This window comes from Barbus barbus (assembly GCF_936440315.1).
Source record: "Barbus barbus genome assembly, chromosome: 38".
Classification (NCBI taxonomy): domain Eukaryota; kingdom Metazoa; phylum Chordata; class Actinopteri; order Cypriniformes; family Cyprinidae; genus Barbus; species Barbus barbus.
In genome coordinates, this window is record NC_136716.1 from 14,978,306 (window position 1) to 15,050,394 (window position 72,089).

General features: G+C 36.9%; 4 protein-coding genes across 5 annotated transcripts in view; 1 reads left to right on the forward strand and 3 right to left on the reverse strand.

Moving 5' to 3' along the window:
• Positions 1 to 1,967: 1,967 nt before the first annotated feature.
• Positions 1,968 to 15,396, forward strand: fshr (follicle stimulating hormone receptor). The gene is made up of 10 exons (XM_079397233.1): positions 1,968 to 2,304; positions 4,922 to 4,993; positions 6,346 to 6,420; positions 6,555 to 6,626; positions 6,929 to 7,003; positions 7,670 to 7,750; positions 8,204 to 8,272; positions 8,368 to 8,442; positions 8,644 to 8,829; positions 13,124 to 15,396. The coding sequence occupies exons 1-10, from the start codon at positions 2,126 to 2,128 to the stop codon at positions 14,244 to 14,246; spliced, it is 2,007 nt and encodes a 668-aa protein (XP_079253359.1). The 5' UTR covers positions 1,968 to 2,125; the 3' UTR covers positions 14,247 to 15,396.
• A 1,933-nt stretch (positions 15,397 to 17,329) lies between these two features.
• Positions 17,330 to 45,809, reverse strand: foxn2b (forkhead box N2b). Its single transcript, XM_079397959.1, has 6 exons — positions 45,304 to 45,809; positions 25,642 to 26,222; positions 23,458 to 23,582; positions 20,621 to 20,676; positions 20,226 to 20,294; positions 17,330 to 19,616 (listed from the first exon to the last, which is right to left on the reverse strand). Exons 1-6 carry the CDS (start codon positions 45,311 to 45,313, stop codon positions 19,252 to 19,254), a joined length of 1,206 nt encoding a protein of 401 aa, XP_079254085.1. The 5' UTR covers positions 45,314 to 45,809; the 3' UTR covers positions 17,330 to 19,251.
• Positions 45,810 to 50,197: 4,388 nt separating this feature from the next.
• LOC306857796 (F-box only protein 11) lies at positions 50,198 to 65,413 on the reverse strand. 2 transcript variants are annotated; one of them, XM_079397958.1, is made up of 23 exons: positions 65,121 to 65,139; positions 63,536 to 63,605; positions 62,900 to 63,027; positions 62,610 to 62,691; positions 62,337 to 62,481; positions 61,210 to 61,339; positions 60,889 to 60,972; positions 60,648 to 60,780; positions 60,441 to 60,547; positions 60,164 to 60,275; positions 59,566 to 59,672; positions 55,854 to 55,991; positions 55,552 to 55,769; positions 55,155 to 55,335; positions 54,913 to 55,035; positions 54,750 to 54,835; positions 54,508 to 54,584; positions 53,184 to 53,327; positions 52,795 to 52,905; positions 52,257 to 52,364; positions 52,057 to 52,165; positions 51,866 to 51,964; positions 50,198 to 51,112 (listed from the first exon to the last, which is right to left on the reverse strand). In XM_079397958.1, the coding sequence occupies exons 3-23, from the start codon at positions 63,005 to 63,007 to the stop codon at positions 50,983 to 50,985; spliced, it is 2,532 nt and encodes an 843-aa protein (XP_079254084.1). In that variant the 5' UTR covers positions 63,008 to 63,027; positions 63,536 to 63,605; positions 65,121 to 65,139; the 3' UTR covers positions 50,198 to 50,982. The 2 variants fall into 2 exon arrangements, with proteins under 2 accessions (XP_079254084.1, XP_079254083.1); XM_079397957.1 differs by lacking the exon at positions 63,536 to 63,605 and having other exon boundaries at positions 65,121 to 65,413.
• Positions 65,414 to 66,125: 712 nt separating this feature from the next.
• LOC306857412 (DNA mismatch repair protein Msh2-like) overlaps positions 66,126 to 72,089 on the reverse strand; it is a 13,063-nt gene continuing 7,099 nt past the window's right edge. Inside the window, exons 12-16 of the mRNA XM_079397345.1 lie at positions 68,437 to 68,682; positions 68,123 to 68,327; positions 67,043 to 67,290; positions 66,784 to 66,953; positions 66,126 to 66,692 (exon numbers count right to left, since the gene is read on the reverse strand). Of these exons, the coding sequence (XP_079253471.1) occupies positions 66,510 to 66,692; positions 66,784 to 66,953; positions 67,043 to 67,290; positions 68,123 to 68,327; positions 68,437 to 68,682 (1,052 nt within the window). The 3' untranslated portion in view covers positions 66,126 to 66,509. The remainder of the gene's footprint in view (positions 66,693 to 66,783; positions 66,954 to 67,042; positions 67,291 to 68,122; positions 68,328 to 68,436; positions 68,683 to 72,089) is intronic.

The window sequence follows — 72,089 nt, forward strand, 5'->3', positions numbered from 1 at the left end:
GTAGTAATGAAACAGGAATTGACCTAAATATTCACTTTGCTTCACTATCGTTTCTAATTATTGCGCCATTACAAAACTCTATGCGTTCAAAAGCATCTAAAGCTTCAGTTGTATTGTGGGAATTACAGCTTAAATTAAAATTTCATAGTCATAATTTAACTTGTGCTCAAAGGGAACCACATTCAAAAAAAATCCAACATGTTTTTTCTTTAAGCCACTACAGTTGAATTCTACATTCAGGTCCAAGAAACAGAATTTAGTAATAATAGCAATAAAAACACCCTTTCCCTTCTAACTACTCCTCAAGGTTATCCATTTATTCAGACTGTTTTATAAAGCGCACAGCTGAACAGCTCTCTGCCATGGCTGTATTCCAATCACAGCTCTCACAGCAGCACTGTTTAACTCAAGTACACACAGCAGCAGTGCACAGCAATTAAAACTCAAAATTGATTTTTTTTGTTTCTAGAACTTTTTTTTTTTTTTAAAGGCAGCCAAGGTGTGGAAAAATTTAGAATTACCTATTAGAATTTTAGACGAAAATACCAAGTTAAATAATTAACACATTTTTAATAAATGTTAAATAAGAAAAATTTTAAATAAGAAAAGAGAGAGAGAAAGAGAGATAGAGTAACATTATGTTAACATTAGCGCTTTGTAGGTATATCGTGTTATAATTTACAGAAAAAAGTGTTAGTATTTTTACCCTACTGAAAAATAAATATACTAACATGTATTTGAAATACATTTATGTAATGCTAAGTATACTACAAATACATATTCATGTGCTTAATAAAAATACCTGGCAATTGTACTTTTAGTATAATAAATCAGTTTTGTGCTTAATGCACTTTAATTGTGCAGAAGTAGTGCTTAAATCCAACTAAAGATATACTGAAGTATGTGCTAAAGTGGAACGAGTGCAGGTTTACTTTAAATATCTTGCATTTAAAGAGCATACAATCCTCATCAATAGTGACACTGAAATACAATTTATGCTTAATATTAAGAAATGTGCAAGTAGTACTCCAAATAAAGTTTAATTATACTATTTATATCAGTAAGCCTCAAGCGATATGTCAGTAGAGATTTGAGATATACTTAGCATTAAATAAATGTATTTTAAATATATTACTCTTTTACGAGGGTATTTACAACCCTAAACTTGCATTCTATCTTTTCATAGTCATCGTAGTTATAAAATAGTCAGGCATTTTAATCAGCTTCACAGAGGGCCTGTAAAAACCCACCCTAAGAGACCTATGACCCACTTTAAATGTTAAAACAGAACACGAACCATGCCAAAATGCCATCCAATACTGCCCTAAAATGTTAACACGTTTTTACAGAGAATTTCTTGCGATTCATTTTATAATGTAAATTTAATAAGCTTTCATTCAGCCCTACTTTATGCTATGCATCTTTAAAAACAAGAGCTGTGGTATTTTAAGTTTATGAGTATTAGCTAAGAGTGAGTGCTAATGTATCTGTTTGGTGTCAGTGTCTGAACACACAGTCCGCTTACTATCAAACTTACACATGTCAGACTCAAACAAAGTTTTTAAGACTAAACAGCTCAGGTCATTCCCTGAGTAAGACCAGCACTCACAAGCCGACTAGCGTCTAACCGGCTGTAATTCATATGATGACGGCTTCCCTAACATTCATTCAGAAAGAGACTTTTTGCGCAGTACTTTCTAAAAAGTAACAAAATGGTATCTACAAAATGAAAACTGTTTTGTATGTAGCTTTCCTGGGACTTTCAGACCTCAGTATAGATGGGGAGGACCGCATTCACTTTTTGAAAAAAGGATGAGAGGAGGAGAGAAATAAGGATTTAGAGGGGAGGAATGAACAAAACATTTGTTTGTTATCAGAGGACCTCTCTCCCAAGGTCTCCCTGTAGAGCTTCTGACCAGAACGCCTCTTAGAAAGAGATCAACCTCCCTGCGGCTTCACTTGAACAGTCCACTACAACCAGAAAACACCAAGCAAACAGACTCCTAACGAAGACCAATCTGAGCGGTTCAGCCCAGAACTCACCTGGACATCAGCGGAGCCCTGGAGCTACACTAAAGGCCTCAGTTCACAAACACCGCAAAAATCCTTCCTCCTGAAAGTGAAGATGATAAAGAGGATGGTGTTGCTGCTGATGCTGTACTTTAGTTTCAGCTGCTTCATGCCACACACGGAAGGCATGTTTGCTGGATCTCATTTCTGCTCATTCAATGGTTCAACTCGCTATTTTTTCTGCAGCAAGGTCCATGAGATTCCAAGCTATATACCAAAAAATACTACATTTGTGTGAGTATAAACACACACACACACACACACACAAATGCACAATAAAATACATAGTTATGAATCTCACATTAGATTCTCACTTCAAATATTTTGATGTTGAATTTACAGTATGTGTTGTTAACTAAAACTATTTAAAAATTTGTCTTCGTTAATTGAAATAATATTAATATTAAAATATTAAAATAAAATTAAATGATGTTATATATTAGATAAATGTTATAAATAAATAATTAATATATATTATTATGTTATGAATAATTAAAATAAATAAATATTAAATATTGGATAAAAAATCTAAATGTTGTCGTAACAACTAGCTGAACAAAAATAAGTTCTAAAATTACTCAAATTAAAAGAAAATTACGAAAGCAAATATAAAATAATATAAAACTGAAAATATCAAATTAACAGTTAACTCAACATATTAATAAATATATAAATAATACCAAAATAACACTGACATAGTAATGTGTATGGTAAAATACAAGTAGAAAATGTAGGTACATAAATCAGTATAATGAATATTTATTAAAAATTACAATAAAATGTTACTACAAAATATGAACAATTTTCATTTATTGCTTACAATTATTTATTTAACATTTTTTGTAATTCAAAACAACCTATATTGTATTCTTCAATCATTATATTTTTTATGAAAATTGATTGTAGAGATTTATGCACTACTTTTCTTAAATTTATTTTAAATAAAACAAAAAGATTAAATAAATAAGAATTTTAATTAAAGTTTTATAATAATAAAAGTAATAAACAACACTGACAACTTGACAGTCTAATTAAAAACGTGAGATTCTCAGTGACATTGTTATTGTTCCAGAGCTTGTTATTGTGGTTTGAAGAGAATGTGATTGACAAAGAATTCATGTTCCTTTTGTGAGACCCAGAATATTTTTTGTAATCTCAAGGCTATTGTCCCTCATACAAATTCTCAAGCCCGACATGGGGGAGTATGTTTTTCATGTATTGCAGAAGTCATTTGTTATTTCAACCAGTCCAAAAAAAAAGAGAGAGAGGTAAATGTGAAGATGAAATAAATCCATCGTTGACTCCTCAAGCAGGTTAATCGTGGATTCTGTTTCTGTTTTGAACTGACTGCCAGTCAGTTTAGATAAGGTTGCCCAACTCAATCTATCTAAAGATGCCCAGCTGGATCACACATTTCAACCTGACAGGGCCTTTTTGTGCTCTGAGCCTCACTATGACTACCAAAGCTTTGTGTTCATTACTTCACAGACTTCTTTACTTTTCCTTTTTGGAAAAAGCATCAAGAGCTTTTCACCTTGTGTGTTTCAGCATATCAGACTTTCTACTCTGCATTGCAAGAACGAACAGTCCTGTGCTTGATAGGAATTGTTCATGCTGCAGATGTTTTCTCTCTTTATAACTGTAAATATCAAGGCTAATGTCTCTGAAACATTACATACACCACTAATGACACCAAACAGAATCACAAAAATAAAAATATCACTCGCTTTCAAACACTTCCTCCATCAGCTATTTAGATAAACCCACCCCAAACTCAGTCAGGGATAAATTAAGTAAGGATAAAAACAGTCAAACTATGATATAACAAAGATATAGTGATTTTTTCTAATCTTTAATATCTGTATCTCTTGTACCAGATTTACTTTCCTGCATGCTTTACAAGGATTCTTGTCCGGAGTGCTTTGTGTAATTGTGCTGTCTGCGTTTCTGAGGGATTACAGGAATGAATATCCACAGGGAGAACACACAGACACTAATGGCAACGTGCAATAAGAATTACACAAAAAATCTTGACAGTAAATAGATTATTTGCAGTCTGTAAATAGGCTACTGGTAATTGTGTTTCCATTTCTCATAACATTTTGCATCTTGAATGACCTAGTTTCTGCTATGACTCATTCTGCTCATGCTAACTTTCATGAGAACCTATTAGATTCCTGAAGTGGAAGATTGGTGTAAGTTCACAAATATACTTGGAAAGAGTTTTAGAGCACACACACACACATAAACAGATACTCTAACTTTAAACCAGTCTGATCTCATGAGGAAGTGAAGCTAGTATGCTTATGAGAGAACAAATTTGTATAAATTTGTGCAATGTGATTTGTATGGAAACATATGATTTGTAGAAAAAAAAAGCAAGCATGAAGGTCTGAATTCAAGCCAGTTAGCCAACAAATAAAATGTAATTTTGTTTATTTCAGCAAAACAGTTTTTGCCTGGAGTCAACATTATAATCGGGTGGAGACGGACCACTCATTTAAAAATTAATAGGAGAATTTGTAGCATAATTTCCATTTAAGTAAAGAATGTTCGTGTGCCCATAAAAAATAGCTGTCTAAAGGTATCAAGGTATCATAAAGGTTAGCAGAGTCTACTAACTTGTTAAACTAGATACAAATTAAGTGATTGGTAATCTAGTGAAAGCAAAAATATATAAATAAATATATAAAAACAGCCATACCTGAAACAGACGTGTCAACTTTTATATAGGATTGCTTATATTGTCACACTCACCTCTGAGTAGACTGTGCTATTTATAACTGTAACACATTGATGGTAATGAATTGTTGGATGGTGAATCACATCTCTTCTGTCTAATTTTGAGCAGGGAGATCAAACAGACTCAGATCAGAGTGCTTCACCGTGCAGTCCTGTCTGAACTACACGAGCTGAAGAGAATGTGAGTGCAAAGAGTGAAGGACACCGAGCTGTTTACTATTAAAACATGGAAGTGTATATTCAGCAAGAATGCAAATCATTCAATCAAACATTTAAAACGCAGAAAATTGCTACTGAATGCTCACAACTCTTCTTGGCTTTTGGTTTAGTTTTGCAAAACCAAAACCACATAAACACATGATATTTAGTCTTGATTGAATATGTTTAGACTTTCATATGGAACATGATGTTTAACAGTGACCCAAACACTAGAGATATGTATCACAGTATTAAAATAGTGCAAAACCTAGGATAGAATAATTGTGAATAAAAGTGTAAAAGAATAAAAGTTTTTTTTTCTTATTCAAAGAGATAAAATCAAGTTGAATTATTTTGTTTTATTTATTAAGTCAGTTTATGTATAGTGATTTGATTTCCCGTAGTGTTCTTAAAGGAATAATTTACCCCCCAACAAAACAAAGATATAGATCCAAGATATAGATGAGTTTGTTTCTTCATCGAAACAGATTTGGAGAAATTTTACATTACGTCACTTGCTCACCAATTAACCATCTACACTGAATGGGTGCCGTCATAGAGTTCAAACAGCTGATAAAAACATCACAGTAATACACAAGTAATCCACACGACTCCAGTCTATCAGTTAATATCTTGCAAAGTGAAAAGCTGCATGTTTGTAAGAAACAAATCCATAATTATGGTATTTTAACTATAAACTGTTGCTTCTCGCCAAAATTTGAGTCCCTAATAATGTTTCCTCCAGTGAAAAAGTCCATCCCCTGTTGTCCTCTCACATTAAAAAAACTAAACATATTTGTTTAGAACTGTTTTGGGATGTAAATGGTGCTTGATCTGTGCATATTTCTCTCCTGATTCAGATAAGACAATGTTTTAACTGGAGAAAGCAATTTTATGGACAGTGGATATGAATAGATATTTTAGTCAGAAGTAATTATTTCAAGTTTTAAACACCTTAATGATGGAATTTTTTTCATACAGCTTTCTGCTTTACAAAATGTTAATTGATGGACTGGAGTCTCATTCTGGACTAAACTCTCATTCTGATGCTTCCCATTCACTGCAGGGTGAACTGCATTGGTCAGCAAGTGATATTATGCTATTTTTTTCCAAATCTGTTCCACTGAAGAAACAAACTGATCTAAAACTTGGATGGCCTGAAGTTGATTACATTTTCAGCAAATTTTCATATTTGGGTGAGTTATTCTTTTGGAGAAATCATAAAACAAATAGTGCTCATTGTGCATCATGGTAATTCAGATTTTGTAATCATTATGATGTGCTGCAATCAGTTTTAAAAGCTTTAGACATTCATATAACTATTCTCCTCCTCAGAGTGGTGTCTGAGAATGATGCTCTTGTGCGAATTGAAGACTACGCCTTCTCCAACCTGACAGAGCTAAAGGAAATGTATGTTGCAATCAATTACATTCTTGTCAAAACATTGTTGCGGTTAAAACAGTATGTTAAATTTTGAATCACAATTTGTAGTAAATAATATGAAAGACAAAACAACTTTTTCTACCTATCCATCTATCTAACAGTACTATTACAAAATCAAAAAATCTTGAGATCCAAGAACATGCCTTCTGGAGACTTCCGAAGCTACAGTATCTGTGAGTTCTCTTCTGTCTTCATTACTCTTGTCCAGTAAATTCTGAATCATTTTGGTCTCATGCTGTGGTTCTGCAATAAAGGGAGTATATTCCCACAAGGGTTTCAGTCTATCACTGAGTTATTTTAAAAGTCCTGAAAGACCTCAATAAAAGCAGAATGACCTAAACACGGGTCAATATCCATATCAAATTTTTCTCACAGGAAACAAAGGCTGTAGATACAAAGACAAAATACAAATGCCTCTCTGACATATAATCCATTCATTAATCTTGTCTGTATGTGTGCGTGTGTGTTCCTTTAGGACTATATCAAACACTGGTATTAAATTCCTGCCTGATTTCTCCAAGATCAACTCTGCTGCTTTTGAATTTCTATTGTAAGTCTGTACTCATGTTGTTACTGTTTAATGTATACACTGTAAAAAAAAAAGTGACATTTACGGTAAAATACTGGAAGCTGTAGTTGGCAGAACTTTAACGTAGAAAAATATAAAATATGGCAGCAATATTTTAGGATTTACAGTCTGAATTTACATTCACAGTATGGAAATGCAATGTTAATTAAGTAATGTTAATATACCAACCTATTGAAGTACTAATATCTATTTTGTACTTTTGTAATAAACTGATAACCACCAATAACAGGTGGTGATGAGAAAGTCACATGATGAACCAAAGCACATCACAAAAGGTCAATACTGTCATGCAGGGGATTCTGGGAATGTCAATGTCCAACGACTTGTTCTTTTTCACTTCCAAAAACCAACAGTATTTTACTGAAAAATTACATTAACTGTAATTACAGCTATACACCGTATACAGTACGGAAACTTACTGTTAACCAATTAACAGGTTTTTACTGTAGCTTTTTACAGTCTTTTACTGTTAAAATCACACCCATTTTTACAGTGTATTTTTACTTAGTTTGGGTGGATTCCTATTCAAAAAACAAAACATACAATTTGTAAATATTTACAAAGAATTTATCAATATAGTACAGCTGATCTATGTTAAGTCTATGCTATATCATATCTACATTACAGTGATCTACAAGATAACATGCGCATAAATAAGATTCCTTGTAACGCTTTCCTCGGATTGACCAGTGCCACCATAACTGAGCTGTAAGTATGCAAGTGTGTGATTGATAATTCCCAAAGAGTTATTCTTTATATGAGGAATTAATAATGTGATGGATTGTTGAAAATGAATGTACACACTTAAATTGAATAAAGTTAGTCTTGGAGTACATAAAAAAACAAGCTGTTCAAACTATTTTTAAATAATACTGCAGAAAAAAAAACATGTATTGAATATTTAAATTTTTACACTACACAAAAATGGAACTTTCAGTTACCAGAATAATTAAGAGATTAAATTAACAGATTTTTACTGTATTCACTATCAGTTTAAAGGTTACTTTTATTCAGCACATTAAATTGACATTTATGTATATTTAAGATAAATGCTTTGTCATCACAGAAATTAGTTACAGTGTAAAATATATTAAAACAGAAAAGTAAAATCTTACCAACCCCAAACTTTGAAAAGTGGACTAACTTAATTTACTATTGCAGGAGATTAACAAAGAATGGGATCCGTGAAATAGCCAGCTATGCATTCAATGGTACCAAAATTGAAAAACTGTGAGTTCAATTACATCCTTTATGTATTCATAAATTAGCATCTCACATAAAACTTCTAATCTTTCATCTAATCCCCTGCTCTCTCTTTCTCACAGCTTTCTCATGGGAAACCAGGAGCTGAGTCATATCCACCCGTACGCCTTTAAAGGAGCTGAAGGCCCCATCGTTCTGTAAGCATGAACAACTCTGACTTTCAACAACAATACAACTCACCAGCTGGAGCACCACACACCCACTCTATGTCCTCAGGACAAACTCTTACACCAATGACTGTTTCACTCACACTAACCTCTTTTACCTGGTTTAGTTCAACAACACGCTAAGTACACCCAGTCCTGCGCTGGACACTGAAATTGCTGCTGTCATTACAGGGACATCTCACGTACTTCTGTCCACACCCTGCCAGAAAGCATGCTGAAGACTCTTAAGCTTCTGACGGCCACCTCTGTCTACTCTCTAAGAAAGCTTCCCAGCCTGGAACTGTTTACTGAGCTCAAGCAGGCCAACCTGACCTACCCCAGCCACTGCTGTGCCTTCAAAAACTTCAAGAAACACAAGTCAGTTACACCCTGCATCAAAAAAAAGTTAATAATGTATAATTTACTCATCCTTATATTACTCCGAACCTGTGCAGCTTCTTTTTTTTTCTTCTTCTTTTTACAAAAGGAGATATTTGGAAGAATGTTTATGCTGCTCTTTCCATACAATGTACCGTAATTAGACAATAACAACTGGTAACCATAAAAGTCTGTTCATAACTAGGCCAATATTTGGTGAGAAAATTTGGTATAATAAACATTTTCAAATGTTAAGATAACATCTATTAAGTTATGTTTTGTTTTATTAAAAGAAAGCTTATAATCTTTTCCATCACACTTCAAATAAAGCCAGTTAACCAATCAGATTTGCACTTTTGGTCAAACTTTAACTTGGTCAACTTTAGTTTGTTAAACACTATAGCTAATCCAAAATACACTATTACCAAAAGTATTGGGTCACCCCCTTCTAATGAATAGGTTTGACTAGTAATTTCCATGAGGACAAATCTTAATGTTTAAGCATATAATGATATTCTAGGGAATTGTGTGCTTCTAATTTTATTGCAACGGTCTGGGCAAGGCCCTTTTCTATTCTAACATGACAGTGCCTCTGTGTATAAGGCAAGGTTCAAAAAGAAATGATTGATTCAGTCAGTGTGGAAGAACTTGACTGGTCTGCATAAAGCAAAGTCCTAATCTCAGATGAACACCTCTGGTGTGACTTTAAATGCAGACCTTGAGCCGAAAACTCATCACCAATACTAATGATTTGTACATACACTATATGGACAAAAGTATTGGGACACCCCCTTATTTAGAACAGAAGGCGGCGCTTCCAAAACTGTGGCAACAAAGATGTAAGCATAATTCACGTATTTAAAAACTGTATTTCCATCTCTGTTGCAACAGTTTTGGAAGTGTCTAAAATTACTGTACCCATATACAAGTCATTGGTGTTTGGTGATGAGTTTTCGGCTCAAGGTCTGCATTTAAAGTGCCTACTGTCAGAGAGTGAATTTGCATTTTCATTCATCCTGTTTTTCATGCATGTGTGAACACACAATCTGCATGCAAAAATAAGACAGAATATTAGTAAAAACTAGTAAAAAAAACAGGCTGTCATGGCGATTCGTAATTATATTTTGTATACAGTATCTCACAGAAGTGAGTACACCCCTCACATTTTTGTAAATATTTGATCTTTTCATGTGACAACACTGAAGAAATGACACTTTGCTACAATGTAAAGTAGTGAGTGTACAGCTTGTATAGTGTACATTTGCTGTCCCCTCAAAATAACTCAACACACAGCCATTAATGTCTAAACCGCTGGCCACAAAAGTGAGTACACCCCTAAGTGAAAATGTACAAATTGGGCCCAATTAGCCATTTTCTCTCCCTGGTGTCATGTGACTCATTAGTGTTACAAGGTCTCAGGTGTAAATGGGGACCAGGTGTGTTAAATTTGGTGTTATCGCTCTCACTCTCTCATACTGGTCACTGGAAGTTCATGGCAAATGAACATGGCACCTCATGGCAAAGAACTCTCTGAGGATCTGAAAAAAATTGTTGCTCTACATAAAGATGGCGTAGGCCAGGGGTCAGCAAGTAAGTTTGGCATCGGGCCAAAAAAAACATTTGCCACTAGATGGCGGGCCAGAACATAGTCAAAGGATAATTTAAGAAATTAATTGATGAAAAATGCAAATAGAATTACCTGTGACAGACTGTTACAGTGTCTTTTGTAACTGGTAGTGAGCTGTTACTCTGTGTTAAATCCTGTAGGAGGACAGTCATAAACAAAAAGCCACATTTGTGTGGCGGTGTCCGGCAGAGTATATGAGCGGAGTGGAGCGTCAACAATTTCCCCTCCATGCTCCGAGCATTTAATAATCACTCTGCTCCGGGAATTTCCCACTCCGCACTCACTGATATCAGAAACACTACTCCGCATCTAAAGTATTTCGGTATGTTTGAAATATCACAGTTCTATTCATCACTTATATTAAAAAATAAAATAAATAAAATAACAGGAGAGTTTCAAAGTGACTCTTGGAGCGAGTGAAAACCACGACGCTCCGACTTTTAAAAAATCCGCTCCTCGGTCCATTCAGAATCACACCAACCATGAATGCCAACATGTACTGTGACATACTGAAGCAGAGACTGGGCCGCAGGGCAGTATTCTAACATGATAACGACCCCATACACACGTCCAAGATGACCACTGCCTTGCTAAAGAAGCTGAGGGTAAAGGTGATGGACTGGCCAAGCATGTCTTCAAACCTAAACCCTATTGAGCACCTGTGGGGCATCCTCAAACGGAAGGTGGAGGAGCGCAAGGTCTCTAACATCCACCAGATCCGTGATGTCGTCATGGAGGAGTGGAAGAGGACTCCAGTGGCAACCTGTGAAGCTCTGGTGAACTCCATGCCCAAGAGGGTTAAGGCAGCGCTGGAAAATATTGGTGGCCACACAAAATATTGACACCTTGGGCCCAATTTGGACATTTTCACTTAGGGGTGAACTCACTTTTGTGGCCAGCGGTTTAGACATTAATGGCTGTGTGTTGAGTTATTTTGAGGGGACAGCAAATGTACACTGTTATACAAGCTGTACACTCACTACTTTACATTGTAGCAAAGTGTCATTTCTTCAGTGTTGTCACATGAAAAGATAAAATATTTACAAAAATGTGAGGGATGTACTCACTTCTGTGAGATACTGTATATTATTTGAATTATATAAGTATTTAACCTTTTAAAAAATTAATATGAATTTGTACATTCTCATTTGTATGTTGTTGTAAAACATAGAAATCATACAGAAATCTAAACACTTCTGTACGAATCACATTTTACAAATTCATACAAACAAAGCTCTCATAAACAGTGGCATGCAAAAGTTTGGGAACCCCTTGCAGAATCTGTGAAAATGTGAATAATTTTAACAAAATAAGAGAGATCATACAAAATGCATGTTATTTTTTATTTAGTACTGTCCTGAGTAAAATATTTTACATAAAAGATGTTTACATATAGTCCGCAAGACAAAAAAATAGCTGAAATGATTAAAATAACCCCCTTCAAAAGTTGGTTCTTAATACTGTGTGTGGTTACCTGGATGATCTTTTTTTTTGTTTTGTGACGGTTGTTCATGAGTCCCTTGTTTGTTCTGAACAGTTAAACTGAGCACTGTTCTTCAGAAAAAATCCTCCACGTCCTGCAGATTCTTCAGTTTTCCAGCATCGTTTGCATATTTAAACCCTTTCCAGCAGTGACTGTATGATTTTGAGATCCATATTTTCACACTGAGGATAATTGAGGGTCTATTAAACACAACTATTAAAAAAGGTTCAAACATTCTCTGATGCTCCAGAAGGAAACACAATGCATTAGAAGCCGGGGGTGAAAATGTTTGAATTTGAAGGTCTTCCGGGAAACATGCAAGTATTTTCTGTTGCTTCTGAAGGGCAGTACTAAATGAAAAAAAAAAAGAAGAAATTTTAACAAAGTAAGAAATATATGGACATTTTCATCCTGTTCAAAAGTTTTCACCCCCCGGCTCTTAATGCATCGTGTTTCCTTCGGGAGCATCAGTGAATGTTTGAACCTTTTTTAATAGTTGTATTAAAAGTCCCTCAATTGTCTTCAGTGTGAAAAGATGGATCTCAAAATCATACAGTCACTGCTGGAAAGGGTTCAAATATGCAAACGATGCTGGAAAACTGAAGAATCTGCAGGACATGGAGGATTTTTTCTGAAGAATAGAGCTCAGTTTAACTGTTCAGAACAAACAAGGGACTCGTGAACAATCATCACAAAACAAAAAAATGTCGTAGATCATCCAGGTAACCACACACACTATTAAGAACCAAGGGTTCCCAAAGTTTTGAAGGGGGTTATTTTAATAATTTCAGCTATTTTTACATCTTTTATGTAAAATATATAACTCAGGATAGTACTAAATAAAAAATAACATGCATTTTGTATGATCTCTCTAATTTTGTTAAATTTATTCACATTTTCACAGATTCTGCAAGAGGTTCCCAAGCTTCTTCAGAAGACTTGGGAATATCATGCACGAGTCATATCAACTAATTTTATGATGCCTTTTATTGTAATTTTAAGAGCTGGTCACCATTCACTTTCATTGTCTGGAAAAGAGCAGCATGAACATTCTGCTAAACGTGTCCTTTTCAGTACCTTAAAAAAAAAAGACATAGATGTTTGAAACAACATGAGGATAAGTAAATGTAATTTTTCATTTTCTTCCTTTAATAGTGAAAGCACAACTGTACTTGTTCACACAGGTTTGTGAAGAATCAAATGTGTAACGATTCTGGTGCCCACCTCTTCGAACCATACTTTTTTGAAGACCACTGTAAGGATGTAATAGAAGTGACCTGCTATCCCAAACCAGATGCATTCAACCCCTGCGAGGACATCATGGGTTTTACATTCCTGCGTGTTCTGATCTGGTTCATCAGCATATTGGCCATCGTGGGCAACTGTGCTGTCCTCCTAGTGCTCCTTACGAGCCGCTACAAACTGACTGTTCCCAGGTTTCTAATGTGCCACCTGGCTTTTGCAGACTTTTGCATGGGCATTTACCTGTTGATCATCGCTGCCAAGGACATTCAGACACAGTCCCACTACTACAACTATGGCATAGACTGGCAGACTGGAGCTGGGTGCCATGCGGCAGGCTTCTTCACAGTTTTCTCCAGCGAGCTGTCTGTTTACACTCTGACTGCCATTACCCTGGAGCGCTGGCACACCATCACTTACGCTATGCAGCGGGAACGCCAGCTGCGCCTGCGCCATGCCTGCACAATAATGGCGGCTGGGTGGCTTTTTGCCCTGCTGACTGCTCTGATGCCCATTTTGGGAGTGAGCCGATACAGTAAGACCAGCATCTGCCTGCCAATGGATGTAGAAACGATGATTTCACAAGGTTACGTGATGCTGTTGCTCCTACTCAACGTAGCTGCTTTTCTAATCGTATGTGTCTGTTATATGAGCATCTACCTGACTGTACACAATCCCACCTTTGTTCCTGCCAATGCAGACATGCATATAGCAAAGCGCATGGCTGTGCTCATCTTCACCGACTTACTGTGCATGGCTCCCATCTCGTTTTTCGCCATCTCTGCATCCTTAAAGCTACCGCTAATCACCGTCTCTCATGCCAAAGTCTTGCTGGTGCTTTTTTACCCCATAAACTCCTGCTCAAACCCGTTTCTCTACGCCTTCTTCACCCAAACATTCAAGAGGGATTTCTTCATTCTGACCAGTCGATTCGGCTGCTTTAAAACACGTGCGCACATTTACCGCACGGAGATCTCTTCGGGGCAAAACGGAGCCATGGTGCCTTCGCCAAAGACTAGTGATGGAACACTGTATTCCATGGTACACGTCGCCCAAGTGCACTGATCGCTAACTCACCAAATACAAGTCCACCAAAATATGCTGCTTGGAAGCCGAAATGAGGAAAAATAAGGAAAGACGTGGAATCTGGATATGAAATTCTGAATCTCATTTTGATTTTGTGTACTTACAGTGCTTGACCTCTCGAGTCAAATGATTCAGATGTCTTTAGAAGTATATACTCCATTCACAAGATGCTGCTTGATTGGCCTTTGGCATATCCTGCATGGATTAGTGCACAAAAACTTATTAGGCGATATCTTTAGCATGAATAATGTAGATCTCTACATCTTTCAACAAGCATGCAGCATTACATATTGTCAAATTACGTAATTCATTCTTCTGTAATGAAAAGCTTGTCAAATCTAAAGGGTTTATGCAGCCAAAATTTTCGGCATCATGTTTTTCAAAACTAGTTTTTCATTGCAGAAAACAGGATGCTTTAAGGCCCTTTAAGGCTTGCTGATTCTAGTGGCAAAGGTCAACATGTAAAAAAAATAAAGAAATACGTATAAAGAAATTGTAAACCATTAAGAGTGTGTCTTGTGTATTTGTTCATTTTATATAACCAAAAATAATAATATTAGTAAAAAATAATTACACTATATAAAAACCTTCAGATCCATTTAGATGGTTTGGTTTTTTGTATTATTTCAGTTCTCATGTGTGCTGAAACTGAGAAGACATTCATAGCCCTTGCCATCACCCACTCTTATCACAAATATTTCAGTCCTTTAGCAATGGAATAATTTGTTCAAGGTCACTATAACCTCGCAGACCAACCACAGTATGAGAGAAGATGTCTGAGAGAGTATGAGAATTTTAAGTTGAATGGATTTATGGTACAACCGATGAATCCTTCACTGGACATTCATACAGCAGAGTCTGCTTCTGCTTTACAAGAACTGAGGCATGATTTCAAACCCAAGTTAGGAGTGAGTTTCTCTCTGTCCAAGACTTGACTCTGTTCTTATCTTTGCACCTGCAATAATGTTTAAGCTCTGAGACAGAGAGCTGTTGTTCTGCTACTTTATTTTTTTGGCAGTAATGTTTGCCTCAGTGTTGGAGTGGAGCAATGGGAGTGTGTGGCAGTTACAGCAGCTGTGCAATACAGCGCCCTGAATTCAAACCTCAAATGGGTTGAGGAAGTTCACACAAAAAAGAAAAGAGGAATCTGCTACGAAGATATGGCTCATGTATCAAGGCCAGGGGTTCAATGCCGTAAGTCAAGGGAACAGTGGACAGCAAGAAAGCCACACACTGAGAAGACAGAGAGTAGTTGCTGCAGCCATCAAAACTTTAAAATTATTTTAAAAATCTATTTTAGGAGATGTACTTTTAAAAACCCATGTCTGTGGCTCACTATATTTTAATTCCTACACCCACAGTGAGAACTAAGATGATTATATTAATTCAGCATTATTTATATTTCTGTATACAACAAGAACACAATTCAGGGTTTCTGTGAATATCAGTTTATGGCTGCACCTGACCACTGGATGGCGCTGTAACCCACCAAAAGCATAAAGAAAGTCATAAAAAAGCACTGTATATTTGCATGTTACTCTTATTATTGCTACAGAATATGGTAGTTATACTGTGCACGGTATGCAAATATTCTGTATGCAAAGATTACCCAAGATGAACAAAGCTTGTGGAAGAACATCCCACAATGCAATGCGCTTGACATGACCTTCCTGTTAGTGTGAGAAATGATCCTGAAAGACTATTAGATGTGATTAACACCTCTTTCTTGACTCAGTGTTTGATTGAACTAACAAATGTTGACATTCTTACACAAACTGGATTAAAAAAAATGCAATAAAAGCATTTTCATTTTTTTTAAATTACAACGGGATGGAACTCGATTTGAGCTAAATATGCAACTTAATAGGAAATCTGACAACAATGTTACATAGTACTGTTTGAAACATTATCGCAATCTTACTTTTACTTACCATTTTTCCAAAAATAATACTCAGCATACTCTGCAGCCCACAAGATCCAGGGGACATGGTTGGATCCAGATCCAACTCCTCCCACCTTAAATTTACCTAAACCCACCCCATCTCCACCCCCTGATCCCTAAACCCACCCCATCTCCACCCCCTGATCCCTAAACCCACCCCATCTCCACCCCCTGATCCCTAAACCCACCCCATCTCCACCCCCTGAACCCTAAACCCACCCCATCTCCACCCCTAAATCTACCCATCTCCACCCTTTGATCCCTAAACTCACCCCATCTACACCCCCTAGATGTGGATCCAACCACGCCCCCTGGATCTTGTGGACTGCAGCGAGCCCTACTTGTATATTTCCGCAGGATTCATCAGCTAGTATTCCACATGGAACATAGCCTTAAGGCCTGTTCACACTAAGGACGATGACAATAACTATGAAGTTTGAATAATCATTCTTATTCTATGAGAATAGGAAAATTAACAACTGTAACGATAACCGTGCTACAAAGAGGAACGATGTCTTTGGAATTACTTTCAGAACGATTAAAACATTGACAGAGAATCAGAATCCACCATGCCCTTTTACAATATAACAATGTTTTTGTCCGTTAGTGTGGACGCCAATATAGTTATCGTTCTTGTTGTGAACGTGCCTTTAAGCTGTTTTTAAACTATTTTCGACATACATGTGAAGGTCGCATTTTACCCCCCAGTGGCATTCACATGGAATCAATGACAAAATAACTGAATAATGTATGTATGAATTTTGCACGCAATTATTCATAACTGCGCATTTTACAGAAACATGTTTAAAAAATAATGTGTTAGTGTAAAAAATATTAATTCTCATTTTGTTTTTAAATAATTTTTTAAACAAAAATTCAATTTCAACAAAAATGTAACATTTATTTTAATAATTTTAAATAAAATCTAAGATATTGCAGCCAAAGCTCAAATCTGATTCCAAAATTCTGCAAACATATATAAACAGAACTCCAGTATTAGTCTCCATTGGAAATGAATGACTTCGTTTGTTGTTTGTCATTATTGAAAAGATATTGAACAGGTGGCTTTACACTGACTGATGATATAGTGAACAACAAACACTAAATCAGTAAAAGAAAAAACTCTTTTATTCTTTAATACCATATATAATGCAACAATTGCATATCTTTGGCAAAAATAAACTTTATAAACCTTTTATTAACAGAGGTTAACTTACAAAACCAAACATCAGGTTCAGCTGCCACATATGGCAGAAGAACATGACAAAATTGATGGGGAAGTGGAAACTCAGTTAGTGGACCTTATCTTAATAATAATAACAATTATAATAGTAATGTAATAATTCATAGGCAGCTGTTTTCAGAATTGGCCTCAAATTCTAAAACTACTGCTTGGCTCCCCTCCCTGCATTAATACTTGCATTCTGTATTAGCACTATATACAGCTAGGAGGGGACAAATTGGCAGCCATGGTTAAAGTGACAGGGAAAGAGCTTCACAAGGATAGGCAGTTTTAAAGTAAGTCGACTCAAACAGAACGTTCTGGTTTGCCAGTGTAAAGGGGCAAGTGGCAGTTATAGTTCACAATTTCACATGCTTGGGTATATAAAATCCTAATGTCTCAAACAAACACTTAAAAATCCAATCATCAACAAACAAATTATTGGGGACACACAGCCAGGCAAGTTTTGTGAGCAGCAACTTTGGCGATCTCAAAGGGGACAAAATACTGGGTTAAACATGGCCGGGAGTCCAGAGAGTTCTTAGTGGCACAGTTCTCAGTTCACATCCAGTTGGCTCTCCCATCACCGTCAAACAATAAACTGTCCACTCTGCCCTCTTTCACTTCCTGTGATCCTTTCTCCCATGATCAGCACAGTCCGTGAGCTGCAGCAATGAGAGAAAGTATTCGTCTCTGCTTGCATTTATTGTGCAGTTCACATTGTCTCTGGTTTCTTCTGAACTCTCTAGAGGTCTGGAGCAGCACAGCGCCAGCTCAAAAGCAGCAATGGAAAGAAGTGACATTTCACAGAGCTCCCCCTACTGGAGGCTTTGTCACGCAGTTTAAACCAAGAAAAAGATGATAAAGGCCTGATTTGGGTAGAAGTGACACTCACGCCAACAAAGTCAAGGAGCAGGAAAGAGAGAGAGTGGTACAAATCTTATAGTAGAGGTAAAGAGGTTCTTGTTTTGATTGGCCGCTATTTAGTACGCTCCGAAAGCAAGCAATATGCAAGTCAGTGCATGTGGAATAGCACAACACCTGATCGCTAGCATCTGAGAAACACTGAGGCTGATGTGCATGCAACAAAAACCTGTTTCCTTCAAGCTGTTCTCCAGTCATAGTGGTCAGGATGGGGATGCAAAACTGATCCAATCAGTATGCACGGGAGGAGTCACATGGTTTTGACATCATAACTGCGGCAGCAAAAGGCTCCCAGGGGCATGCCGTCACCACGCGAGATATAAACCAGCAGTACAAAAATAAAATAACTACAGATATTTAGGTCAACTAATTATTGCATTTCTTCTTTTGTATCATGTTTATATTATGATCCAAAATCAATTTCATATTTCTCTCTTTTTTAAGCTTTTTCCCTCAATAGTTAAGAAACGTGAGATCTTGGGAGCTTGTAAAATCCATGCATTCATTTTCTGTATAAATACGTTTGTGTTGATTTAGAGGTGGAAGCATGCAAATCTTGAAGTCTTTTTTTTTTTTTTTTTACCAGTGTCTCTTTTTAATTCTTTTTTTTTTTTTTTTTTTTTACAATTAACATCTTCAAACTCTCATACTGTTAAACTCAAATGTTGTGGGCTGTTCATTCAAATTGGGTTCTTTTTCTGTACATAAAATATGTCAGTATGGCTTTTCTCTTCCTGGGTTTGTATTGCCATGTTTGATGAGTGGACCGGGACGTCATCCCAGTTAAAAAGACGAAAGGAAAGAAAACCCCCCAACAATTACAAACAAGAAGGAAGATACAGCAAATCAGAAAAGAGAGGTTGGGCAGGCCACAGGATGGAGTTACAGAATCGGGTTCATTTTCTACTGAGTTTCCTGCTCTTGCGTCTTGAGGCGACTAAGCTGGTGCGAATACCAGCCAGGTGTAGGAGCGAGCCAGCCGCCTCCTTGAGCTCCTCATCCACGTCTGGACGAGAATCTCTTCTGTTCCTCTTTCCTAAAAGCGGATCCTGTAGCAGGCTGCGTGGCCATCGGGCCCGGCTCCCTCTCTCCTGATCGTGGTGTAGAGCCAGACTGAAGTTGACCGGCTGTGAAGGAGGCATCTGGCGAGGGCAGGGTGGGACAGGGGTGCTGCTATAGTTGTGATCCTGCTTTGGATCCCGACTCACAACCACCAAGTCCCTTCGGGAGAGATCTATGGGGCCTTCTTGATCATCTGGGTCTGAGAAATCATAAGCAGATAGATAATTGATGTATGACCAAAATCGTACATAATGTTTTTTCTCTTTTGCTCATCAAGGCTGCAGTTATTTGCATATTGTGAAATATTTTTACAAATTAAAATGACTTTTTCTATTTGAATATATTTTAAAATGTGATAAATTCCTGTGATGGAAAAGCTGATTTTTCAGCAGCCATTACTCAAGTCTTTTTCTACATTAAATCAACTTCAATACGCAGATTTGAGCATATTTGAATATGAACACATTTGATTTATTACTATAAATGCTAAAAAAAAAAAAAAATACTTTAAAAAAACCACAGTAGAACAGAAAGCCTCAAAGGGTTATTTCACCCAAAAATGAAAATTCAAAAGAACACCCTTCATTTGAAATACAAATATTCTGTAACATTATAAATTAATTGTTCTAATACACATTTTTGATTGGATGATACCTGATTAAAGCCTGCGCATGATTGCTGTGATTTTGTGAACCTAGATGCATGTCTTGACTAAAATAAACCTGATGTAAAACATGAATAAAAGAAGAAACAAACAAACTAAAAGGGCAAAAATGAGGTGTTGGTGTATGTGATGGTGTTTTCTTACATGAGTCAATGTTCTGCTCAGAGGCAGACTTTAACAGCATCATGGCAGTGGCAGCATCAAAATCACATTCTGTAAAAAGAAAGAAATGTTTGATGCACACAAGTATTGACTATGTGATGTGTGTGTGTGTGTTTAAGTGAACGAGTCACATCCACCCAAGAGCGAAACAGTCGCTGTCTAATTTCAAAGTACCAGTGCCTTGGTTGTCAAGGTTACCAAATACAGGAAAGAGATGGCATTTATGTGGTGTAGAAGCACCAAGTACGGGGTGAGCGGAACAAAAAGACCTGTGATGAGTGATAGGCTTCAATGTGTGATGATGCATCTGATAATGATGTGTAAAAGATGTGACCAGGTTATGGATTTTCTGAACAGACCTAATGAAGTCTACTAACCTTTTAGGGCACAGCCCTGCTCTGATGTGAAAAGGTGATGAGGAGGAGACGAGGCACTACAGAACAGAGAGAAAATGTGAGAAGATGTTAAAAACACCTGTTTGATATTTTCTAGACCAAATTCTTATATCATAATGTGCTAGTACATAATAAACAAAAATATTTAAGGACTCAAAACAGTAAAATATTACAATGGGGTATAAGGATTCTTTCATTTTACTGATTGTAAAAATCCTGACGATTCAACTGCATCTCATGAATCGCTTGTGTTGCCCAATAATTAACAATTTTAAAAATTGTGTACCATATTTAAGATAAGATTTAATAAATTGTTATATGAACAAATAAATGGCAACATAGAAAGTTAAAACTAAAATGTAGGTTTTATGTAGTTAAAAAAAAAAAAACTGTCTAAAGTACCTTGTCTTTCATATTGTTTTTAATTTAAATTTTTTTATTCAAATAATTTTAATTGTTATTTTTAATTATAAGCAGGGGTGCAAATACGTTTTTCAGCCTGGTTCTCACAAGAGCACCCGAAGATTTGGTTTGGTCCTGACACTGCACATAATGTGACCCATTAAATATAACCATAAAAAAAATTATAAGTGTGATAATATTATTGCACTTTATTTTGTTATTTTTTAAATAGAATATTAAGCAAAATAATAAAGTGTGATAATATTTTTAGCTTCTAAAATAAAAAGGGAGTAAAAAATAAAAAAAAAACTATTATTTTATAATAAACTTGAAAATAAAGTGCTAATATTTACTCTTTTTTTTTTTTTCCAATATGAATTTATAATTTTCAAACTTAAAGCTGCAGTCCGTAAGTTTTGCCTCTTTGTCGCCATCTCTGTTTGAAAACCTGCAATTGCAGCTGTTTGACGATGTGTCACATTCTCAGTTTTCAATATTACTGCACATGGCTACATTTTCATATAAATTTTATATCAAATTTATTTTGTGCAAAATTTACTTTTTTTTCTTATATAAGCAGGCTACTTTTTTTTTAATTACTTATTTAAAATAAGTTTTCTTTAAGTATCCGAATGTTTACAGACAATAGTTATGGGTTTTTCTTTTTTCGTCAGCATTATTGCCGTTTGATTATTACTGATGAGATCATAGACAGCTTTAACAGGCTGCATTCACACTAATGCACAGATCTATTTCGATATATCAGATGTTTTGTCCTGCTCTGAAAACATAACTGACTGTGTGTAGCCTACATCAATTTCGTATAAAAGTATCAGAAAATGCAAGTGCATTTAACCGTAGCCACAATCGAGTTTCAGGACAAACAAACTCAAAGTGCACGTGAAAGTCTGTCAGTGTGCGAGTTTTGTGCATCTAATAGTACTGCATTCCAAACAGCAGAAATGAAAGCATCTCTAAAGTAAAACATGGCAGGTGGAAGCACACACTGTAAAGCAATGCGCATGTGTCTCACAGCGCAAATTCTGTGCAATGAAGCCCGTCGTGTCTCTAGCGCGCACACGTGCCATATGCGGAGAAAAAAAACAAGCTCAGAATCAATTGAGAATCGTGAAGAGAGAATCGCGATGCATCGAAGAATCTATTTTTTCTCCCACCTCTAATGTTAATAACATCAGCATTGCATGACTGAGTATAGTGTGTAGATTTCAATTTATGTACAGTCCAATCTCTAATTGTCATACCATTCGAATTTCATATTAAGAAATTCTTTTAACCCAAAAAGCTAATTATGCTCCCTTCGAACTGGTTGTCTTTAAAATACAAATCTTGTGTAATCCCAGGCTATCTGTAATCAGAAGCGCATTTAAAACTGGAATATAATTTAAATTTCATTCACGTGTTTGATAAACACATAATTCTTTCTGGATTACAATCCGATATCAAAATGATACATTTAATTATTCTAGCGATCCGCCACCTGCAGGAACCTCACACGCCATAGCCTAGTAGCCGGGACAACTTCTTTGTTTACAGACGTGACGTAATGACGCAGTGCCATGCTCGAATTTCCCGCGGAAACCTACCCGTACCACTCAAATTAGAAAACATTACTATAAGCTAATCGTTGTGAATCGGGCTAAAGTAAGGCGATAGTTTTGAACACTGGCTGGTTATCTACTTGCTCAAATATTGATTTCAGATCATTTTTAACCAAAAAAAGTTACGGACTGCAGCTTTAAAATCAGCTATTTTTATTTTGGCAGGTTGCCGGCAAGTAAGTATATGCTCTGTCAGGTTTAGCGCTGCTGACTGAACAGCGTCAGTGAATGAAATATCACAGTTTGTGCTTTGAAAATGGCAGCGGATAGCCTAAATTAAATTTTTTCATTAATTTATTCTTTGTGCATTAACAGCTGTCAAACATGTCAGTACTCAAAAGAGCAGTTATTTACACAGCACATTTTTATTTTGGTCGTGTATGCACAAGCTTGAATCAAAATCAGTGGACTGAATCTATTTGCGGTCAACTTAAAGAGTCACACCACTACATTATAAAAATAACCAGACAAAAAATCCAACCAATATTCACACTCCTGTGACAACAGCTGAACATTAATTGTATATTAATGCACCAAAGCTGCAACATTTTTTGTAAACAACCTACAATAGACATGATGGCCTACACCACGACATTAGTGGAGCATCATGACACATCAAAACTAAATCGCTCCCACTATATTTAACAAAGCTGTCTGCACTGGACGTGTTTTCCTATGACAGTTCAGAGTAAATCTATGAAATCCTAATAAGCAGCAAACAAGCACTGTTTCTACTGATTGAAGCCTTGATAAATGTCAGAATTCTGCATTTTCATATAATCAGGCCAGTGTTGATACCTAGGAGGGGAGGCAGGAGGAGTGCAGAAGGCATGTGCATTCGGGAAGTGCTGTTTCTTCAGGGCTTGCATCAGCATGGGCCGGAACTCGGGGTGAACGCACCACAGAGAGCCTTTCCCATTGGTCTAGAAGAAACAGAGAGGGGAGGAGTCAGAACTGAAAGAAGCAAGCATGATATCAGCATGCTGGTGTGAGGAGAAAGCTCAGGTTAAATGACAACAGGACCATCTGTCTCTCTGTATGTGCACTGTACATTAATAAGCACATCATACATTAGCTGCAAAATCATTTTAAGCCATCATGAAATTATAATGACCACATGGGAAGCATGTGGAACAGTGGCTCATATTGTGTTTGCATGGGGGAATGTGTGTGTGTGTGTGTGTGAATAAAGGACTCATCACCCTTTGTTTTAGGTGTGGTCCTGCAGGGGGAATATGACCTTGACTCACTTCACTAGCCATGCTCATAAACAGGAAAGAGGAAACATTGCCATGACAACAGACACCAGGCTGAGACATATGAAACCCACAGATTCACACACAATGTCGCACGTTAATGAAACATACCATCCTCACCGTTCCATAAATCATTTTGCCATCTACGGTTCACGTAGAAGAAATTAAAACATCTGCCTCGCTTCATTTAACTGACTGCGTGCCCTGCTTTGACCACATTGGTTTTCAAAACGCCCTAAACCAATATCCCTTACTTAATCAATACTTGACTCTGATTGGTCAGACACAGCATTCTGAGGTCAAATGGTTTTTTCTGTAATGGCCACTAAACTGCATTTGAGCGTTGTCCCTGGCAACCAGTCTCACTGTGCTAGTTTCACGTCTCTTGTAGCACTATGCGGTCACACATAATAAAAATTATTTCAACCCACATTAATATTTCAAGTCTATATATTATTTTTTATTAATATTTTGGAGATAATGTACAGTAAGTCATTACTTCAAAATAAACCCCTTCATATTAGGGATGCACCAATATTAAAATTCTGGCTGATACTGGTAAGCCGAACATTATCTTATGCCATTTATCGATTGTAGCCGATAACCAATACATTTCTAAAATTAAAATCTTATAATATTTTAGCTAATATATGAAAAATTATTTCAAATGATACGACTTAATTTAGGCATTGGAGCATTACATAAGTACAATACAAAATATGAACATATATTTTGGTAAAGATTACATTTAACAAAAAGCAAAAGCACCAAAATATTAATAAAAAACAAACTATTTTTTCACTGTAAAATTAGAAATCATATTACTCCAACACTCAGATCCCTTCACTGGCTGCCTGTATCATTCAGAATTGAATTCAAGATCCTTTTATTAGTTTTTAAATGTCTTCAAGGAACTGCCCCTATATACCTTTCTAATTTGTTAAATAAATATACTCCAGTAAGATCACTCTGAACATCAAACAGAAATTTGTTGGTTGTGCCTAAAACGCAGATAAAAATTGGACTCTCTGTGCACTTTTAAAAAATATCTCAAAACACATTTGTTCACTAGTGCTTTTCCTTGACCCATTTTTGTAATTATTTTATTTCTATTATGTGATTTAATTGCTTATTATGTTTATTGTTGTGTCTATCCTGTAAAGCACTTTGTAAACACTCTTTTAAAAGGTGCTATATAAATAAAGTTTTACATACAAAAAAACCCCCCACTAAAATTAGGCTGAAATGAACATCCACAAAATCCAGTGTTATTTTAATATTATTTATATACTAAATTTGCTTTTATTTTTCTATTTTATTTTTTGGTAATTGTTTTTATTAGCTTTTTAAAATATTTCTATTTAGCTTTAATTCAGTTTTAGTTGACCAATTTTATTACATTCATTTAAACTTGTATTTTATTTCAGTTTATTTGCCAAGGGAAAATTTCTAACTTTTTTTTTCTAATATTTATTTTATTGTAATATCAATTAAATTTAACTTCAATTAATGAAACAATTTTTAATAGTTTTACATTTAGTTAACAATAAGTATACTGGTCCACAATTAAACATTCAATAATGACCGCAAAAAAATAAAAATAATAATTGTAATACTGATAACCATTATGGCTCTGCCTGCATGTATTGTATGTTAATGACTGGCTGAATGTACATTTTCCCTTACAAACACCACATGAGAATGTCCATTTTTCTTGCATTCCTACCTTTCCTATGCTTCGCTCTACTTTGCGGAAGCACTTGTTGAGGGACAGGTTGTGACGCACTGAGTTCTTCCAGCCAGTAGGGGCGCTGGAGAAATATGGAAAATGTTTGAGGATCCAGCCGTAGATGTCCTTCACTGGGAGAGATTTGCTGGGCGACTGTTCGATAGCCATGTATATCAGTAAGGAGAAAGAGAAAGGAGGCTTTGACTTGTAAGGATCTCTCTCACTTCCCGCAGAGATAGACGAGGTGGACGAGGCGGTGTTGCTGTGTGGCGACCCACCGCCTCCCTCGATGTCAAACAGTGGGCTGTTGATGGGTTGCGCTTCGCCTCCAAGCGTGAAGTTCTGAAGCAAGTTCTCATGAAGCCAGTTCAGGTTGGTTAGTTCATCATCTTCAGACTCACCCGCCACCACACTCAATGCTCCAGCCCGACCAATCTGGTCCAGACTGGTAGCCATGGGACTGGAAGCACTCTCTGCTTCAGGTAGAGTCCCAGCTCCACACACGCCCTGCGCTCCGGGAGATTCGGCTTTCTTATCTGGAGACATCCCGATTATCGGACCCATCAAACCAGGAGGGTCTGTGGAAGGGAAGGGTATTGGAGAGAACAAAAAGTGGGCACTGGTTACTACAACAGTCAAATCACAAATAAATGTGGCTGTATTTATTTACAGAATTGCAGAAACTGAAATTTATATTTTCATTTGACTGAAACTGAAAATAATGTTTCGTAAATTCAATTTGGGTAATTTTAAAGCTGTTCAGAATGTCAGGTTTTTAGGAGATAAATTAAAACAAACATAGTAAAGCTCTTCAGAAATGCCTCTTAAAATCTCAGCTACATATTGGTACTATATTTAAAATTAATATTAATGGCACCAAAGTACACTAACGTAGTTTTGGTGCAAAAACTTGCAAATTGGTGCAAAAAGCTTGAATTAAAAAAAAAAAAAAAAAAAAGGGAATAATGAATTGAATTGATTTGATTTAGTTTCTACGTGAGGATTCACACAACTAGATTATAAATATGACAATGAACACTGGATCATTTTTGATCATATCCGCAATGATGACATGTTTATCTATTGTAACTTTATCAACATTATGTGCACAAAATATGCTGACATAGTAAAAACGCTTCATCAGAGAAGCACTGTTTTAGTCAATGACTTCTGTCCTCCAAAACGTTTCAGCTGACAAAAAAATATTTTATTTAGGGATGCACCGAAATGAAAATTTTTGGCCGAAGCCAAACAAATTGAAACACTGGGCCGAAGACGGAATACCGAACATGGTTTTTCACATATCTCCCCCCTTTGTATTTTGCACATTTTTTCACCATTGCATAAGTTAAATCGCCAGTATGTGCCTTTTGCCGTTTTGTCTTGCTTTTCAAATAAAAAAATCAATTACAAAACAACAATTAAAAAATATTTACTTCAGACTGAACATTTTTTTTAACATTGTAGCAGACATTATACCAACAAGGCACAAATTAACTTCAAATTAATAAATTAGTAAAATAATAGTTTTTGGCTATTTTTGAGACCCCCTTCTTGAATCAGGCATGTATTTTTTTACTGTACAAATAAATGCAGCCTTGCTGAGTAGAAGAGAATTCTTTTAAAACAGAATATATTACAGATTTCAATTTGAACACTATGTGAATGTTATAATAAATGTATTAATAGAGCTTTTGTCATTATTATTGTCTTTTCTATTTTAAAAACTCAAAAATGTTAGTGAGCAACTGATGAATAACACTGTTTCAGTGCAGATTTTCCTCAGGCTTTGGACTTTGAACCCTGGCTAACAAGCATATAGCACCGCAAGCTCTGAAGCGCAGTCAGAAAACATGCAATCTGTGTATTTATAAGAAAACAATGTTCTGCAGTTGGTCCTGCAATGTTCTGCAGTTGGTCCAAGTGTTTAAGGCCATTTCACGATTTCAATCATTATACAGTAACCAGCAACAACCACACCTTCCTCTTCTCATCGAAGACCAGCATTGCAGTACTAAACGGTCGCTTTCTGTCAGTGCTTATAATGATTTTTGCATCTTTCTGACACTTTTAAATGCTTCCTCACTGCTGACATGTTTGCTGCATTAGTGCGCACCTCTATCTGATCGCGTCATGCCATTGTTCGGTACAATTTATAAGGTTTTTTCACTTATTCGGCCAAACACCAAAATATCTTTTTTTTTTGCTATTTTTGGATGAATAATTTTGGTTACCGAACATTCGGTGCATCCCTAATTTTATTTCAGTGTAACTTTGCCTTCCATTTTTTACTATTACATAGCACACTTTAAGTATTTCTTCAATACCACAGTAAAAACTACAAGCGTAACTAATTCAGTAAGATTGTTATTCACGTCGGCGCTAATGATGTTCGACTTCACCAGTCGGGGATAACTAAATATAATGTTAAAGAGGTGTGTGTACTTGAAAATACGATGTCAGACACTGTAATATGCTTTGGTCCGCTCCCTGCTTACCGGGGTGATGAGATACATAGCAGACTGTCGTCACTCAATGGCTGGATGTCTAAGTGGTGCCCGCAGAATAACATAGGTTTCATAGACAATTGGAAGAATTTTTGGGGCAGACCTGACCTGTTGAAAAGAGATGGGTGGTGCCGCTCTTCTCTCTAGAAATATGGCACATAGTCTTAGAGTTCGTGCTTGACTAACTGGGGCCCAGGTAAGGAAGCAGACAGACTGGCTAAACAAACCGTCTGCTAGCCGCCTCACGTCGCAGAAGTCAGTTAATTCTCAGCACATAGAGACTCCTTCACCTAGATATCACACTATAGAGACTGTGTCTGTTCCCCAAACTAGAAAATACAGAAAACATCCAAACCAAAGTAAGAGTAACAATTTAATTGATGTTCAACAAATAAAAAACAGATATAATACAGATAAACAAATGATAAAGCTTGGCTTACTGATTATTAGATCCCTTTCTACAAAAGCACTTTTTGTAAATGATATGATCACTGACCATAAACTAGATGTGCTTTGTTTGACAGAAACCTGGCTAAAACCAGATGACTACATTACTTTAAACGAGTCTACCCCCCAAGATTACAGTGAACCGCATCCAAAAGGTAAAGGGGGAGGTGTTGCCACAATTTATAGCAATATTTTCAGTATGTCTCAGAGGTCGGGTTTCAAGTATAATTCGTTTGAAGTAATGGTGCTTCATATAACGTTATCCAAAGAAACACGTGTTAATGATAAATCCCCTGCGATGTTTGTACTGGCTACTTTATACAGGCCACCAGGGCACCATACAGACTTTATTAAAGAATTTGCTGATTTTCTATCTGAGGTAGTGCTGGCTGCAGATAAAGTCCTAATTGCTGGTGATTTTAATATCCATGTTGATAATGAAAGAGATTTGTTGGGATCAGCATTTATAGACATTCTAAACTCCATTGGTGTTAAACAACACGTTTCAGGACCTACTCATTGTTTAAATCATACTCTAGATTTAATACTGTCATATGGAATTGATGTCAGTGGCGTTGAAATACTTCACCAGAGCGATGATCTCAGATCATTATCTAGTTTCGTGTATATTCCATATAGCTAATGCTGTAAAGCAAACTTCATGTTACAAATATGGTGGAACCATCACCTCTACCACAAAAGACTACTTTATAAATAATTTTCCAGACTTATCTCAATTCCTCAGAATATCCAATAGCTCAGAACAACTGGATGATGTAACAGAAACTATTGACTCTCACTTTTCTAGCACTTTAGATACAGATGCTCCTTTACGCTTAAGGAAGATTAAGGAAAAGAGTCCAACACCGTAGTATAATGAGCACACTTGGGCCCTAAAGAGAGCAGCCCGGAAAATGGAGCGCAGCTGGAGAAAAACAAAATTAGAGGTATTCTGTATTGCTTGTCGGGAAAGTACCCTATCCTACAGAAAAGGATTAAAAACTGCTAGATCTGCTTACTTTACGTCTCTTTTAGAAGAAAACAAACACAACCCCAAGTATTTATTTAATACAGTGGCTAAATTAACAAAAAATATAACATCAGCAGGTCCAGACATTACCCAGCAGCACAGTAGTAATGACTTTATGAACTACTTTACTTCCAAGATCGAAACTATTAGAGATAAAATTGTAACCATGCCACAGTATCGCATCAGATAGAGCACTATAGATCCCCTGAGGAACAATTCCACTCATTCTCTTCTATTGGAAATTAAGAATTGTATAAACTTGTAAAATTATCTACACCAACAACCTGTATTTTAGACACTGTTCCATCTAAGCTCCTAAAAGAGGTGCTTCCAGAAGTAATAGATCATCTTCTGAATATTAACTCATCATTGTCATTAGGATATGTCCTAAAAACCTTCAAACTGGCTGTTATTAAGCCTCTCATTAAAAAAAAACACAACTTGACCCCAAATAATTAATTAATTACAGACCGATCTCGAATCTCCCTTCTCTGTCAAAGATATTAGAAAAGGTATAATCACAACTATGTTCCTTCTTAGAGAAAAATTATATATGTGAGGATTTCCAGTCAGGTTTTAGAGCATATCATAGTACTGAGACTGCTCTCATTAGAGTTACAAACGACCTGCTTTTATCATCTGATCGTGGTTGTATCTCTCTATTAGTGTTACTGAATCTTAGCGCCACGTTTGACGCAATCGACCACAACATTATTTTAAATAGACTAGAAAATTATGTTGGCATTAGAGGAAGTGCACTGGCATGGTTCAAATCGTACTTATCTGACCGCCATCAATATGTGGCAGTAAATGAAGAGGTATCATACTAATCACAAGTGTAGCATGGAGTACCTCAAGGCTCAGTACTTGACCCCTTACTTTTCACGCTTTACATTACCCTTGGGAGATATCATTAGGAAACATGGTGTTAGCTTTCACTTATGCTGATGATACCCAGCTCTATATTTCTTCGCAACCTGATGAAACTTACCAATTTGCAAAAATAATACAGAATGTATAGTTGATATCAAAAACTGGATGACTAGCAATTTCTTACTGCTAAATTCTGAAAAAACAGAGGTGTTAATTATTGGACCAAAAACTTTTTTGCATGTAATAACCTAGATCACTGTCTAATACTTGATGGCTGCTCTGTAAATTCTTCGTCATCAGTTAGGAACCTAGGCGTACTTTTTGATAGCAATCTTTCCTTCGAAAAACATGTTTCTAGCATTTGTAAAACTGCATTTTTCCATCTTAAAAATATATCTAAATTACGACCTATGAATGTCAAATGCAGAAACATCAACACTGCACTGGCTCCCTATTAAACATTGTATACATTTTAAGATCTTGCTAATTACCTATAAAGGCTTGAATGATTATTACATTGCGGTCTATACGAGGGTCAGAGAGCTGTCAGAATGCATTAAAAATATCTTAATTTGTGTTCCGAAGACAAACAAAGCTTTTACGAGTTTGGAACAACATGGGGGTAAGCGATTAAAGACAAAATTTTCATTTTGGGGTAGAGTAACCCTTTGAGACCCGATGCACGGATCTAATATAAATGATATACATCCGATTTCTTTCTCAGGTGTTTTCGTTCACATAACAATGCGTTTACAAGAATGACTGTCGAGACTGATATTTTGGCATAATTAATGTATATATGTATCGGTTCAAACAGAGATGCGAAAGAAGAATCGCCTCTGTATTTCATTAATGAACTATGATCCGTTTAACCCCTATTTAAATGTATTGCGTGCCAGAGGACTCTAGAGCATGACCACCGAACATAACAGAAGCCAATGAGGCAATTAAATCATTAACTTTTGGTCAAATTTGTTATATTCATAATACTAGATGGCTTCATTTTATCGCTTAAACACTGCAATCTCTGTGCCTGCACGATTTCTCTTGAGGGAATTAAGAGGTCCTTTAGGACAGAGTTAAGGGCCTCTTAGGTGTCTACTGAAGTGTCTGAGAGAACCATGAGCCTCATCGTCAAGATGATACCACACAAGAACAACTGAAGTGTGCACTCCAGGGTTCTTAGACATTGAAGACTGAAGACGTTCAAGTCTGTTATCAGCTCCATGTAATAAGACAGACAAGGATGGAGAGGATAAGTGATGATGGCTCCATACAGCTTGAAGAAACTCACAGAGATCAATTAGAAATCTACCTGCCACAGACTAAGTGACTGACTTTAATGGATAGCCATGAAAAGCACATAATAAGCACAGAATATTTATAAATAAATCATCAGCTCAAGTAAAAGAGGGCTGAGTGACTAGGAGAGTGAATGTTTCTCTTCCCACTATTATACCCACTGCCATGGAAACCATACAGCACATCAATAAATAAATAATCAGATAAAGTGCTGCTCTGAATCATTCTCTCTCCCACTCTGGAGAATAGAGTGGAGGGCACAGGGAGCGGGTTCCACTTCCTCTTTCAGACCGTTCAAAACACCCCAGACACAAATACACATCTTCCTCTTCACATGAGTACTGTAATAAAAGGTGTCAACAAAAAAATATTCCACAAAGTTAAAGCGATAGTTCACACCAAAAAGACAATTGTGTCATAATTTAATGTCTGTGTCATTCCAAACCGTTTGAATTTTCCCTCTTTTCCTCGCTTTCCTTCGGTTTTAAACAGCTTGTAAAAGCACCATGCGCATTTTACTTTCACTTTTAAATTAGCAGCAATTCACCGTCAATTGCTAGAATTCAATTCAAGCAACAACAAAATACAACGTAGAACATAGAACTTTTATTAACAAAACGGATAAAAAAAATACACCATACTATATGCCTAATATAGAATTTTAAATAGGTATACAAAACTGAAAACCAGTAAACACTGGAACCAAACAAAAGTAGAACAGTTATTAGCAAAACGAATAAGAAAGCTTGGAGGCACAGAATATATCTTGATGTAAAATAAAATAAAAATAAAAAAGAAAACAGATAAACAAAAATCAGCAAACACTGTGGAACCAAATAAGAAACAAATGTTTAAAAAAACTTCCAATATCAATTTAGATAAAATGTCAGAAGTCGACAGGCTTTTCAAAATCCATAATATTTTTAAAACGGGCGCTTTTGCATTTCGTTTTGTCTTTCTCACCTCACTTTTCTTGTCAGTCAGCTCAACTTACTTTCCTCATGTCATAAATTAAATCTGATCTGTGATGCGACTGTTGTTCAGTGTGCTGCATTGAGCAGCCGCGTTCAGTTTTATTTGAAGTGTCTGTTCTCTAACTGAACTAGGCTTAACACCACAACAAAATATGTATGTAAACAGGAAAGGAAAAGGGAAAGGGAAGTGGCGTGTGGCCAAGTATGGTGACCCATACTCGGAATTTGTGCTCTGCATTTAACCCATCCAAGTGTACACACAGCGCCCTGGGAGCAGTTGGGGGTTCGGTGCCTTGCTCAAGGGTCTCACCTCAGTCGTGGTATTGAGGGAGGAGAGAGTGTTTGTTATTCACTCCCCCCACCTACAATCCCTGCAGGACCTGAGACTCGAACCCACGACCTTCAGGTTACAAGTCCAATCACCACGACAGCCACGACTGCCATGTATACACGTATACTGCGGCTTCACACCAGTAAGACAAACTATCGCAGCAAGCCTAATCATGATATGGCTTAATGCGTAATTTTCTATATATATCCACTGTGACTTCAGAGATATGGTGTTTCAGTGTGCACAAAAACACAGTACCGCGCTTCACTCTGAAATCAGCTGGTAATCCACAAAAATAAAAGCTCAATGGTTTAAGGATTGAAAATTAATTGTAATTTTACAGTTGTACTTCATTTTATTCAAATACTTGAATTTTATATTGTACAGTACAACAGTATTACTGCAATATATTTCTTTTGTTTAATATTTTTACAATTTCTACAAAAATTTTACAACTTTTTCCTAAATTGTCCAACCCTAAAAAGAATAATAATTCAGCTTTTTAAAATATATATTTGTATTCTTTTTTTATGCATGTGCACTCTCCTACAAAATCAGCTCAGTCATTACAGAATGTTTAAATCGTTTCAAATATAGATATTTAAATCATCTGGAGAAAATTCCCTTTTTTTCATGTCTCAATATATATACAACAAACACACACACATACATACAGAAAAAATGCAATGCAAGTTTTCTCCAATTTCATGCAGCCCTGGAATAAAACCATCTGTCACCCTTGTCCACATTATTATGCTCTTGTAGTGCATCCACATGCCGTTTTGTTTTCCAATAGCATCCTCTTTGGATGTCTTTCTTCATGGGCACTCAAGGGCAGGTACAACAGCTGTACGTCCTTCATAGGACATTTAGAGCTGTCTGCTTCCCATCCTGCTCCAGGCGGAGACCTGATCCCTGCACTCATGGCGGCTCTCATTAGCAAAACAAATCTAACTCTCCTCCAACAAGCTCATCAGCCCATCACCTCGCCCTCCATCCACACAGACAGATAATGCTAATGCGGACACTCTACCAGTCTAAACTACTTCAAACAGAAATACACCCAAACAAACAGACGAAGAGTATACTTTTGTCAATGGGAGGGGCAGCTTTGAAATACAACTAATTGCCCTTTTAATTCCCAGGCGCTTTTATTTAATGTCACTGACAATTATCCAGAATAGTTTATGTAGATTTCACATTAAAGTTGCAATGAAATCAAAGTAAAGGCGGATCTTTTCTTCCACGCTGATGTAGAAGTCCGGCATACATCGCCGGAGAGAAGTCTGCTGTTTCAGATTGAAACGAGGTAATTTATAAGATAAAATAAAAAATGAAACGTATGCTCAAATGAATTGTTCATAATAAGATTAAAAAAATAGGGTAAACGTACCTATTAAGCACACTTCCATTTTGAGATCAGATTATAAAAAGAAAATAATTTATTATCCTACTTGATGTCTTAATCAATTGATATGTTTGTTACTATATACCTATTATAATTTCAAGTCAATCAGATCATTGCACACTGAGATATGTATCTCCATGTGTTCACACTGTCTGGCAGCCATTTTGAAAGCTGTCTAAAAACTTTCACCAAAAGAGGAGCCCCTTAAATGTGCATTTTTTAGATGTTTATGCCTTTATTTTGGGTACGTTTCACTACGTATTGTAAAATTTAGAGATTAATGTTCAGACTTTTGCATATTATAACCTGGAACTTGGATGTGGGAAATAATTACATTAGATCCAAAAGATAGTTTTAACAACATAGCGCAGATGCTACAGAACACAGTTAGCTGACTAGCTGTATAAGATTGTGTGCTAAGCTAACATATTACTTCACAGGCATTACTGGCTTGTACTTTTACATCCATAATATTATAAATGGACAGTTTATTGCTGGTCTGTCATTTTACAGCGCTGTAATTTTGAAAGATTTCATATTATTTTAAGGTGAGCTGAAAGGGTACACTACTATGAAAATCACACAGCTTCAGTGTGACATCAATAAGAAAAAGTATAATTTCATAGATATTGTTAATAATAGTTGTTCATATTAAAATATGTATGAACTTAATACATGACCTAGATTATTTAGCAAAAATCCTGTCATTTTAATAAATATTACACAAAATTTATGAAAAATTGTAGCTTCTGCAATTAAGCTTAGTGTGCTCTCTTTAAGCTCTTCCACGTTGAACGTCTATGTAAATACTTCATAAACAGACTTTACATATTAACTGATGGTTGTCACTTTAAGTTAATACATTTTCTATGGATTCTGTCAACTCAAATCTGCAGACTGGCTCTGATCTTTGGCAACTAGCATCAACTTTTCCAGACTGTAAATCTGTGGAAAATCAGGGCAGAAATAGTGTAGTGTATTCCAGCCTTAAGAGACTCTAGATGAGTTGACATCCATTTAATAAAAGGTTTCAAAATGAGGCTAGTTTCTGTGTTCATCCCCATGAATTAAATGTTTTATTGGTTTGTTTTATTTGACTTTTGAATGCGTTACTTAGCTGAACGTGGACTAGTATAGGCTAGATGTTGCAATGTGCTTAAATGACACTTCATTATATATAACTGATCGCCTTGATGCTTGATTTTAGTGTTCTGTTTTTTTGTGATTGACTTTGCACAAAAATATATTTTCTTAAAAAAAAAATCCTTAAAATAAACAAGAATTTTTAATAAAACATGATGTGGGCTTAATGGGAACAGGGGAGTGCTTAAAGGGTACAGAAATGTACCCATTAAGCACAGCCAGACTTTTTTAATTTAATGATGTGTATCTTAATTGAAATGCTTTTGTCATTTAAAATAAAAGTAAATGTTTTTGTGTGAGAGATTAATATTTTATTTTAACATTACTTTTTGTACTGAAACCAATATCGTGTGCACTAAAAATGTCTCAATGTAGATTTTGGTGAGCTTAATAGGTACGTTTACCCTAGAAAAAGAAGGACGATTTTTATTTCATGCCAGCAAAATATGTGCTATGAGCTATTATCGTATTAATGTATTATATGTGCTATTATCGTATTATTCACTAAAGCAGAGAAGCCCAAACTGGGCCCGCAGCTCAAAAGTGGCTCAGAGCCATTGAAATGTAGAGAATATACATTAAATTAATTTTTAATATAATATATTTGGATATAATGCAGCATTTACTTTAAGCACTTGGCCCTCGATCATGTTTTGATTTTTAGCCCTTCATAGTAAAAAGTACGGGCACCTTTGCACCTAGGGCCCTATGATTTTCGCGATGTGGAAAACGTGAACATATTCGCAGAATCCAGTCATAAAAACAAAATTTACTGTATAACACGGAATGTCACGGAATTTGCCAAATTTGAATGGATACATCAAAAGTAGGTCAGTACACTTAAATCATAACGCAATATGGACTAGTGGCTGTGAATATTAAGTGGCAAAAATATAATTTAATCATGAATCTTGCATGTTCTGTTTGTCTGTGTGAATCTATGGCACAGGCACTGAAGCATGCTTGCAATGTTTTCAGCCTCTGCTGTCTCAATATACGAGTATGAACATCTCTAGAACTACTCTTAAGAGTCACTTCATGAGCATTTCACCATTTCTTTTGAGAAAAACTAACGTCATATCATATAAACAGAGAAAATTAAAGGTCTTCACAGCAACCCATCAAAATAAAAGTTTGGTTTAACTTAAAGAAACCGTGACAGAAATACTTAAATGTAATGATAGTAATACTACTACGACTAATAAAATTAAAACATTATTTTTAAAGGAATATTTACCAGAAAAATTATTTATCATAATATATGTAGCAGAAAAATGTAAATACACAACACAGTACTTCTGAGGAAATGGGAAATGAATAAAACAATAATACATTTTTAGAGATGCTTTTTGATTATTATTATTTAATGAAACCATTAACATTGAAAAACATAAAAAACTGAAAATAAAAAACCGAATCCAGAAAAAATTTAATAAAGTGGAGGGCCCTATGAACCCCTTTTGAAAGCACCATATTTTTCTCAAAAAAGCAAAAAGATCTAAAAGATTTTATAAAGAACAACCTGTTTTTCCTCTTTCCTCCCCACCATTCACAAACTAATTTCCATCAAAATTTGAAGGGAGGATTTATTCAGTATTGAACTGCTGATGTTTGCAGAACAGAGCGCTGGGAAGAGCATGCATCTGTAATAAAACAGTTGGAGATGGAGATCAAGGGGTCTTCTACGTGTTTAAGCATGCTTAAACAGCCATTCGAATTGGAGCTCTCTGCTGAAAACCAAGCAGAGCTTTTCTTTCCTGATTCCTGTAGCGTTTGGTATTGGTCTGTCAAGTATCAGTCCTGACTCAAGGGCTCCCAGCGCATCTCTGTTGCTTTGTGAGAGCTGATCTAAAAGCCCAGCAGGAAGGTCACCTAACCCTATTATAAAACTGCTGGAGATTAACTGCTTTTTTACTTTTCTCTGTATAATCCAAATTTCAGGTATTCTCCTTGATGTTGAGGAGACATCTGACAAACTAATGGATTTACTTCCAGTCACAATAAGCTTTAAGAAACTTTAAAACAAATCATTCAGTACAAAGAACCTGTTGTTGTTAGTTAGTTCGGGGCTAGTTTCCTCCACAATTCTGAATCACGTTTCAAAGCTAAAGCTTCTTAAAAGGAGCACTGCGTAAGTTCTGAAATTTACTGACACCAGTGGCCGTTAGGGGAACTGCAGCCAGTCTCATGCTCGTTCTCGGTGCACAATAGATAAGGCTTTTTTTTTTTTTAAGCTTACGAGGAGTTTCCGTGGGTGTCTGTGTTGTGCTGGAGGCTGGTCGCTTCTTTCCGTCCGCAGAGTCCATTTCAAACACTACCGCTAGCGATTGCCGCTGTAGACAAGAACGCGCATAACGTCACATTTTGTGAATTTTCGCGCCAATTCGGACCCGACTCCTCCAGACACAACTGAGCCTACAGGCTGATAGAGGCAACCGTGGTGGACAGTCAAGGTGTCATTCTTCCTATTACATTATGGTTGGCTCATAAATGGACAAATGGAAACTCTTAAAGATCTTTTTTAAGTAAAAACCTACACATAGCCCCTTTAAACACATTCATATGCTGCAAGGGTTCTGGAAGCTTGAAAACCATAATCCACAGCAGTGAAGACACCACATGTACAATGCCTGAGTTTGTTTCATATCACCTTCCATTTTAAATATTAAACATTTCAAAACTCAACTCAGAAAAATGTTTTCAATTCCTGAATGTAGTCAAAGTCCATTTAAACATGAAAATGTACAAATATTCCCATTTGTTAACTTCTTGACAACTTTATGTAAAACTTGTATACTTAACATTCCAAAAACATTCACATTAATTTGTCTGCACATCCTCTAATTCATCTTTAATTGGATGCAGCGGTTTAGAAAAGTCCATTTGGTGTTAAATTGTCTTGGTTTTCATTCAGACTCAACATTTTGGTGCTTTTATGACAAAATTTGGTTGTTAAATGGAACACAGTTTAAACAATGTCACTATGCACCAATCAATGACAATATTTGCATATATTTACGAATATTACAAGAAACATGACTTGAATTTTCTGAATTAATGTCAATGAACACTACTCCAATTAAATATTTTACCCATTCTGCACTGCATGCAAATGGCACAACATGGAACTTATTCATGTTTTTGAGAAAAAAATCTTATGCTCACCAAAGCTGCATTTATTTGATCAAATATACAGTAACAACAGCAGCAATACTGTCAAATATTATTAATTTAAAATAACTGTTCTCTATTTTTATATATTTTTGGTTGACAAGTTGAATTTTCAGTCTTCAGTTTCACATGACCATTCAGAAATCTTTCTATGCCAATTTATTGCTCAAAAAAACATCTCATTTTTGTCAGTGTTGAAGAGCAGATATTACAATATTAAAATTGTAATATATATATATTTCCCCCAGCTTCTGCACCTGACGCACAGCACGAGGCCTCAACTTCTTTGATCGACTGTTGCGAGGCCTGTTCCGAGTGGAACCAGTCTTGGAAAACCTCTGTATGACACTGGCCACTGTACTTTAACTCCGTTTCCGGTTGTTACTGATCATCTTATAGCCTCGTTCATCTATGTGGAGAGTAACAATTCTAATTCTCAAATCCTCAGAGAGTTCTTTGCCATGAGGTGCCATGTTGAACATCCAGTGGTCAGTATGAGAGAATTGTACTCAAAGCACCTAATTTTAACTGCTCTAATATAAGATACACAAATTTTTATAGTCCTGTCAAACAGACAAAAACATAAACATGATGAATAGGACGTGGCTTTCCATGGTTAAAGGACGTATAGCTGTTATGACTTAGGGTGTACTCACTTTTGTTGCCAGCTTTTTTGACAATAATGGCTGTATGTTGAGTTATTTTCAGAGGACAGTAAATCTGTACTGCTATTCCAAGTTGTACATTGACTAATCTAAAAGTTTCCTTTCTATAGTATTGTCCCTTGAGAAGATATATTAAAATGGTTGCCGAAATGTGAGGGGTGTACTCACCTTTGTGAGATACTGTATTTAGTATTTGTCATTTTGCATTGCTCCAAATGCTCTCAGTGCATATTACATCTGAATCTCTGTTTTGTAATGTGGACAGACTTGATCATTGAAAGAGGAGAATTCTGATTTGTTGCATCTAAGGATGGGTATCGTTTACATTTTATCGATACCGATACCAATACTGTTTTTCGATACTGGTACTTATCGATACTGTTATCGATACTATTTGGTGCAAAAAGATGTGAAAAGTTGTTGAAAATATCAAGTTATTTTATTACTGCTGAACTTTAGCAACTGTATTAAAGTTTTTCAGTCAGGAGTTTGTGTTTTATTAACATTAAGGGTTAACTATCCCTTTAATGACAATCGACAGCATGTTTAGTTTGGTCCCTTTAAGAGCTGCACGCATCTGTTCCTCAACTATTTACTTTCAGTTTAGACATATAACTAACTGTGTTTATATGTAAACCTTGTGTGTTTTTGACAGTATTAAAGCAATCAGACGATAACAAAGATAACTAAGTAATCATGTGCTGTTTGACCGGCCTTTTAGTGTACGCATGCTTCAGGTGTAACGTTAGCGCATGTCAGCATAGCACGCGAATTAAATGTTTAACCGGCAAGGCTGTAAAGCACAAGCAAATAATGTACTTTTGTGATTGCGAATAAGTGCAGTGTCTCGTGAGTGTAACTCTATGGCTGAATCAACATTTGATGTGAATGTGTCTCGCGAGTTGCAGTTGGAGATGGAGCCGGGACACAGTCAATACAGTGCATTGCTTGAGGTAGATGTTGCATTTAGTAAGTAAATGTTTCATTATATTACTAGTGTTGCCTCCTTTTTTCACTATTACACTACTGAAAATATTGCATCTGACACTGGTTTGGTTTAGTTTTGTAACGCGAGCCCACACTTTTGAACGTTTCACTCTTGCCGCGATGACTGATTGGGCACAAACACACACCGCACACGCGCATGGATATCACACGCACGTCGAGCAAACGTCGGCCACATCATTCAGTGAAGGAATATAACAAGCAGCAGCTTCTAATTCGCCATTATCATTGAAGTATATGGAGATAAAACAACACAAGTATCAATAACAGTATCGTTTGTCCTGAAGCTTATCGGTAGTCCGGTATTGACCCAATTGCGTACCAGTCCAAAAAAATACCGGTTCTCGGTACCCATCCCTACTTTAAACATCATTCACTTGCAATGCAGATACAGAAGCAACTGAATTCTTAACCAAACAAATCTAAATCATCTCATTGCAGGTCCAACTTGTAGTCTGTATCACGTTTGTAATGAAAGTGAAAAAACATAAATAGACCCTAAGTGTTAAAAAAGCGCTTTACATAGCTGTAACTTTTGGCAAGTTATGTTCATATAGTACGGCCCTATGATTTCCGCGATGCAGAAAACGCAGACGGAATCGCGGAATACAGTCTCTGATGAATGGAGCGGACGCGTGGTTTTGTTTACTAACATTACATACACAACGCACGTGGTGCTCGCGGTGATTTCAACGTCTGCCGTCTCAATTAGGACATAAATACATGAACAACATCTCCAAAACTGATCTGAGAGTCACTTTACGAGCATTTTACCATTTCATTTGAGTAAAACAAGCGTCATATCATATACACACAGAACTTTAAAGGTATTCACGCAACCCGTCAAAATAAAAGTTCGGTTTAACTTAAAGACATTGTGCCAGAAATAGGCTATATTACTATTATTTAGTAGAATGTACCTAATACTACTACTACTACTGTTGAAAATAATAAAACTTATTTTAAGAAATAATCACAAAATATTTTTTATTTTAATGGTAAATCCCCTTTATTTTAACTTTGATTTAATTTATATTTTAATTTATGAATGTTTTATGCCTTCATCTGATAACCAGTAAAATTTAAATACACAACATAGAATTTCTGAGGGGGGAAAACATTTCATAAGGCTACTGTAAGAATAAATAAAAATAGTTTGAATGCATTCAAATAATTAGACATGCTAAAACAAAATTTGGTAACACTAAAACTTAAGGGGAGAAAAAACGTCATTTTTGTTACACTTTTAATAAATTAATGTTAAATTGTATAAGTTTCATGATTTGAATTAATTAGACATGCTTTTTGATTTATACAATTTTATTTGACCATTAAAAAGGAGTCCAGAAAAATTCTAACGGAATCCAAAAAAATAAAAACGGAAAAAACGGAATTTGGGAAAAAATAAAACGGATTTCATAGGGCCCTAATATAGGCTTTTAAAAACAAGCACCTACACATGAATAAGATATCAGCAGGGTTTCCGTTTCTTAGAGCTTTACATGGTAGTGGCATACAGGCATTCATACATACAAGCCGCCACACAATCTTCACAGCGTGCTGTCTGGACTTCGTCCCGTGCCATTGTCACACCCTACAGTCTCAATTAAGCACACCCTGTTTATTCACACAGGAGTGACCAACACATTGGAGGCTATTGTGACCAGAATGACACAGGCTATGGTACTGGGGAGCGAGCTCTCCTCATCAAGGCACTGCCTGACATTAGCATCACTGTCAATGGACAGAGGGGCCCTAACTGCCCACCGGCTGCTCTGCGGACTTAAATCTTTCAGAAAGGAGGCGAAGGTTACTAAACGAGAAGAAGGAGTGTGACAGACCAAGTCTAAGAACACAAGGCTGAGTTGGGGGTTGGGGTGGGCGTGAGGTCTGACACGGTCCAGGCAAATGAAGGAAAAAAAGCACACATTTGCAACTGAAATCCAGAGCAGTCGCCTATATTTGATTACCACACCCCAGTGTCACCATGTAGCCATGGCAACCACAGCGTTATAGCCTCCTGGGGATGAGAGTTGTGCCTCCTGGTCTAACGTTGAGGGCATCATGGAACAAAAAGAGGCTAACAGCAGATGAGAAATATGTGCAGCTGGAGGTATAATGAGAGGATGGAAGGAGGAGGGGTCAACAAACAAAGGCAGTCGTTACACGCCAAATAAAAGCTTTGACATAAGTTTGATTTGCTTTTCAATTGAGTTTGGAAAAGCTGATGAGCTTTACTAAAATAAAATAATTAAAAAAACACTATAGTGAGCATTCAGCTCGGTTGTCTTTGGAGGAAAGCAACTGCATGTTCGTTTACATGTTATGCCACTCAACCAGAAAGGGTTGCCAAACATAAATTTGTGGTTTTACTAACAAGACAGTGTTTTGTTTTGTTTTTAAACCCCTCTTGCAGTGAAAATGAAGAATCTGCTCTTCTCTCTTGGGCTGGAAGCCAGTTTATGACTATTGATTAAACTGTTGTTGACTGCTGCTTAGCACTTTTTATTGCCATGCACTCATCAAACTTTTGTAAACTATAGGGTAAAAGCTTGATGGCAGTAATAAATTAATAAAACAATGAAAAAAATAATTAGAAATATGTTCCTCAATCTTTATTTAAAATGACAATAAAATTTGTGTTTTGTATGCAAGGTTCATACAAGGTTCTAAAAATAATATCAAATATGCATTTATACAATACAATGCAATGTTTATTTATATAGCACATTTAAAACAACAGAAGTCGACCAAAGTGCTGCACAGAGTATGCAAAACAAAAACAAGTCGACGAGTTTATAAACAACAAAAAATATTTAAAAAAAAAACTGTAAAATGGATGAGATTCACTAAAATAAAAAATCATTGCACAGCAAGTCAAAAAATATTAAATGCCAAGGAGAAGAGAAGTTTTTAGAGTAGACTTAAAGACAGATAATGTTGAGGCAGTTCTGATATGAATTGGGAGACTATTCCACAACTTAGGGCCAACAACAGAAAAAGCACGATCACCTCTATTTTTGAGACGTGCCCTAGGAACTTGCAATAATCAGAATCAGCAGATCGGAGTACTCTTGACTGACTGTATGGTTGTAACAGATCAGATAGGTACTGTGGATCCAGATTATGGAGAGATTTATAGACAAACAGTAGAATTTTTAAATCCATTCTATATTTGACTCGCAGCCAATGCAGTGAAATTTATTAAATAAAACAAAATAAACATTTCATCCCTTAATATATACATACACACATATTATATAAACACCCAAACCTGGTTGAAAGAGTGTATGAGTTTCAATGTTTTGCCTGCATTTCTCATTTCTTCAGCTTTTGTGGGACAGCAACTGCATACAGCCAAGAGCCAGATCTTATCTATCATTGTGAGAGTCATAATGAGACTAATTAATTTCCCGTTTAATGCCAGGGGAGAAGCAATAAGCAAGGGATCATTTGCTGTGTCCTACAAAAGCCCTCCAGAGAACACAGCACTGCACAGACACTATTGCCATTCACTATATTAGCGCAGGATTCGGTACTAATGAAGTCTCTTTAGGCAATTGTGCCCTTTCAGATGTAGCTAGCTATGCATCTGAATTCTGTCCACTGTGTTTGCAGCTAATGTGATCATACTGCAAATAAAAGCAACTACACGACAACCCTGTTAACAACACAGACACCCTTTTCACTGCCTACGCAACATGACCTGAATGAGTCTACAGTCTAAAGTGCAAAAGTAGACAGCAGAACTAAATAATGTGCTCATGTGACACGCTGCTCAGAGTTGTGTACTCTTCCCAAAGCACAGCTATGCGTTCACTCGGACCACGTGTCAATGTCACTCAGACGTTATCTACCGCCGGAAATAATGAGTGCACGTCCGCGTCAGAACATCCCATTTCATCAAGTCGCCAGCAAAACTACCAGTCGTTCGCTTTCGCTCTCAACGAACGCTTATGTACAACCACAACAAGTAATATGCAAAACAAAACATGAGAAAATAACAGCCCCCACCCTCACATCTCGTGTTACATAGTTGCCCTAGATTCTCACTACTAGCCACAAACTGAATATATATATATTTATATATATTTGTAACCTTCACCTGTAACCTTTAGCATTACTCTGTTGTTATAGGCGACTATCGCGCGTTGGATTAAAGTTCTGTTCGAATGTTGTTTTTATTTGGCGGTTCCGATTTCAAAGGCACTTTCGCGGCGGTTGACGTTTGAATTGTAATGTTATTTCAAATAGATTTGTTGACTGCATATCTGTCGCGCGTTCTGAAACTTCCGCAGATACTGTCACAAGAATGCTGAACGAGGATCTTCAGTTAGCGTCAAGCTAATGCGTGGCTTTAAAGCAAAGCTTCGCGGCAAGCTTCTGCACAGCTAGCGAAATAAAACAGCGACGAAACAGTCATTGGATATAGTTTGTGTTATGAGTATTCAGGAAAAGTGTACGAACACGACTGGAATGTGGTTGGTTTAATGTCTCGTGTCAGCTCGACGGCAAACGCACGCATTTTACTCAACTAAGTTAGCTAGCAAGATCACATGGTCTAAAATGTAAAGACATTTATTCTGAAATAAAACAGGCGTGTGTATATTTCAATATGAAAGACTGATAAAAAAAACAATATTCGTTTAAAAAAACGTAAACACGAATTAGGGAGGTCAATGGCTTGTTATTGGCTAGATTTTTTTTTTCACGAGACACGTTTTAGACTTGTCATCCGATTAAAAACGCGCTGATATATAAAATAAACAGAATTATAAATCGCACCAAAAAGCGTTTACTTACATTCGTGCATTCTACTGTCGCGTCCGACGACAAAGCTCCCGTGCTTTCATGCGGTAGCCTTTCGCTCGCGCTGTGTCAAAAGATCAGCAGCTGCTTCCTCCATCCACGCAGCGCGGAGATCACGCCGCACGGCAACGCTTCCGTACCCCCGCCCCACCGTCGCCAAGGCAACAGAGCCACTTCAGCCAATCACACCCCCTCCTCTCCGATATCCCCCTGACAACTGCCGCATCGCAGTAGCACTTTTTTTAGCAAACCTAAGCAATTGCATTCAGCATGCGCTCCGCGTTGCACCACGTTATTCATTCGTTCGTGAGACGTTTGTGACGGGAAAACTCGGTGGTGTTTCAAACGGTTTCGCTTAGAGGAGAATCCGGTCGGTGTAGATACAGGCATCATATTCTCATCGAGAATTTGCTTCATATTTAATGGCTTTAACGTTACCAACTTTGACCACCAACCAGTTTACGCCTGGAAACGAGGTCAGAAGCTATAGCTTCATTAGCGGGGGAGTCCCGGAGGCTCGTCGTCCAATCACAAGCTACCTCGCGATGTGAAGTAGAGGTACTTAAAACTTACCAACTTACACAAGTATTATGCTCCAATGAGATTTTAAACTCAGGAGCACGACCATATTATTGTACTTTTTATATATTATTAAATATCTAACCCTTTCATGCTTAACTTCTATTCTAAATGCATAATAATAGTTATTTGTAATGTGCGTTGTACATTATGAATGGTTTTTAATACCAAATAAAATATGGCTAAGTTTTGGTAAAATCACATCTAGCAGTTTTGCAGCAGCAAAGAGTAAATATCCTTGAATCTATATATGGGTCAATTGTAAGCCTTAAATGCAGGTCAACAGGCCTGCATTATTTAATTAAACAATTAGAAAGAAATAAAAGTGTATTAACTGTAGCCGTATTATAGGAGCTGTTTATGCAACCAGTCCATGCATGTTTCATTCCAATCACATGATTGATTTATAGCATTGAGGTGGGCTGGAGAAAGGTCTGTCAGCGTCTTCAGCAGAGGACAGTGAGGACAAAGTTGAAAGGAGATACAGTATGGCGGCTTCATTTTCAAGGGTCTCACACAGACACAACATAAATCTCACAGGTTAAGAATCATGCAAAACTTATTGTTTATTTTGCTATAAAACATGACCAAGACAATTTTCTAGTTTTTATTTAAGTATGTATTAATTCATTTCTTATTGCCAAGCACTTTTAGAGAAATCAGACACTGGGCTATTCACTGCAGACATGAAAAACATGAATTTTCCAATGAAATTATCAAATGTTAAAAAAATTAAAATATGCTGAAAATGTACTCCCCCTCCCCCTTATTTGGAGAAATGTTTGAACTGGAGTAATTAGTACATGACTTGCTCACCAGTGGACCCTCTGCAGTGAATGGGTGCCGTCAGAGCTCAAACAGCTGATTAAAACATCTCAGTAATCCACACGATTCCAGTCCATCAATTAATCAGGGTTCCTACGGGGTTTGGAAAAGTATGGAATTTGATTTAAGGATTTTCCAGGTCTGGAAAAGTATGGAAAAAAAGAAAGCAGAGTATGGAAAAATATTTGTGTTTCCAGACTTTTTCTATTCAGAATTTAATGAAAATAAATTTATCGTACAAGAAGTGAGGTTTCATGGCAGCTGTTTAGTGATTCTTTAGTGATCGCCAGATATGACTGAATGAATTCAAGGTGCACTTCTCATTATGCAAAATGCAGGTTAGAAGCATTTTGGGTTTCTTCACACTATATTCTTAGCACAGAGCACCGTATTACATAACTCAAGCACCTTTGCAAAAATAAAAAGTTGAGTTAAATTGGACATTAGAGGTACTACCGTAAGAAAAGCAAGATTTTGAGCAGATCTCTGTTAATTCATGTGCATCCATGCTATCTTTTTATTAATTTGTATTATTTTTATATTAGGGACTCTATGTGTTGTCACTTTGAGAAAATCAATGAAAAAAAAAAAATAAACCTGAGAAAATAAAAATATTTACAGATGACTGTATTATATACCAAATATAAAGCTGAAAATAATGCTCTATGAACCATTTATGTTAAATATGGTCTGAAAATCTACCGAGAGGTCTGGACATTTGAGTCTGGAAAAGGATGGAATTTTGAAATGGAAAATGTTTAGGAACCCTGATTAATGCTTTGTGAAGCTGCATATTTATAAGAAACAAATCCATCATTAAGCGTTAATAACGCTTTCTCCATATTTATTTAGAACGGTTTTATCTGTTTTTGCTTTTAAGATGTGCTTGATCTGTGCATATTTCTCATCTGATTCAAACAAGCTTACTTTTTCACTGGAGAAAGCAATATTATTGATATTACTGATATTGAACTGAATAAAAATGCCTCAGTGATGGATTTGCTTATTACTATTAACAGAATTAACAGATTTTTGCTTGACAAGACATTAATTAACTGATGGGCTGGAGTCATGTGGATTACTTGTGAATTATTGTGATTTTAAAAAGCTGTTTGGACACTCATCTATTCATTACAAAGAACCCAGTGGTGAGGAACTGATGACATTTCTCCAAATCTGTTCCAATGTGTTTCCATGTGCCAATTTATCCCTCAAAAATGATGTGTTCCACATTATCCACACAACTCTGTTTTTGAAGAGTAAGGCTTCTAAGGAATGCTTTTTGCCCTGTAATGTGTCCAATGCTGTCAATGTGCTGTTACTTTTTTGCCACATGTTTATCCCAGATAAGGACGTAACCAAACATACAAGATTGTGGGTAGACAAATGTAAGTTGAAGCTGAAGCCACTGAAAACCCCAATCTGATATGTATCTATCAGGGTCTATAGCTGGGGTTATGGCATGGCTAAAACTAGGAATTTATTTGTATCTGATTTCTCTCATATCACGTAATTGTTTTTTTAAATGTAGATGTGGTTCATTATTAGGTGCAAAGTTTTTTTCTGTCTTAAAAAAAGGCCATCCAGTTTAATATACAATCCAGTTCCACTCATTTCCCTAGATAAACAGTTCAAGGCTGTAAGTATGTGTAAACATTACACACTTCCATTTATTTGGCCTTAAAAGTCTGAACTACTTTCATTTTTCTGAAATGCTTTTCATTCATTTTCAGTTTCTCTGATTAATGCAAGCACTTTTTGTGTGTGTGTGCGTGTGATAGCATTAGAAAGCAGTTAATTTATTAGCACAAACTTTTAGATTACAATTACCCAAACAAAAGTGTGGAATACTATACAAGTACTCTCTCAAAACTGTATCCTTGCATGTAATAAGTTTTTTGATGAGTACAATCTCAAAAGCAAGAGCGTTTGTTTCATTGTAGCCTATAATCGATCTAAAAGAAATCAATCAAATTGATCTAATAGATTTAGGCCTCAAACAACCTTTCAAGAGTTATGGGTGATGTATTATCTCATATTAAACAAAACCTTGCAGAACAAAGAATAAAAACTTAAATACTTGAAACAGGAGTGCATAAACATGCCACAAAATATCTGAAATTCAATGCGGTTTAGCAGATGTCTGACTCTGAAAGGCTTGTTTAGGTTGTTTGCCTATAGGTGGCGCATATTTACCCAGAAATTGGGAGAGCAAAAGGTTTATGAATTCAGTCAACAAGGACTTATTCTTATCAGACTAGATAAAGCACACCGCTGTAAAAGTCTCATACAGCACTTGCTTACGTTATTTGCACAAGTGGAGTATCTGCATTAGAGTATTACAGGAAGGCGACGCCTGCAATCAGGGTGGTTTTGTCTTATAATAACTGTAATTGAGTCATGTTTAACAAGCTCTTGAAGGCAGTATACTATTCTGTTGAACTGTAGTGACAGCTGTTAGGGGTTCTCAGGCTACAGTTTTATCAGAAAGTAGTGAAACCTATAAAGCATGCGATTAAAACAGCAAACGTCCTCTTTAAAATGTCAAACGTACTGTTAAAAATCAACAAAATCAAGCACAAGCAGTGTTGATCTAATAAAGTTTATTTTCTTAAAAATGACCAGTTTCTGTTCTTTTCTAGGAAATTAAACCCTTTTTAAATTCATACTAGCATCTACATAATGGTTATTGAAGACTTCACAATATATTAAGTCTAGATGTTATGGTACACATGCATAAAATTCAGGCTGCATGAGAAGCCACAGTCACCACATTACACATAGATGGAGTTTGAGGGGCAAAAAGACGATGGCGCTGTAGAGATACTTGTCTCAGCTTCAAAGAGGCCAGAGGCCTCCGATATAACCAACTCCAGCAAGGCTTTTCAAAATCACTATCATACTTAAAACAGGCACAAGTCAGGCCATGGGCCCAAAAGAATGCAATAAAATTATTTGAAAAGTCAAGAGGCATTTTCAGGATGCTATGACCACATGGACAAAAAATTAACAATGAAAATGCTCTGGGATTGTTTTTAATAGAACTCTTTTCATTCTGTGTAAGAGTAACGGTCAAACATGTTTCAGAATTCTTTGGGCCCTTGTTTATCACTTCAAACCGCTTCAAATATTTAGATAGGGAACTTAAGAATATTAAGGATAAATACAACATGCAAAAATAACCCTTTTTCTAATTATGGCAGCAACAAAGGTGAGGCAAACATTTCGGAACCTACACAACCGTAAATTCCACACTTCAATTGCTCACATAAGAAGTAGTTAACTTAAAAGTCACCTCATAAAAAAAATGCTGAAGGAGAATTTAGTGTTAGTTTTCTGATCTTTTCTTTGTTATTCCTCTTTCACAGAAAGAACTTATATGCTGAGACAGGAATATGATTACAGCAAGCCTAATGTGTGCTAACAAAAATATTAATAATAATAATAATAATATATAATAAAATAAAAGACATTCAAATACAGTAAGATTTTTTTTTTTTGCCTGAAAATACAAAACTACATGAGAAAGCATTAAAATCATATTTGTAGATCAGAAACACATATTAACATATTAAAAAAAAGCAAGTGCTAAATCACATTGTTTTGTTTTTTTTGTTTGTTTGTTTTGTTAATTTTTTTTTTATATCATACATATATTTCAGCACATCTGCTGTCAAAAAACAGTCACCGGAAGCCATAATGGAATGGCTCTGCCTCTAATCCGAGAAACCGCAATCTGCAGCTCCTAGTGGCTCGGGTCACGGTCAGATCCGTACAAAAACTGCAGCAGAACTCATCTTGAATCTCCACATAGCACTGAAGTTGGACAGGGCAGGGCGCACAGCGTCGGACTTTGCAATTGGAAGGACCCAAGAAAGTCTACTCCCTCCCAAACTCAATACTAATGAAGCACCCACCTCCATAATCTCCAGAATCCTGAGTCAACATATTGCTTCACAATATTTCACTCTTCCATAACATCCATCACGCTCCCAACGAGAAGTGAAGAGAGCTCCTTGCATCAAAACATCTTCTCAGTTAGCAATATACAAGAGAGTCTGCACCCAGTACTGAGGCAGCTTTGGAGTTCTGCACTTCACCTTTCCAAGTATAGTTTCTCTTAAAATGACTAATTCAAAGTCTGACAGTTTTAGTTGTCCACACACACTTCGCACACCAGGTCTCTCTGGCCCAGAAATGGCAGGCGCTCTGGATTTGTAGGCAGGTACGATAAAGGCCAGGGTGCTGTGATGGAGGTTGAGCTGGATCTCAGTTGTGCTGTAATGTGTTGGATTCTATGGGAGGTGCAGAGTCGTACAGAGTGTCCGTATCATGGGTTGGCTCTCCAGCCAATGTGCAAGGATTGGACAATGTACCCGCGCCACAGTCACAAAAAAACCTGACAGGGCAGATTAGAAAAGGGATTAGAGCAGATTAATCCACTAAATCCTACAGAAAAAAAAATGACAGTAAAGACAATTAGAAAAAAAAAAAGAAAAAAAGTTAATTTCCATTTTAAATAAATGGAAAAAAAGCAGCACAACAGTTTTCTATGGAAGCTTGTTTCTGCTAAAAACTGGTTTTCAATCAAATTAAATACATTAATGTATAATGGTAACTGTGACTTTTTCCTCACAATTTGGTCTTGTTTTCTCACAACTTTTATTTTTACGTCCGTGGTAGAAAAAAGAAATAGAAAATGTAAACTCAGAATTCAGAGGATAAAGTCAGAATTGTGTGAAAAAAAAAAAAAAAAAAAGTGTGGTGAAAAGTCACAATTAACTTCTTTAACCTGTGGCGGAAATGGGTTTCCATAGTTTTCAACATTGTTGACAATACGATGACAACAATTCATTTCAACAAATAAATAAATGTTTCTTAAACACTAAATTAGCATATCAGAATCATTTCTTTAGGGCTGTGTGACACCGATGTCTGAGGTAATGTAAGCTGCAAATTCAGCTTTGCCATTATAAAATACATTAAGAAAACGATTATTCTATATTGTAATAATATTTCACAATATTCCTGTTTTTACTGTATTTCTGATCAAACTTATACAGCCTTGGTGAGCCCAAACTTTTACCAACCCCAGACATTTGAACACTGATGTATGCATGTTGCACTGTATACGAGAAGGTTTTGCACTGACCTATCATGCCGTATAAACTCCACATCATGCCCTTGGTGGCACTTCTTAATACAATTCACACAAATTGCATTCCGGTCTGTTGTGTTGCAGGTGTGACACCTAATACAAGAGAATGGAAGATGGTGAAATACTACAACCAATTCTGTTGGTTTTCAAAGCAGACGGCTTCAAGTTGCCTGCCTTCTGATTACCTGTAGAAATCGTGCATGGGGTAGCTGGTGTAACTTGAAATCTTGTACAGGCACTGACCTCTGCTCACCGCCTTTTCTATGGCATCCTGATTGTTCATTATTTTGTTATCTACAAAGTTATAAAAACATTTACATTAACAAATATATAATATTGAGGTAAAGTGAGATAGTCTACTACGAGCTTCAATGATAAGGTTTACCTTTCATTGTAACGTTGACACCAGAGGCTAGAAATAAGCCTCCAAATCTGTTGTTGAATATCTGATTGCCTTCCAGAGTCGCTGTGGCATGGTTTGTGATTTCAATACCTAAAGTGGAGGTGAAAGTGTTATTTGGACAATTAAATAGAAAATGCCACAGACACTTCAAAATCAGACACTTACATTTTTATTATTTTACTATTTACCATCAAGACGACAAAATAATCATTATATAGTATAGGAATTGTTCACCAAAAAAAATGACAATTTGTTGAAAATAGGCCATCCAAGATGTAGATGAATTTGTTTCTTCATCGGAACAGATTTTGAAAAATTTAGCATTACAGTACTTTCTCACCCATGCATCCGAATGCTAAATTTTCTGAAATCTGTTCCGATTAAGAAACAAACTCATCTACATCTTGGATGGCCTGAGGGTGAGTTAATTTTCAGCAAATGTTCATTTTTGGATGAACTATTCCTTTAAGACCACCACAGTGACAGCATGTACGCACTTCTGACCTAAACTTCTACTGACCTGCAGCAAAGCCATCAAATATCCGGTTCTTCCGCAGCACCGGGTGGCTGTTTGTGCTGATAAGAACACCAGCCTGTGCATTCCTGAAGATATCGTTCTCTTCCAACAACCCTGAACATGCATATAAAGACACTGCTATTAGTTTTTATTATGATTAGACATGGTACATCCATCATATTATTTGGCCAGATTTTTGACAGATAAACCTTAGTTTTATCCACAAGGGTTTCAATTGGGAGATTAATCACTGATTTAGCTCAAGACAACCCTTGATCCATATCTGGGAATCTGGTCTGATTATATTTTTCTACTTTAAATCACCCTCAACTGGCGTTGCATTTCCTGCCCTGTGCCTATGAGCAGTGAGAAATCTTCCAATCCGTTCTTACCCCTCCCGCCGTTGAATATGCAAATACCCCCATCCCGTCCATCATGGATTTTATTCCTGCGCAGCGTGGGGTTGCTGTCCGTCTTAATCCACACCCCCGCCATGGCATTATCAAAGATCTCATTGTCCTCGATGAAACCCAGCCCTAAGAATAGACCACCAAATGATAAACACAAACACAAGAAAACAGAAACTAGGCAGACCTATATAACAACTGGGATCTAACGGTTTATACCTAAAATGAAAAAAGAGAAAACCATACTCATTAATAGGGTTGTAACGATTGTTTGTTTGATGATAAATCATGATAAAATTCCCCACGGTTAGTATTACGGTTTCATATTTGAATTATCATTAAAACCGTATTCGATTACCACGATTTGAACAACTCACGATAAATAAATACTGTCCAGCATAAAGCGCAGTTTTAAGTAACAGTTTCACGTGCTCATAGCAGCAGAGTAGTTTCGTTTTGAGTGAAAATATGGCGGAAAAGCGGGGAGGTTTTGAAAGACTGCTGAGGAATGTACCTCTGAAGGTTCTGAATGTCTTCAGAAACGATTTGATGGCATTATGTTTTCATCTTCGCTCCATGTAATACCTAAAGGAGGTGTTCTTAATCGCAATACTGCTTTGTTCACGGAGGTTACAGGAAACAGCTGTAATTCAGCTTTTCCATAAGCGCCACCTGCTGTCAGAGGGTGGATTTACAGAGACTTTTACAGTCAGCCTGTGTGCAGTTTCTGTGTGGCCAAAAATGAACCGAATTTGCATGCCCTGCTGTAAATATTGACCAGTTGATGAAAAGCTTATGTGGATTCTACACATTTAAACAATTCAGATAAGTTATCTAGAATTATTTTTGGAGCAGATAAAATACAATCATTTATTAATCAATTATCATTTTGACAAGCGTTTTCTTTATTTAAAGGCTAAAATGTGAGGTTTACATTTTTATGAAACTTTTTCAAAGCTTTATTTGAACATTTACATTAGATATTTGAACATGCTATTAAACGGCTGTCAGTCAAGTTGTCATTTAAAATAAGAACATCATTGGTCAAGTTATTGTTTTAGTGATTATGCAAACAAAGTCATTTTATTTAATGTTTGTTGATTTTTAAATATAAAACTTGAAGTGATTTATGTGTCGGTACTTTTTGAACATCTCCAGCACATTTTAACAATACCGTGATAATACTGATAACCGGGATCATTTTGGTCACTATAATCATGATCAGAATTTTTCATACCGTTACATCCCTACTCATTAACAAGCTACATAAGGTTTGAAAAGACCGAGACAAAGTGGATAAAGAACTTACCAGAATTGTAAACAAGGATACCTCCATTTTGTCCACCCCAAATTTTGTTTCTTCTGATTTTTGGATTGCTTCCAGTTCTTTGTTTAAAAAACAAAAAGGAAAAACATCAATCCTGTACAATGCATCCAAAAAATAAATCCAACAAATGCAGTACACTTTTTTTTTTTTACTACCAAGACTCTTGAAAATCAATTTGTACTCCTGATACTTCCTGAATGAGCAGAAATTCAATTATGTCCTACCTGATCTGGACTCCAGAGTACATGTGATTGTAGATATCATTATCTTCCAGTACTCCATGTCCGTTGTCATAAAAATACACTCCAACCTTTTCAGAGATATAACAATATAAGGAGGGAAGAATGAAGGCTAGGTCATACGGAACTAAATTTTGAAGTTCCAAACCTGTTTTCCACTGTGTATCCTGTTCCTCCTGAGTACCGGTGTGCTTCCTGTGGTCACCCACACTCCAGCCAGAGTGTTGCTGTACACCTCATTTTCCTCTATTACACCCTGGCCCTTTTCATGCTACAAACAGAAACAGACAGAACAGGGAGAGTTACTCTATGATCAGTGCATACTCTGCATACTTTTTTGTTCTGTCAGCAGCATGGAATGTATTACAGTTAGTTCATGTTTATACTCACCACATAGATTCCTCCATGCTGCCCGTCATGGATCTTGTTATGCCTTACTATAGGACAGCTGTTCGTTCTGATCTGAATGCCAGCCAGGGCATTTCCATAAATATCATTTCCCTCAATGAGGCCCCTCCCATCACCAAATATGTAAACGCCTCCTTGGTTTCCATTGAAGATGGCATTTCCCCTAGATTAAGAGCAGACAGTTCACTATATAGATAATCAACAAGATGGAACAATCAATTCCCAGTGTGCTGAGTGTTAAGTGAGCTGAGCAAAAGCTAATCGATATCCAAAATGAATAATTATTTCCAAGTCTAAAAATAACAGTATTGATTTACACTAATATAACACTGCAAACCTAATTTCCATAGGCAACACAGTGAGGACAATGGAGACTGACCTTATAGTTGGGTCACTGTTAGAGGTGATCCACACACCAGCAAAGTTATTAGCATAGATTTTGTTTTCTATGAACTGGCCTCTGCCTTTCTCATGTACGTAGATGCCTCCCGTTTGGCCGTGGTGGATCTCACAGCGTACTACGGTTGGGTTCGCGTATGCTTTCACCTCAAATCCTGCAATCCTGTTCCTATGGATATTACAGCTCTCAAAGTAGCCCTGCAGAGGGAGACAAAGAAACAGAAATCAGCTCACTGGCTAGAAAAGATAGTCTCTGACTGAAGAAATATTAGGTGTAATTACCATGCCATGGTCAAAGGTAAACACTCCTACATCTCTGCCATGGTGGATGTGATTACGTCTGATGATAGGATTGCCATGATTTTTTACCCAGATACCCGCAAGCGCATTGTTTGAGATTTCGTTATCTTCATAAATACCCTGTAACAAAACAGCTTACAGGTAAATATAATTTTTTTTTAAATCTAGTATCTTGAAAAAACGTCTATATATATTAGGGCTGGGCAAGTTATCACGTTAACGCATTAATTGATTAATGCCAACAATTATTTTTATTGCGCATTAACGTAATTTTTTTTATTATTATGAAAGTCCAATGCTCACTGGCTCTGAATACACATACAGACAAACCATGAGTCACAGGAGGGGTGGGATGTTGATCAGTACTGGCTTGGGATGGGTGTCATCACGCTTCTCATCCAAAGAGAGCATTTGGGATGGGCCTAAGTCTGCAGCAGCGCTCGCATGAACGCTCCCTATAAAATTATTTAGGCTAAGCATCAACATTCACAAACCACTGTTCACTGTTATTTTTAACGGAAAAGAATGCAATGTGCTTGTAATCACGACTTCATGAGTGGGACATAGGATGTTTCTGATAGCACGTGAAGACAGCAGAGAAGCACTCAGCACAGTGGAGTGCATTATTTTGTTAGCTTTGTGGTTTATTATTTCGAGTCGTTTGGGACGCGGTAACACACGGCCCTCTTTCAACATATTGCTTTACAGATGTATCACTTTAGCCACTCAGAAATGTTCACGCAATCATGCTGCACGTATCAGAAGTTCAGTGCTCCGACACTACATGCGTACTGCACCCGAGCCCAACTGAACCGCGCCAGGGACGGATGGCACGGAGCGATCACACTAGTCAAACGAACCGGCCTTTGGGGGTCAAACGTGCTCAAGCAAGATTGCCTAGTGTGAGTACATCCTTATTCTCCCGCATCCCGCACACATCAGTCTCTACCTGCCCGCACCCCCATCAAGTGTTGTCCCGTGCCGCACTCTGTTGCGTTAGGCTCAGTGATAGTGCAGGTCTGTACTCGGGAGGTGCCTGTTATAATGTTATGATCGAGGATCTGGACTAACATAACAGATTTTTCTATAGCAAACTATAAAATATTTTCTATTAAAATGTTTATGACCTGGCAGTGGCAAATACCTTTGGTTTTATATTTAAATTTGATTACATTAAAGTTATAAGTTGAGATTTACAAGAAATATTTTTACTGCTACTATGTAAAAGGAATACTGCTGTAAAAAAAGCACCTTATTTGTTTAAAGTGTTTTCAAACCAAATGTTATTGCACTATTGTTCATATAGCAGTACTTCTAAATGAAAAAAGTGCACAATACACTACTTTTGAATTCATTACTGAAGTTTGTGCATAATGCGATTAATCTCAGAAAAATCAAGTGATTAATTGCGATTAAAAATTTTAATCGTTGCCCAGCACTAAAATAAATATATATAACACAAACATACATTGTCTATGCACAGTCTTGTCTGCAACTGTATAATCTACAATTTATGACTAAAAATCTGTGTCAACACTGACAAAGCAGATATTCAAAATGCAACATTTTTACATCATGATTTTGACCATGTAGGCAAAATAAGCAAGCCTTGTATTTTAAAGGTGGGGTATTTAATTTTTCAAAAAGGAGTCGGGCCGAGTACCAAAAACAAACTTGTAGCCAATCAGCAGTAAGGGGCGTGTCTACTCATGATGTGGAGGAGAGAGCGTTCAGTGCACAGGATTGACATTAGCCGAGCCAATCAACAGAAACAGAGATGGCGGATAAAAAAAAAAAAGAAACCAAGAGAGGAAAACGTCTGAGGAACAATAAGGCAAGAAGTAGGACCTGTGTAAATATCGGATCAGCTTTCCAGCGCTGGAGAAAACTCAAGGAGCGGAAGGCCTGCGATGGGACGCCGAGGTTGCTTTGTTTCTTCTCAATAGGTGAGTAACACCGTGTCTACACCGGACGCGGCGTGCCACAACAGCTAAAGTCTGCCTACACTGGACGCAATAAAACGATCATTGAAAATCATTTGAAATGTGTGTCAGCACGTCATAAATACAATGCAGCAGCAGTTTACTGTCAGGAATTTGTCGTGGCGTGGCACTGTGTCCAGTGTAGACAGCATCACTGATTATAATGACTTCTATAGTATTTTGCCGCTCGCATCCGGTGTAGACATGATGCAACATTGGTTTTGCTTTGTTTTACAGAACTAATCGTTGTCTGGGTTGCATAGGCTACGTATGTGTGGGGCGGAGCTATCAAAATAGGGCCGAGACCCTTTTGGGGTAGGGGCGTGTTTGTTTTGGTGATTTCAAATATCAACATTGGCTACCAGAAATTGCTTACCCCACCTTTAACTACTATTAAATAAGGATCAATGGAATTGTACAAGCATGTATCATATGGGTTCAGAAGACTTGAAATATAGTGCAAAAAATCATAATCACTTTTAAGGAGGTTTTGGTGCGTTTTTTTCCTGTGTAGTGCTTGACTAAAAGGTTAAAGGGGTCATATGATGCTATTTTAAAGATCATGTATTTGGTGTAACAGAATGTGTTGACATGCTTTAATGTTCAAAAAACATTATTTTTTCAAATACTGTACATTATTGTAGTTCCTCTATGCCCTGCCTCTCTCAAACGCGTCGTTTTCTACAAAGCCCCTCCTTCCAACAAGTGCAGTCTGCTGATTGCCAACTGACCCAGTGCATTGTGATTGGCTGAACACCACAAGCACGCATCGGAAATGTAACGCCCCTTACCATAATCGCGAGCTTCAGCTTCCAAGTTAGTTTTACCAGTTCAAGCCCGAGAGGGGAACAGAGTCGCATGACAGACAGTGATGATGCTCGTATGTATTTGCAGTACACAAGCCGCGGTTAAGACGATTTCTGATGGGCTGTACATTCCGCTGTGATGTGACCCTGTTCCCCTCACACACACAAACGACACGTTACGCGCAAAACTCCGCATTTGAACAGTCAATATACTTAAACTAATAACAAAACATACTTTCAGTCACTGATTCAGAAGCGCCAGATTGTCATAGCAAAGTCGGAATTGACCTTTTTTAATTTTTTTATTATTTTGTTTAGAAATAGCCTTCGTGCATAGCTAGCCTTGTACTCTACTAGGTTCACGAAACGGTCGTCCATAAAATGCATTGCACAAATTCAAACATTTGGGTTGTGCTGTTGTGTTGTAAACAAATCTTAACCAATGATTCCTAATTGCATCTACTTTCGGAAGGCCAAATAAAGTGCTTTTGCACAGAGAAACACAGCGTCTCCCTGACATGACTGCCTGCATCAACACCAACTGCGGTTACTGAAACCATGCCTTCTTTCCTGTGACATGTGGGGGTGTGTTTGAATGAGCCGTTTTAGGGGGACGAGTGGACGAGTCTTAACTTTTATAAAGAATATCTCTTTGGGTTTGAGACTTTAGTCTTTGCAACTTTAGGGATCTTATCCATGCACAAACAGCTTGTAACACTCCCAAAGAGAAAGGAAAACTTGAAATCGCGTCATATGACCCCTTTAATATGATCCTATTGTATGGAAAACATTTGCATGAAGAAAACTCAGCAGCATAAAATCTCAAAACAACATGAGTACGATAATAACAATGTCCATTTTGAACAGTTCCTTCAATGCACAAAATAGACCATGAAGGTTCCCTACCTGTGCATGATCAGTGATGTAGAGTCCAACATTTTCACAATCGCTGATGTTGCAGTGTTTGATGGTAGGTCCAGCACCCTGACCACTTACACACACCGCTGATCCCACTGAACAGAAAGGTAGAGAGAAACTGTCATCTCAAAACCACCCCATAACAATTACTGTATTTCAGCTAATAAAATATGGTGCTACCAACACCAGGGTCATGGGTTTATTTCCCACATATACTGATATGTATACTTTAATGCACTGTAAAGTTAAATGAACATCTGCCAAATTAATTGAACACATAGATAGGAAATTCTTTTTTTTTTTTTAATTCATCATATGCGAAGCAAACGCAATCGGTTGAAGAGCAAACAATTACTTCACAAATTAATTTAGACATGAAGTAAGCATCCATGATGACTAGATGCACAATATTTTATAATAATTGCAGTTTTTTGTTTTTTTTACTGTATTTCCGGTTTTAAAACACAGTTCGCACAAGAAACAACTTTCAAAAACTCTTTTTTTTTTTCTTTTTTTTTTTTTAAATCATACCAAGCCCAACTTTTGAATTGTAGTGTATTATGCTAGGGAAGCAACTGAAACATACCTGTGCAGGTACTTCGGATAACACAGTGGTCGATGTTGGGGCTGCAGTTAACTGTGATCTCCAAACAGTGGTGAGCATTATGGTGCTGTGCTGACTTATCATCAGGGTTGAACTGGGGGTAAAACAGAAATATTACACACACTCAAAAACATGATTTGCTGCAACCTCTAATACACAGAGAAGCGCAAGTAGTATTATCTAAAAGACATCATGCAATGATTTACAAATACAATGACTCTAATAAGATAAAGAAAGCTGGAAAAGCTGTTAGACTCACCCTGATGGTCATGTAGCCCACATATGCATCTTCAGATCCCTCCATAAACACAAACGTTGAATCTCTAGTGTTTTCAATGACAACCTTGTCAGCTACCTTCCCTGAGGCTGAATGGAAAGAAAACAGGGGTGTAAGTGTCTAGGAATGTAAGGTTAAAAGTTAAGATCTAAAGGACATCGGTAACGAAAACAGGGTCATCAGGTTCACCTGCGCCAATCATTGTGATGGGGGATTCAATGTAGATCCATTCATCTGTGTAAATGCCAGAATGCACGAATATCAGGCCATCAAAATGGGCCTCCTGTACCCCTCCCAATGCATCCTCAATGGTGTCATAATACTGCAAATCAGGAAAAAACACTGCAATTACAAGGAAGCTGAAAACTCCTCAGTGCATTTACTGAACCATCTTCACAGAAATTAAACAGCTGAAGCCGAAGATCCATACCAACATATTCTCTCTGCCTTTGTATCTGGCTGGATTACTATAAAAGTGTTCTGCAAAACCAGGCTTTACATGTGCTCCTTTATACTGTTGAAAAAGGAAAAGAAAAGCAAAGACTTAACACTATTCATAAGTTAACAAAATGGAAATGTCTTTCAATTTCATGACCTTTGAAACAGTGAACAGCATTATTACTCTGACAAATTACAAAAGGCCTCACACTGGAAAAATCATCTATGGTTTCACATCCATACTGATGTGAGAAGGCTGATGATTATCAACAAACTGGTTTATGAACGACAACAGAGTCACAAGCTCTCATACCAACTGCTGAAAGCTCTCTTTCCATGGGTTTGGTTGCTCATACTCTTCCGGGTTGATCTGGTAGAACTTCCCCGGCTCTGGATGCATCATGGGCCGTGTGTACTCAAACACCTCCATGTATAGTCTCTTCCTATAAATTGCACAAACAGTAACAATATAAACTTGAATCTGTAACATCTCAACCAATCCACCATTTACAAAACATTACAGTGGCAAATAAACACTTTCTACATTTCTACCATAATTTCAGGTCAGTGCTTATACACCACTAGTCAGTTACACGCTACTGTTCAAAAGATTTTTTGTTTTGTTTTGAAAGAAAATACTTTTATTTAGCAAGGATGCATTAAATTGGTCAAAACCGAGAGTTTCAATTTTTACACCATTACCAAAAATTATAAAAAGAAAAAAAATCTGATATTTTGAACTCTGCATTAATAAAAGCATCCTAAAACAATTAATGAAAAAACACGATTTCCAGAATAAAATCAAGCAGCACAACTGCTTTTTAACATTAATAACAATAAATGTTTTTTGAGCACCAAATCACCATATTAAAATGATTTCAGAAAGGATCATGAAAACTGGAGTAATGGTGGCTGAAATTCAACTTTGCAATCACAGGAATAAAATATATTATATTACACAGAAAACGGTTATTCTAAATTATAATATTTCACAATATTACTGTTATTGAATAAATAAATGTTAAAAAGTTACTTGTGTCCAAAAATCTTACTAACCCCTGTATTTTTTGTTACAGTATGTTGTTCTTTTGTGGAAGCTGCAAACAAGACTGATATTAAAAAGCCCCAAGAGATTATTTTGCCATTGTGCATACTAGCAATGTCAGGTGTTAAACTCATCTTCCAAGGGGAAGCATTACATTCTTCAGATACCTACCATATTTTTTGCAATATTATTGCTATCTACCAGTCATGATCATCATAACCTAACTTTTCATAGACATTGCAACGATGTGCTGCCCCGCATTATGATCTATTCAATTATTAGTAGCCCACTTACACCCTGACATTGCTCTTACAATTCTCCTTCATGCTCCTACAATTAAAGAGATTAATGTACTCCTGCAAATCAATCTATTGTCACCAAGAAAAAATTATTACCAGAGAATGGGGTCATTTGCAAGCTCACTGAATCGCTTGCATACGCAGGCAGCCTGGCACAGATCCTGCTCCAACAGGTAGGAGAATATCTTCAGAACAACTTCATCTGGAAGCTTCTCTTGGAGATACTGCTCCGCAGGGGCAGCTGAAACAAAGACAACAGAAGAAATCTAAAACAAACTGCTTACAGAGCACAATTAATTGATAGCCCTTTGATCAGAAGTAAAACAATGTAACCACAACCGAATGATCGAGACCACACTCTGCACTCACCTGGCAAGTCCTGGGATTTTCCCGACACTCTTGCACGTTTAGCTCTGTGACCAAAATTTTCTGTGGTTGAAGTGGAGGCTCCCTGCATCACAAATCAGACACTGACTTTTAAACAACTCATTTTAGATGAAAAAGACATCAGAAGGTCAATCTCTGTTAAAGTGCAAACTGCAAACTATTTGATTGTAAAGCGCTTTGGGTGTACAACAATACACAATAAAGCGCTATATAAATGCCTCATTCATTCATAAACAGGGATAGTATAGATCTCAAGAGTGCTAAATCTTTACCTCCATACTGTTTTTTGTGGGGCACACTGTTCTTTTAGGCAACAGGGACTTTCTACGGAGTTGGTATGGACTGTTTTGAGCTCCTGGACCAGATTCTTCTGCAACCATATCTGCAGGGATGTCCTCATCTACAGAGAGCATAGAAAGAAAAAACAATCCATTCAGCAAAACATATCTCAACCTGCCCTGCACAGGCTCAGACCCTCAAGTTCCACCGCAAACTCCTGATCTCCATGTGTGCATGTTGCAAACCATGCCTGCTGGAACAAAATATATCCATTCTTGCAATGAAAACACTCAAAAAGCAAACTTTTTGTTGGCCTTCTCCAAAAGCATAGCAGCACAGACAACACTTCCACCCATTATTTACTGAGAACGTCACAATCTGTGGAAAACCTCAAGCTTCAAGACAGCTTGCTTTTTCATATCTTGCTATTTAAGGAGTAAAACACTTAAAAGCCTTCACTTCCTCCTGTTTTGCAATTGTAAACACTATTATATTTTATACATAAAGCAATGCCTAGATTAATTTTGTTCCAGTTAAGATGCGACAAATGCTGTTCTTCAATCAGCTACAAATGTCTTAAAATTCCCTACCTGTTCACCTCTGTTTGTGTGTGCAAGTTCCCTACCTACCTGTCAATACCTGGTGTACTGATCACCTGAAAGCCTTACAGTCTGTCCTTCCCTACAGCACATTTGGTACCTGGAGACAACATCCAAAAATGAAAAATGAGAATAGCAGCTAAAGCTTGGCTCTGAACTGTCACAAATTTTATGTCAACTCACAGCTGGCTGATCCACTGGTAACAAAAAAACTTTACAACAAAGCAACAAGAGTACATCAGGGCAAAATATAAAAACAACACCTGCTTATTAAATCCTTATCTGATCAGCTGTGACTCTTCTCACTTTTTCTGTCTGTCTGTCTAAAAGAGGTACAAAAACAAAGCAGCATGGAGAAGATACTATTTCTTTCACCTAAAACACAGATTTAAGAACCTGAAGCATAGCATTAAACATGTTTAACGCAAATACACAAATATTACATGACTCTAACTAAAGAGCAGTTATGGCACTAGATAGTAATACCATAGCACTACTATGGTGTACGTCCAAAAAAAACATAGTAAATGTGAGTGTGTGTGTGTACAGGTTATACCATGTGATATTAACTTTAAGAAAATTAATATACTGTGCACTCTCAAGTCAATACATTGTTTAGGCTAATTTTCAAGTCAATACATTGTTTATGCTAATTTTCTTATTGACATTCTATAACTGCAAACGTTTCACATCACATCAAATGTAAACAATATGACAGACAAAATGCCCTGATCACTACAAGTCTCAAATGAATCAATAATCCCTAATAAATGCTTAAAGAGCAAGAACCCCTAATGCTTTAACATTTTATCAATGGAAAGCCTGTCAGTGGGGCTCTGTAACCAAGCTAAACGTGGAAACAAAGGTTTCTGATTGATCATCGCAGATGCACCTCCACCAGAAGAACCCAGGGACTTGTGCGTATCATCTACAAACCTGCAACAACAACCGCTCATGTGATAAATGTCCCATTACGCACATACCCCCGACAAAACAGCAAAGAGAGCCTTTAACCAACCCCGTCTGCTCGCTCTGAGCTCAACTGCGCAGCTACTTGCATTAGCTTGCGTGCTACCTAGCAGTGTGTAAACACAGTTAACTTCACAGCTAAGTTACTGCATTGAAAGCTAGCCAAAACCGAACAATCACAATGCTGTTGAAGGTATTAATGCGATGCAGCAATAAATAGATAGCGTACTAGTGTTTGGGGTAAATGGACAGTGTTGTGCATCAATGGCAGCCCACACTGGAAACTAGCAGCTACGCAACGGAGATTTTCCTGCCTAAATCCACTTCTCTCTTCCACCTACAACCCATGAGAGGTGGCTTATAGCCTAAGATAAATCAAAATTTACATTGTCACCTTGTTTCTAGGTTTAAAGCCAACCCGGAAAAGTGGTAAGTGTGTTAAAAGCTAGCCGTTTACGGTTCTGGCTCGTGAAACCCAAACAAAGCGCGGCCTGGCCTGTATATATACGCCTCGACGCTGTGCACACAAACCCTTTTATTCAGGCCGTGCGGCTTCGTAGTGTCTGTGTCGGGTCAGATAGATAAAGCACCGTACACGACACGGCACAACATTGAAGTGTTGTTGAATTAAAGGCCCCCGTCTCACCTCTTTCTGCGTTGTTTCTTTCCGGCTGCACCGGGCGCGGCCTCGACACTCGCCTGGGTCTCCTGCTGCTCGCTCTGACGGAGTTCATTTGGCGAGGTGACTTTACCAAGAAAAAATACGCTTCCCTTGAACCTTATCCTGTTGTTCTTAGCATTTACACAAATATCTGGTCTAAAACAAGTCAAATCACCCGTCTAAGCCGAAAAAGGACACCAACACGGGGCAGTTTTTCTTATTCGGGGTGTTGTTGGTGTGCTGAGCTCCGTGTCTCTCTCTCCCTCTCTCTCTAGCAGGAGGAGCCATTAGCATGGACATGGAGAACATGCACAAGGGGGCACCACTGATATTCGGCAAGAAGTGTCATTGCTTTTAGATATTGAACTTCCAATCTTGAAAAAAATCTGTTTCGAAGTGTAAACCGCCCTGGATGCCATGAAACTGAGCTTTGAATGGAATTGCAACTGCATAAAAGCCTTTCCTGGAGCCTAAACCTGTCTCCTAGCTTGGTCAAGGTAGCAGAAGGGGTTAAGGTTCTGGGAGACCAGTTGAGGACCAGCTGGCCATCTTAAGCTGGTTTAAGATGTTTTGGTTAGATACACTTACTTGAAAACATTGCTGTTACAAGCCTGACCAATTTAAAAAAGCACTTGAAAATTTCTTCTTGCTCAGTGAAAAATGCTCTGTTTTTCTTGAGATATGATCCTTGTGTGTGAGACTCCGATCCTTTAGCTAGTGTTTATATTTTAATGTTTAAAGACTCAATTTATACTGTGAAAAATATAAATGTATTCAATGGAATAGTTTTTCATAACGTTTAAACTATTCTTTCTATAGTACCGCACTGTTAGATGCATTTATTTAAATATAATTTTTCATGTTTTATAGGTTTTTTTTTTTCTCTAAACATCCTAGCAATCCACTGCGGCGTCCTGGTGTATTTAGTGCCTTTATAAAATATTGTATTGTTTATGAATCTAAATGTAAATTTAAAAGGGTACAAATAAGGTCAGTCTGAATTAAACATGTTTTTAATTACAATATTAAAACACTAGCTTTGAAAAGAGGTAAAAATAAAATTGAAAAATTAACATTTCCAAATTTATCCATTAGATGGCAACATTGTCACTAACTAAAAGTGCTGTTGTGATTTGAACTAACAATATACACCAAATATTTTTAGAAAGTTTTTACTCAGAGAGGATTTATAACAGAAAGCTTAAGAATGTGGCAACAATTTGCAAAATAACCTTCGAAAAACATCTCAAAAGAAAAGGATGGTGATAAAATGGAACATTTTTCTAATCTACTATAGATTATATCCATTTCCATTATACATAAACAATTTTACTGAAATGTTGGACTTTTATCCACTAAGCCACTGCTCAGCCCTCAGGCTGAAGTCAGTTTGACTTTGGAAGAACGTGACACTATCTCACTGACAAAGCTATTGTTTTGTCCGATGACCTCTGCCTTGAGTTTGCACAGCTCTTCTTTGACAGCCTCATCAGACATGCCTTCAACAGGCATCAATTTAACCTTAGCCAGGAAAGCCTCGATGATCTTCTCCCCCTCCTATGGGCAAGATTACAGCCAATCAGTTTATTAAACGTAAAAATTAAACACATTGAGCAGCAGAACAAACAAGCATTTCTTTCAGTCTCACCTGTTTCTCCAGGCAGCGTTTCTTGGCTTCGGGTGCAGCTTCCTCTCCAGCTCTGGAGATATCTTGGAACTCCTCAAGCTCCAAAGCCTTCTCGCGTGCATTAGCAATCACATGTTTGGGGAAGTTAGCAAGCTCTGCCACATGAATCCCAAAGCTCTGGTCACAAACCCCTAAATCAGATAAATCACAAACATCATAAACCACTAAACACAAAGGAAACAAACTTGAGTTTTTAGAAAATGTTTCAAGAGTCACGTACCCTTTTTCACCTTGTAGAGCATTGTGAGAGTGCTGTCTGTGGTCAGGGCAGTGACGTGGAGGTTACGGACAGTGGGAACTTGTTGTGCAAGTGCTGTAAGCTCATGGAAGTGAGTGGCAAACAGGCAGAAAGACTTGAGGCGGGTGGCAATGTACTCTGAGATTGCCCAGGCCAGACCAAAGCCATCGTATGTGGATGTGCCTCTACCCAATTCATCAATAATGATAAGAGAATCCTCTGTGGCTGATCTAGAGTCAAAACATGACATGCATTCATTACAAAAAATTACTCAGGGGTACAATATAGACATACTGTACATGTATCAACTGATGCTGGAAGCATCTAAAATTCATAAAACATTGTATATTGTTAAATGTGTGTTTTAAAGAATATTCCGGGTTAAATATAAATTCATATAGCTGCACAATATTGACTACTACATAAATAATTTAGATTTATACTGCACATTACTCTTAAAACGTGTTTATTATTGGAGTGGTAAAACGGTTTTAATTTATTTTTAGAATTTATGGCATTATGTTGTTACAGCAACAAAGATACACTAAATCACGTTAACATGCATATTGTTTATATCTTGTGGCTATAATACAAAAACAGTATTTTAATATTTACATTTTGTCCCTATTCACAACAACGGTAACAAATCTACAAATGCTGTTGATTCAGCTGAAAGGAATACTCAGCCCAAAAAATGAAAACTATAACTTACTCATCCTCATGTTATACCAAATCTATATGCATTTATTTCTAGAAAATATCTTATGTTCCACAGAATAATGTTAATAACCAAACAATTCTGGTTCCCATTTACTTCAACTGTATTTTTTGTCCATTCAGTGGAAGTCAATGGGAGCCAAAATTATTTAGTTACGAATATTCTACAAAATATCATCTTGTTAATTTCCACAGAAGAAAGTCAGGCATACAAGAGGGTGACATGAGGGTGAGTAAATGATAACAGAACTTTTATTATTGAGTGGACTATCCCTTGTATTGAACCCAGAATGTTCCTTTAAAAACAATGTACAAAACATGTCAAATTTGTGTTCTGAGTCAGACCGAAGAATAGCAGCAGTCTCCAGCATCTCAGCCATAAAGGTGGACACTCCTTTGATCTGGCTGTCCCCTGCACCCACTCGAGCAAGCACGCAGTCCATCACACTCAACTCTGCCTCATCACATGGTACAAAACAGCCAATCTGTGCCATCAGCACGATCACACCCACTTGACGAATGTATGTAGATTTACCACCCATATTTGGACCTAAAAATAGAATCAGAAAAAAAGGCTTTTTATCATAATTATTATGGAGTAATACATTTATGTAGATGAAACTGCCATTTCATAATCCTCCTATCAAATAAGAGCTTACCTGTGATGATATGAAACATCTCCTCGCCCCTTGTGAAGGTGACATCATTGGGAATGAAAGCCACATCATCTTGGGCTTCAACACAGGGATGTCTTGCCGCCTTAACAATGAGTCTCCCTGACCCTTTCGCTAGTATTTTAGGCCTTACGTAAGGCACTGGAGCAGCATGGGACACCACAGCAAAGCTCACCACTGCATCCAGCTGAGCTATCACCTCATTCAGAGTCTGTACTGGATCCACATAGCCTATGGTATAAACACAGGGTTATTAAACTATTCATTCTTAATGTACCAACAACATGATTAACTGAAAACAGCTTAATGTTAGTAACCAAAATGGCTAATGAAACACTAACATGTTCAATACACATTAGGATCTATGTAGGATATCAAGAGCGAATCAGACAATTTAAGATTCGTTTAAGAACATGGTTGAAACACAAGGAGCCAAATTCCACAAAAAGACAAAACACAACATGGATCCTAAATCAGATCCTAGCACCAGCCAGCCGGAAGCAAGTCTAACTAACTAGCAGCTTTGAACAACTTGCAACATTAATACAAAAGAACACTTATTGATAATCCCAACTCAGGAAGGAGATTGTCAAATTTGGGGCAAGTAACCAAGATTAATGGTCAAAGACACAGCACATCATGACCATCACATGAGGAAAATCATTAGGAGAGACTTCGTTGAGTGGGTTCCCCCACCCAGGACAAAGACCAGGCTCCTTCTAGACCTTTTGACCTTTGTTTCTCACAGAACACACAGAGACTGTCTGCATAAGTAGATGCATCCAAAATCATCTTAAAAGACTTCTAAACGAATATCAGTCCAATGCATAACTTCATAGCATGTATGTAACCCACACATTTGTCTATAATGTTCTAATCACTCATTGTGTGTGTCTTTTTAATAACTATTGAATAGCTTAAGGGTTCACATTGAAAAAAGTATTGTCCAGGAACCGGTATCGAACATTTTTGAACGATACCCAGCCCTAAGTCTGTGACCGCCTCAAAACTTCAACCAGCCCACAACTCCGCATCTTCAGCCAAAGCCCAACCATTGGCTTCCCAAGACATCACTTCAATGACTACTGAACCTCCAGCCAATCAGTAACCTTGGGAAACCCCTTTCTGCAATGACAACAATGACAATGGAATGTATAGTTGATATCAAAAACTGGATGACTAGCAATTTCTTACTGCTAAATTATGAAAAACAGAGGTGTTAATTATTGGAACAAAAACGTTTGCATGTACTAACCTAGATCACGGTCTAATACTTGATGGCTGCTCTGTAAATTCTGTGTCATCAGTTAGAACCTAGTGGTACTTTTTGATAGCAAGTAGGGATGCACGATATTGTTTTTTTGACGATATCCAATATGCAGATATTTTTCATCTAATTTTGTCAGATACCGATGTTGATACCGATATATTTCCTTTTGTTTGGAAACAACACCAAGTCTCTCCTGTGCAGAAATGATAAGAATTTTTTTTAAATTTTGGTTAAGTTTTTAACAAGAACTTATTTATTAGAATTAAATAAAAAATAATGAAGGTTTTTTGACAGTACATTGAAGCTTTGAAAATAACTATAAACTATAACAATTGCTGCATCCCCCCCCCCAGAAAGATGCAGTGTTAACCCTAACATTTTATTTTAGGATTTAACATTTGTAGATGGTCTAAAACAAAAGAGTTGTAAAAATTCTGAAAATCTTTTAGAGCTCATGATTTGTTTAAAAAATAAAACATATTACAAATTAATGAATAAATCAGTATAAGTAAAATTATTTAATTTACAAGTGTCATGTTTGTGATTTTTTTTTTTTTAAGCTATAGCTTCTGACCATTAAATCAAAACATACTCATTATTTTATGACATCAATTATTCTTTTATTTAATCAGAAACAGTCTAAATGTTATTTGTGTAGGCTATTTTACTTTTAATTTAATGAGAAGTAGGCCAACAGCGCCCCCTAAAGATTAAATCCCCGTACCGAACGGGCGTTAGGACCTGGAGGAGGCTGTCACTGCTACCGCTGCACTGCTGTTACTGTTTACTCTATCACACACCAAATGGTCATTCTGTACATGCTTTCACAGATTAAGTTCAGCGATCTAAATCAGTCAATCTAATCATCATTCAGACAAAACTTTGCTTCAAGAATGAGCCACACTGCTGACGTGATCTAATCACTAGCACATCCTGAGCACATGAGAGTTAATGTATTCCTCTTATCAGCAAGACATATCCGCATGTTTCATATCAGGCCGAAGCCGATATTTACATTTAAAGCCATTATCAGCCGATTCCGATATCAGTCCGATAATATTGTGCATCCCTAATAGCAATTTTTCCTTCGAAAATCATGTTTCTAGCATTTGTAAAACTGCATTTTTCCATCTTAAAAATATATCTAAATTATGACCTATGTTCTGAATGTCAAATGCAGAAAAATTAATTAATGCGTTCATGACCTCGAGGCTAGATTATTGCTAGATTATTGTAATGCTTTATTGGGTGGTTGCTCTGCATGTTTAATAAACAAACTCCAGCTGGTTCAAAATGCAGCAGCTAGATTTCTTACTAGAACCAGGAAGTATGACCACATTAGCCCGGTTCTGTCAACACTGCACTGGCTCCCTATTAAACATTGTATACATTTTAAGATCTTGCTAATTACCTATAAAGCCTTGAATGGTTTGGCACCTCAGTATTTGAGTGAGCTCATCACATTATAGTCCTTCACGTCCACTGCGATCTCAAAACTCTGGCCATTTGATAACACCTAGAATATCAAAATCAACTGCGGGAGGGAGATAATTTTCCTATTTAGCGCCCAAACTCTGGAACAATCTACCTAACATTGTTCGGGAAGCAGACACACTCTGCCAGTTTAAATCTAGATTAAAAACCCATCTCTTTAGCCTGTTTTACACATATTACATCACATTTCTATAATTCAGATTATTAAGGATTGTTAGGCTGCATTAATTAGGTCAACCGGAACCGGGAACACTTCCCAAAACACCTGATGTACTTGTTACATTGTTAGAAGAATGACATCTACGCTAATATTAGTCTGTTTATTTCTTATTTCGAGGTCACCGTAGCCACCCAGATCAGATGGTCACTACAGCCACCCGGATCCAGTCCGTATCCAGATCAGATGGTGGATCAGCACCTAGAGATGACCTCTACAGCCCTGAACGTCAGCGGAGACCAGGACACCTAGATGAGCCCCAGAGACTGATCCCCAGTGAAGACCCTGTCTCCTAGACGGCCATCAGGACAAGACCACAGAAACCAGATGAGTCCTTTGCACAATCTGACTCTACCACAGCCTAGATTTAAACTGCTAATTTTGTCTGGCCAGAGGAGAATGACACACGACAAACTATTTCCCCGTCTAAATACTGTAAAGCTGATATAAAGCCACCCAGCTGCCGGTGTAAAGCTGCTTTGACACAATTTGCATTGTTAAAAGCACTATACAAATAATAGTTACTTGACAACAAGGGAACACCCTGAACATGCAAGTACCTCCAGATTCTGGCTGAACTGGTACATTTAATATACATTTTAGCCTCATCGAAGGACTCAATACGAGGCTTAATTAAGTGATTGATGGTTGTTCAGG

Coding starts and splice junctions, on each gene's coding strand:
- fshr (XM_079397233.1), top strand. CDS start 2,126: ATGATAAAGAGGATGGTGTTGCTGCTGATGCTGTACTTTAGTTTCAGC. Junction 4,994..6,345: donor CTACACGAGCTGAAGAGAAT/GTGAGTGCAAAG, acceptor TCTCCTCCTCAG/AGTGGTGTCTGAGAATGATG. Junction 6,421..6,554: donor CTGACAGAGCTAAAGGAAAT/GTATGTTGCAAT, acceptor TCTATCTAACAG/TACTATTACAAAATCAAAAA.
- foxn2b (XM_079397959.1), bottom strand. Junction 20,677..23,457: donor CCTCCTGCCTCCCCTCCTAG/GTATCAACACTG, acceptor TCTGTTCTGTAG/TGCCTCGTCTCCTCCTCATC. Junction 19,617..20,225: donor TGAGCAGAACATTGACTCAT/GTAAGAAAACAC, acceptor ATGATTTCTCAG/ACCCAGATGATCAAGAAGGC.
- LOC306857796 (XM_079397957.1), bottom strand. CDS start 65,208: ATGAACTCCGTCAGAGCGAGCAGCAGGAGACCCAGGCGAGTGTCGAGG. Junction 54,585..54,749: donor TACTCTGGAGTCCAGATCAG/GTAGGACATAAT, acceptor TTTTAAACAAAG/AACTGGAAGCAATCCAAAAA. Junction 53,328..54,507: donor TATCCTTGTTTACAATTCTG/GTAAGTTCTTTA, acceptor GTCTATTCTTAG/GGCTGGGTTTCATCGAGGAC.